Source organism: Thermobia domestica, chromosome 1 (assembly GCF_964235325.1).
Source record: "Thermobia domestica chromosome 1, izTheDome1.hap1.1, whole genome shotgun sequence".
Taxonomy (NCBI): domain Eukaryota; kingdom Metazoa; phylum Arthropoda; class Insecta; order Zygentoma; family Lepismatidae; genus Thermobia; species Thermobia domestica.
This window is the reverse complement of record NC_137454.1, coordinates 38,933,424-39,005,512: the sequence shown is the minus strand read 5'-3', so window position 1 is coordinate 39,005,512 and position 72,089 is coordinate 38,933,424. Positions and strand designations below refer to the sequence as shown.

Below are 72,089 nucleotides of genomic sequence, written 5' to 3'. Positions count from 1 at the left end.
TTTTGAAAGTTGACACGCGAAAGGCAAAAAAGAAGTGAAACGAAATGATTGAAATTCTCACAGATATTGTAGAAATAAAATAAGGAATACGGGTTTCGTATTTTTTCTTAAACGGTTAGGTGATGCACGGAACCCTCCAAACCTTTAATCAGGAAATATGAAAAGTGCTCATAACAGTATGTCAGATGTGTGTAAAAGACATCGAGAAATGCAGCATAACTTTGTGTATGGACAATATGCAACAAAATGCGAAAACTGGTTCTTTATGTTCTGCGGAAAAACAGTTTTTGGGGGCAAAAGCTCCCACCAATATTTTGAATGCTGACTCCCAAAAGGCAACAATGAAGTGAACTGAATTAAATTGTACCAGATACTGCAGACGTAAAATGAGGATACGGGTTTCTTACTTTCCTGGAGAAAACCGGTGGGTTGGGTGCGGACCAATCCAAAAGTTTCTTCAGGAAAAACAAAAAGTGCTAGTAACAGTATGTCAGGTGTGTGCAAATGACATGAACAGTTCCAAAGTAATTTTTTGGATGGAGAATACTCAAAAATAAATGAATACGGGTTATTATTTTCTCCGGAAAACGGTTTGAATAGGCAAAGGAACCCACCCAAATGTTTTGAAAGTTGACGCCCGAAAGTAAGAAGAAATGCACCGAAGTGAATAAATCTTTATACAGCAATTATAGAAATAAAGTGATGGAAAAAGGGTTTCGTACTTTTTTGGAGGAAACGGATGGGTGGGGTACGGACCTCTCCGAACATCTGATAACGAAATGTCGAAAGTGTTAGTTACGGTATGTCAGATGTGTGTAAAGGACATGAAGAAATGGAACGAAACTTTGTCTAGGAACAGTATGCAAAAAATTGAAATTTGAAGCCCGAAAGACCAGAAGAAGTAAACTGAAGTCAATAAAATTGTGCACAAAAATTGTAGACGTAAAACGAGAGAATATTGGTTCATATATGAGAGAATATGTATAAAGAAACCCGTTTAGATTGGACACAGCACTCTTCAAAACTTAGATCTTGAACTACCAGTGCTAATAACAGTATATCATAAGTGCTTGAAGGACGGGAGAAACGGGACGACACATTATTTAGGGACAATACGCAAAGAATTAAACAAACACGGTTGGTTTTTTATATCCTGTAGAAAAATGGTTTTAGAGAGCAAAAGACCCAAAAAAAAGCTTTGAAATTTGAGGCTCGAAAGGCATGATTAAGTGCACAGAATTGAATGACGCTATGCACAGATATTGTAGAAGTAAAATCAGATAATTGGGTTTCATATTTTCCTGGTAGAACAGTTTAGTTATATAGACCTTATGCGAAATAAGTCCTTTTGTGTTTCTCAGGTGTCATCTTCCTTTTTCCTCCAAATTTGGCAGATCAAGTCACCTCGGTCCACTTCTTTTCACCTTTCGGAGTTAAATTTTAAAATTTTGGATGGACTCTTCTGCCTCCAAAAACCGTTTCCCCCAAAAGAAAGCGTAGCCGGTTTTCTTTCTTTTTTGCGTATTGTGAATACGAAAATTTATGTTGTAATTCTCCTTGTCCTTTACAAATATTTGATATACTGTTACAAGCACTTTTGATATTCCGTGATCAAAGAACGGCACAGGTCCGTGCCCAACCCAACAATGTTTTCCAGGAAAATATGAAACACGTATTCCCTCATTTTATATCTACGACATCAGTGCCCAATTTCCTTCACTCCGTTTCAATTCTTCGTACCTTTTGGGAACGTCAACTTTCAAAATTTGAGTTGGTGTCTTTGCCACCTAAACCGTTTTTCCACAGAAAAACGCATTCCTTCATTTTCGGATATTCTACGTACAAAACATTTAATTGCAATTTTTCATCTCCTTTACACACATCTGACATAGTATTACTAACACTTTTGGTTTCTCGTGATCAACGTTTTCGAGGGTACAGGTGTCACAGGGATTTTTTACCCCTGGAAACTTTTACCCCCTGGAAATCTTTACCCCCTTGTCGGTTTCTGGTAATTTCAAACGAAAAGTCAGAAGTCACTTTAAAAATTCATATCATTGAATGTGATCTCTCAGTGTACGCACTCACTTTGGTCAAGATGGCTTTAAATCCGAAGATTTGGAAGGGGAGTAAAAATTTCCTAGGAAATTATTACCCCCTGTCGGTTATAAGTTACTTAAAAGACAAACTCAAATGTTACATTATAAATTGATACCACTCCGTAGTATCTCTTAACAGACACATTTACTTTGGGCAAGATGGCTTTAAATCCAAAGATTTGGTAGGGGGGTAGAAATTTCTTAGGAAATTATTACCTCCCTGTCGGTTTTTAGTTACTTCAAAGACAACCTAAATGTTACATTATAAGTCGATACCACTCCGTAGTATCTCTTAACAGACACAATCACTTTGGGCAAGACGGCTTTAGATCCAAAGATTTGGTAGGGGGTAAACATTTCCTAGGAAATTTTTACCTCTCTGTCGGTTTCTGATTACTTCAATGACAAACTCAAATGTTACATTCTAAATTGATACCACTCCGTAGTATATTTTAAGATACACGATGACTTTGGGCAAGATGGCTTTAAATCCAAAGATTTGGAAAGGGGGTAAAAATGTCCTAGGAAATTTTGACCCCCTGTCGGGTTTGGTTACATCAAAGCCAATTGCAATGTTACATTATAAATATATAATATTTCGTGTTATGTCTTAACAGACGCACTACCTTTGTCGAAGATTGCTTTGTATCCGAAAATTTGAGAGGGGGTAATATTTTCGTAAGGAATTTATATCATCTTGTGCGTTCTTGGTTATTTCAAATAAAAAATCTAATGTTACTTTATAAATTGATATTATAACATGTTATCTCTTAACAGACGCACTGACTGTCGGTAAGATGTCTTTATATCAGAAATGCTATAGGGGTGCTTATACTCTTGTATTGGTTGTGTGCTACTTCAAGGAAAGGTCAAATTTTTACATTATAAATTGATGTTATACCGATTTATGTCTTAGCAGACGCACTCACTTTAGGGACGATGAAGGATGGTTTCATTTTCGAAAGTTCATAGGGAAATAATATATGAAGAAAGCTAAAACTTATTTTTGTTTTAAATGAGATGTTGAAATACCAAATTTGATGAATGGGCTTTAATCAAGTCCGAAGATGTACACGTTTTTATAAAATAATTTTCACACGTATTCTTCGCTTCCGTTTTGAAATTCCAAAAATTGTTTCTCTGTGATATATCACGTCTCAGATCCCATGTACTGACCAAGCTTTAAGATTCCAACTTCAGTGGTTGTACATACGACTTAAGAATCTTCTTTTTACAAGCCTTGTACGTTGTTCTGGTGGCTAGCTTGCACTAGCTAGCTACGCCAGTTTCAACAGTGTTGGCAACTTTATCAATGTTTATTATATTTCCGGTACGGTTTGAGAAATCGAAGTGTTGTAAACGGTAAAATAATTTGAACGTTCATTGCAAACCACACATATAACTAGATATAGTATTTACCTATTTTTTTTAAACACAGACTTTCAAAAAATTCAAAATTTTCAACCCCTGTAACTTCGTTTCTATTCATTTGAGAAACGTCATACCATGACCATGATATTCAGCGCTAAAGTTCTTTCGAACTATATTATCCTGTGCATCTCTGTTGTGCTGTGTCTGTGTTAGAGGCTTCCAAACTTCGGATGTTTGTGATACCATATCTTTAGCTTGTAACACTGATTAATAAAAGTAGTATTTTAAGTTTACATTTGACATGGTTAGAAATATGTAATAAACTGACGTAGTGCCATTTGAAAAATATAAACTTATATTTGGTTGTCAACACTGTTGTGAATTTATGTCTAAACCCGTTATAGCGGGTGATCATGATAAATTGTCTACCATGTGTATATAGGGGGAGAGAGAGGAATAAATTGCAACAACGTTGCTTTTAATTGAAAGATGTGTTTTATGTTTACAATCATTTATGTTATAAGCTGTGTAATAGCACTTATCAATATTATAAGGCAACTAATATCTAATATTTTACACTGCAAACTAGGTAATATTTTGGAATCAAAGTCTGCTTTCTTAGTTGCATATAACAAAATTTAAAGTTAGACTTACTTACCTTTGTTTCGAAAGATTGTTTATTTTTTATATATTTTGCTTCCCACATGTTCCACACTGTCAAAAGAGTCAAATTGAATTTCAAAATCAATATTTTCCTTTCGACGCTACTAAATCCTTAAATCTCAACTGCTAGTAAAACAAGTCAAGAGCTGCTTTCGAAGGAAACTATGAAATATTTTTTAACAGTGCAGTGTTTCGGAGGGAAGTTTCTCCCTCCTTTTATACGTGGCCGCTAATGTGTAAGATTTGAATTGTTCCTGTTGAAGAGCAGCTTATACAAATTTCATTGATATAATTAGACAACAATTAATAGAAATTAGCACTTTGAAATTGCAACCATCTTAAGACACGTGGGGGGCGCGGTGGCTGAGGGATAGAGTGTTCACCTCCGGTGCTTGAGATCACTGGTTCGATCCCAGCTAGTGCCGTGTGGAGTTTGTGGTGGACAAACACCGTGCTTGTGGGTATTCTCGGGGCTCTACCGTTTTCTCCCACTTTCTTCATTCCACCATTTCATTCATTTCTCGTAATCACTGTCTCCTTTATTCTAACCGGCATAGCCGTAGGACGTAACACTAAAAGATTTCATTCCATTTTTTCTTAAGACACCCTCGTCAGACAGCAAATCAGGTGCAAAACTGAAAAAGCAATTATTTCCTAGAAAAACATTACAGACTATCAAGTTTTTGGTCATGAAGCTGTAGCCACCCCTTCATTCATTTCGTTGGGCCACTCCTCTGGACATCATGAAACCAAAACAAGACGGTTCCAAATAGATTAATATTTGTTTTTGTTTGGCCCGGATATCACTAAATACGCTGCCAAGTTCCCTGGTGGTGGTACGTTGTTCTGTAGAACTACTGCGTGCTTTGTAGTGTGTAATTGGAATCTCATCCATGAGATGATCCACACCAAAATGGAGGAGATAATTCAATATAAGGATGAGTATATAAGAGATACTGTATTATATGCTACCTAGTGTCGATTAGGGTTCTTAACCATGGGCCACAGACATTAATACTATGAAGAGAACAATACGCTGTAACTAATCATACGCGGGCTCTTCAGCACCAGCATTAACATATTGCAGCATTGAATCTATTTTACACATTCACCATGACATTTTTATATACACCTGACCATTATACGTAGTTAATAGCTATGAATATATACAGTACTCATTCACCATGCCATCCTAAGGAAATAGAAGTAACTGAAATGAAGAAATCTGGATATCTCGACGACCATCTGTATATATTTATGCTGACTATAACCAACGACATAACTGGTAACTAAATTTTATCTATAGCACGAAAGAAGACTGGGACATCATTAGGTGTTAGGAGATTTGGTCAGGGATCTCAATTACTTACTCGAACATGTTTCTCATATTTATAGGACTTCACGAACAAACATACCTATTCAATCGAAAAACAAAGATACGTGGTTTAAATTATATATTTATATATAATATTAAATTTGGGATACTAACATCTAGTATAATCCCTGTATTTAAAAAAATATACACGTTTAGTGGTAAATAAAACTTAATTAACCTTCAACACTGATTATCATGACGTTTATAAACCTCCATGTCAATAAATTCTGTAACTACATTTTTTCTTTTTCTTCTTTTCATATTTTTTTCATTAAGAGTTCGGTTTTTCATTAAAGTAACAAAATTATAGATTGGATTTCCAAAGGGTTACAATGGTAAAATTTATAATTATTTTGTTACATATTTTTAAATATATTTAATTACAAAATTAGATTTTTATTATATAGTTCATTATTCCGAATCTGCATATTTACTTATAAATTGAACATCTAGATATAAATAATCTTTGAAACAACGACGAAATCGACCAAATAAACAAACTATTTCAACCTTTCAATATGCAGATAACGTAGGAGTTGACGTATTGGATTTCTATTACAGCTTAGATTTACTGTAAGGACCATATGTCAAAATGGTCAGTTACAAAGCCAAATTATCGGATATAAAGCAGTCTTGACCAGAATGATTGCGTCTGTTAAGAAATAACACGGAGTAGCATCAATTTATAATATAATATTTGATACTGCCTTTGAAGTAAACAAATAACCGACAGGCGGTATAAATATCTCAGGAAAATATTACCCACTATCAAATTTTTTCGGACATAAAGTCATATTGACCAAAGTGAATGCCTCCGTTAACGAACAACACAGAATGGTAATAATTTATAACGTAACATTTGATGTCTTTAGAGTAGTGCTCTCAACGGGTAGGGTCGGGTCGGGTTGAAGAGTGACCCGTCCCGACCCGTAACACGAATTGACTGACCCGAACCGTGATCCGACCTGATTGACCTGACCCGACAACCCAACCCGAGCTGATCCGACCCGACAACCCGACAGGACCAGACCCGTAACCCGACCCGAGCTGACCCAATCCGAGTCGGGTCGGGTCGGGTCACGGGTCGGGTCGGGTCAACCCGATCCGTTTGAGAGCACTATGGTCACGACACTGGGTGAACGCCAAAATGCACTCCCATTGAGAATTAAACACGGACCACGTGTACAGAAGTCTTACACTTTAACCATTAGCTAGATCAAGCGGGGGATTTGTATATTCATGTTAATGTATATTTGGCACTTTTGAGGTTTGGTTATTTCTTTTTATACCTGATACCAATGTCCAACGTGGGATTTTTTTTCTTGCTTTAGTTCTATGCGACGAAATTTTTTCTTCAAGGTCAGTGTTATCACCTGCTCGGACGGCAGGGGATCTTCTCGGAATGCAGTAGCAAGAGTCTCATGGCGGAGACAAAAGGAAATTGACTGACCCGAACCGTGATCCGACCTGATTGACCTGACCCGACAACCCAACCCGAGCTGATCCGACCCGACAACCCGACCCGAGCTGATCCGACTGACCACATCCGACAACCCGACCTGAGTGACCCGACCCGATAACCAGACCCGAGCTGACCCGAGTAGTCTGATCCGACAACTAGACCCGGGTTGACCCGACTGACCCGACACGACAACCCGCCCAGCTTTGACCTGACCCGACCCGACCCGTAACCTGATCCGACTCCTTTGAGAGCACTACTATAGAGTAACCAAAAACCAACATGGGGTTAATAATTTCCTAAGAAATTTTACCCCCTATCAAATCTTCGGATTTCAAGCCATCTTTTCAAAGTGACTGAGTCTGTTAAGAGGTACAACGGAGTGGTATCAATTTATAATGTAACATTTGAGTTTGTCTTTGAAGTAACCAGAAACCGACAGGGAGGTAACAATTTCCTAGGAAATTTTTACCCTCTACCAAATCTTTCGATTTAAAGCCATCTTGCCCAAAGTAAACATGTCTGTTAAGAGATACTTCGGAGTGGTATCAATTTAGAATGTAACATTTGAGTTTGTCTTTGAAGTAACCAGAAACCGACAGGGAGGTAATAATTTCCTAGGAAATTTTTACCTCCCTACCAAATATTCGGATTTAAAGCCATCTTGCCCAAGATGATTGTTTGTGTTAAGAAATACTACGGAGCGGTATCAATATAGAATGTAACATTTGAGTTTGTGTTTGAAGTAACTAATATCTGACAGGGGGTAATAATTTCCTAGTCTTTGGATTTAAAGCCATCTTGATCAAAGTGAGTGCATACACTGAGAGATCACATTCAATGATATGAATTTTTAAAGCGACTTCTGACTTTTCCTTTGAAATTACCAGAAACCGTCAATGGGGTAATAATTTCCAGGGGGTAAAATTTCCGGGGGTAAAAAATCTCTTTGACACCGGCATCACTCAAACATTTTCTTCAGAAAAAATACGATACCCGTATTCTCAACTTACGCCTGAATATCCCTGCACAATTTCATTCACTTTCCTTCAATTTGTTTTGCCTTTTAGGTCTCAAATTGCAAAATTTTGGGTGGGAATTTTGCCCCCTAAGACCATTTCTCCGCAGAAAATGAAAACCGGAATTTTTTTATTTTTTCGTAATGTACGTACACAAAGTTTCGTAGGAATTCTTCATGTGCTTTACGCGCACCTCACATACTGTTACTAACACTTTTAATATTTCGTGATCAAAGGTTTGGAAGGGTCAGTGCCATACCTAACTACATTTTCCAGATGAATACGAAACCCGTATTCCCTCATTTTATTTCTAGAATATCTGTGCAAAACTTCATTAACTTCGGTTCACTTCTTCACACGTTTCGGGCATCAAGTTTCAAAATTTTTGGGGTGGGTTCTACCTTCTAAAACCGTCCTTTCGCAGAAACTAAATTAAGACGCAATTCCTTAACTTTTACGTATTGTATAAAAATATAGTTTCGTTCAATTCTTTGTGTCCTTTACACACATCTAACATTCTGTTACTAGCAGTTTTGATTTTTCGTGATTACATAGTTGCAGTGGATGTGCCCCACCCAATCGTTTTGTCCAAGAAAATATGAAACCCGTTTTCACATTTTAAGTTTGCGATATCTCTGCCAAATTTGATTCACTTCTTCTTCTCTTTCCGGCGTCAAATTTCAAAATTTTTGGTGGGGATTTTGCACCTTAAATCTCTTTTTCGAAGAAAAAAAAGGACGTCTTCCTTTACTTTTTGTGTATTGCCCAAACGCAAAGTTCTGTTGCAATTCTTCATGTACTTTACAGACATCAGATATGGCGTTTTTAGCAAATATTTTATTTCAAGATCCAAGTTTTCGATGGATCCGTGCCCACCCAATCCTTTTTTCCAGGAAAATATGAAACGCGTATTGCCTCATTTTTTGACTACATAGTATGTGTCCAATTTCATTCACTTTGGTTAACTTCTGTATTTTAGAAGTACCCTGTACTTACCAAACACAATGCCTGATGTGCACTGTCTCCCTCAAAAGATAATTGCCATTTGGGAGCGGTGGTTTTTCTGGCAGGGTCGTAAGCTCTGCACCCATAAAGTCAACAAAACCTGATGCGAAGGGTAACTTTTCCTCACTGCTAATGAGTAACGAGTGTGTGTTTGGATACTAAGTATTCCATCCCGCAGCCAAGAGTACGCACGACACGCTATATTGCTTAATCCTCCCAGTAGGGCGTTGGATCCCTCCATTAGACACACCAACTACCCACTCTTCCATACGTATTCGACTACCACGTAACCTTATCTCCCGCACAAAAGAGCACGGCTTAACGTTAGTTCATCATTTCGGAATATAGCGGAAGCCTCACCTCCTATGTTAAGGACAACAGTTTCTAAATTACCTACCTATCTGAGGTCGTCACAAGATTGCACGTACTCTCCCGAACCAATTGCACGAGTTAGTCGCCCATTGCAGATGATAGCCAAAGCCTCACCACTGGTAGGTTGTTGTACAGCTTTCAAGACAGTCTATGAGGAATTTGTGCCAAGGGTGCTGGACATTCGAGATAGTTACTTGTTTACAAACACCACTGAAACCTATCTTCCACTCAAAGCGTCTAGCCCGCCACAATGCACCCGGTAATCGAAGTATAATGGCGTGTCCCTCCACCTTTCTCAACACGGACTCGGGGCCGGCCATACAGTAAAAACAAAAAATAGGTTGACTAAGTGTGGTAAAAAAGATACAATCTAAGTTATAAGTAAACATCAACGCCTACAATATTTTTGCCAGGTTGTGATTTCGTGGCTAGCTCTCCAAGGTGCGACATAAATATTTAAATTCCAGTGTAAGAAGTTGTGTGTATTCAATCCAATCAAATCTCTGATTCTATCTTCACATCACAAACATTTCGGGAACTTATAACGATCCGTCACTTTCGAGCAAACTTTGACAATAGATGTCTTGCCCAATTTGTAACCTTTCTAATCAGTCTCTCGAGCACAACACTTAATGCTGTTATGTGACGATTTCTTTTTCTACAATTTGTGACAGAAGGTTATTGCGTAGTCCTATAAAGGTACATGTTCCTATTATCGTAACCGTAACGATCATTTTGACTAGTCCATGGACTGCGCATTCTTTCGGAAGCAGAATCAAATAAGAGAAGTGATTTTAGTGGAGAACAATTTTATTGTTGTTGTGAAGCCGTCGTTCAAAGAAATCATTTCTACCTGAACTAGAATTACCCCACACAGCAATGAAATATTTTCAAAACGTTTTTAAAACGTGCCATCATTTTCCTTCAGAAAATGTATCCTACTTCCCTTAAGGAAATATATTCCATATGTTGTTGAAAACATTTTCCAAATAATACTGAAAATATTCTCGCAATAAACTCAAAAACGTTGTAGAAATATTTTATACGCCGTTAGAAAAGTTTTCCAAAAAATGTTTTCTGTACGATTTCCAAACATTATTGAAAATGTATTTAAAACGTTTTATACAATGTTAACGGAATGTTTTTTAAAATATTTCGCATGGAATATTTGAAAATTATTTACCACTAACACAGAAAATAATTTGTCAAGAATGAAGAATTTTTTTAAAAATATTTTTACAATGTATTGGGTACATTAGTCGAAATATTTTATAAAGATTTTTAAATCATTTTAAACAAAGATTAGTATTCTGTAAAATAATTTTAAAATATTTTCATACATGACGAAAAATGTTTTCTGTACATAAAAAAAGTATTTAGACAATATTTTCCTGTTTATGACAAAATATTTTCTTTATATGACAGAAAATATGTAGAGAATATTTTCTCTACATGACAGAAAACATGTAGAGAATATTTTCTCTACATGACAGAAAATATGTAGAGAATATTTTCTCTACATGACAGAAAATATGTAGAGAATATTTTCTCTACATGACAGAAAATATGTAGAGAATATTTTCTCTACATGACAGAAAATATGTAGAGAATATTTTCTCTACATGACAGAAAACATGTAGAGAATATTTTCTCTACATGACAGAAAACATGTAGAGAATATTTTCTCTACATGACAGAAAACATGTAGAGAATATTTTCTCTACATGACAGAAAACATGTAGAGAATATTTTCTCTACATGACAGAAAACATGTAGAGAATATTTTCTCTACATGACAGAAAACATGTAGAGAATATTTTCTCTACATGACAGAAAACATGTAGAGAATATTTTCTCTACATGACAGAAAACATGTAGAGAATATTTTCTCTACATGACAGAAAACATGTAGAGAATATTTTCTCTACATGACAAAATATTCAAAGAAAATTTTCTCTACATGACAGAAAATATTCAAAGAATATTTTCTCTACATGACAAGATATTCAAAGAATATTTTCTCTACATGACAAGATATTCAAAGAATATAAGGTAGACATATCAAAAACGATTTCAAATTAGTTTTCTTGCTGTATTGTAACAGTAGAAAATGTTTAGAAAATATGAAACTAGTTTCAGGTATGAATTTATGGTAAGAAAGAAAATATTTACGATTCATTTTTCAATTAGCAATTGATATGCTTTTGATTTGATATTATATGTAGTTTCAGAACGTACTTAAAATATTTTCTAACATTTTCTGGTTTTCGCAGAGAAATATATAAAATTCTTTCAGAAAATTTTTTTGTCATTATCACGATAACACCTACAGTTTGAAATACATTTCTTCAAAACTGAAGGAAATGCATACTGAGCAGTTTTCCAACTCTTGTGAGTTAAAATATCTGGATTTCATTTTTATAAATTGATGGCGTGGCAGAAGTTTATGTATTTTGGAACCGGTTTAAAACACACGGAAACTTCTAGCATCACAAATTTGTAAAAATAAATGCTAGTATTTTAACTTATAGGTAGGAAAATTTCTTCAGTAGGCATCTACTTCCGTTTTGAGGAAAAACATATTTCAAACATGTAGGTTTGTTATTATGATGACGATCAAATAATACCAAGGGAATTAAAATATACAGTATTTAAAATATTTCTCAGTTAAAAAAATCTTAGCGGATATTTAATGTGTTCTGAGGCTACTTACAATAACCAATCAAAAACATATCAAATACTGTTTGAAAAATGAATCAAAGATTTTCGTTGCATAAATTCACATCTGAAATTAATTTAACATAATCCTATCTTTTTACATTATAAAACACTTCAAAATTAAGTAAACTGGTACCTAACGCTAACTAATTTACATCTGATAAAAACTTGTAAGGCATGCTCAAATGAAAAGGACATTTTTACTGTACCAGCATTGTACTGAATCACAGAGGGTACATATGATCGCAGGTAGATGGTGTGGTGTGCCAGTTTGCAGTTGTACCGAGCAGCTTAGACCTTGTTTATTCAGTAGAAGAAAGTTGTTTTGCCGCATGGAGGAGTGCAGCAAATTCCTCCTGATCAGAGCAAGGAGCTGTAATCCAATTTCTTCGTGCAGAAAAAGTGCATCTTCCCATGTGATTTCCACCTCTTCGGCTCCTTAAAACAGTCACCTGTGAGAAACTGGCTTCGTAACCCCAGTGTTTGTACACTGAAACAATTCATTCACTTCTTATGCAGTGGGATCAATATTAATGGAAATTATGTATAGGTATCTGCACACACACACAGACACTGTAAATAAGGCTCTAGTTGGAGCCTTTTCTTTTGGGCAATTCTTATACATTAGTGAAAAAAAGTACCTTCTAGAAACTCAAAATTATTAAAAAATAAATATCAACTTTTATACTTTAGTTTTTTAAATATATAGTTTTTTTTATTTTAGTGAATTTTGGTTCCTATTTCCGTTGCAAATATACAAAACAGGACTATTTTCATATTACCAAATAAGTAAAATTATAATTTACAGTATTGTTTTTCGATATTGACATTAAAAATACTTTTTTTATTGTTAGTAATGTTGAAGATTTTATTAAAGTAGTAAAATGCTTGAAATTATAAACTGACGCGAACAAATGAACGAAATAAAGAACTGAGGAAATAATTCAGAAATGAATTCAAAATATATGGACTGTCCACTTTTTTTTTATCGAGTACCAATAAAATAATTATTGACGAAGTAGAATGTATTGTTTTGCTTTCTTGTGAACTGGATAAATGGGTGTTCATTAGAAAAAAATATATTATGTTGCCTTTTTAGGGAATTTATAATAATTAGAAAGACGTCGGTAATTATAGTAACAAGATCTTGGATGGAAGCCACCATTTTATAATACACTCCTGTGATAATTTTGATCAGTTTGTAATCACGTTACCTATTCCACCCAATCAGAAAATCCGGACGGGTTAAAAATATTACGAACTCAGGCCATAATAACAAAAACAAAAAGTTTAATTAAGTTCCGAAACAACAATTACAATTAAGCTAAAAAAAAACTTGAATTTAATGCGAAAATTTACCTTGTTTCCCTACAACCAATTCATCATATGAACTGCAATGATTATCCTCGTTTCCTACGAATTCCTAATTTTAGGATATTCGAAAATAATAAAAAAAAAGTAAATTATAATAAATAGCAGTACCATTTCGGTTAGTATTCGCAACGAAATTTAAATCTAAATTTGTATATTTCTACTGACAATTGCAATTTTTGATCAGAAGCCCTCAGTTCCTGCAAGGACAATCCTGTTATAAAGCCATCTCACTAAATTATGAGAGAAAATATTTAATTAATCATTAGTGTGTGTTAATGTGTTATGGTCTAATATGTTAATGTGTTATGGTTTAATTAGTGTGTTATGGTCTAATATTCATTCAATAAGCAGACAACGAATATTTCAATTTGAAAATAACCTTTATTCAGATGACTAGAACAATAAAAAACGAAAAAAAGGTATAACACCATCACCTCATATTTATTTTGTGAACAACAAAACTATCAGTTTGACAAACAAAAATATATTTTGATACGTAGTTAAGATTATGATATAGTTATTGATATGACTATGAAATATTCTTTCATATTCGTACATAATAGTTGTAACAGTGAGAAAAAAAACTATCAAAAACACTTGTGTACCTTTACAATTATTTTCCTTATAAATCTTTCGACAATAATGTTGTATGATTAGAACATGACAGCATTAGCCAGGATAATTCTTAATAGCCCTGGTATTTAAAATTTTGTTTCAAACAATATACATGCAACAGCGCTACATTTTGCAGTACGCTTAACGTGTTTCTAAGGCTTGTTTCCTTGTAATCATTTCAAGTAGAGAAAACACATTTACTTCCACTATTTTTTTCAGCATCATAACTCTTCACAAATATATATTTTTTGTTAATGAACTGTACCGACAAACTGTAAGAGCTGATTCCTCACATCAAAATAGGAAAAGTTCATATGGACCTATGGAGAAAAGAGTGTAGTTTCAGAGCTAGGGTTGTCCAAAATCGCGAAAAAGGTAAATTTCAAGAGACCCTATTTCGAATTCCAGAAACTGTGGATGGTGGTCCTTATTGGCGTAAAGGAAACCACACATACACAATCCAAAAGTGCATATTTTGTCAATTTTCAATAGGTATACAGGGTATTTCCTACAGGGTGTAATTCTCAGATATGCTCTCAATAGTTTCCAGATATACCCTGATTTCAAGGAGGGTACAAAGTAGGCAAGAGGTAAGCCTTAACAACAATGGACATCCAATGCTCCGGAGGGAAGTCGGAAGTGTTAGGAACCGGCAGCCCAATGTTTTCTTGTGTTCGGATTAACGTGTGATGCGATGTATTTCGCCACGGTATATTTCACGTTTTCTTCATTTTTAAGCGTGAAAGAAAACCTTGCAGCATTCGTTTGACCGAGTACGAGAGACCGTGTTGCTGAAGATCATTAACAGTTCCGATATCGCGCCAAAGGATTTCATGTTTACTGCTATCAACACTTATCGTTTGCCTACTTTGGACGAATCAAAGAGCATATCTCAAATTTAGACTGATGACATGTCAGGGAATTTCACCCTGTATGGAATACTCTGTACACCCATTGAACATTAATGAAAGATGCATTTTTGGATTCCGTATGCGTGACTTCCTTTACGCTAATAAGGATCACCGTCCACAGTTTCTCGAATTCGAAATAACGCCTCTTGAAATTTAGCTTTTTCGCAATTCTGGACAGCCCTAGCTTTGAAAATAAGCACTTTTACCCACAGATCCATATGAACTTTTTCTCTTATTTTGATGTAAGGAATCACCTCCTACAGTTTGTCGGTATAGTTAACATCCCGTATATTATTAAAAATCTCAATTTCCGTACCACTCACCTTAAATATTATTTCTCTGAGACTTATTTCCCAATTTCTATTTTTTATTGTATCTACACTTCCCTGCTTTTGCATCAATCTGCAGTCTATTAGATTTCGAAGAGCATGCTTGTATCCCTGGTTCTGCATATGAGGCTCCCTGAGCAATCTATGTGTGATCCTTTTACTTCCACGCACGACTTGATGGTAACTGTTTTCATCGCATTTCGAACGTCTTACAAAACAAATTCTGACGAAAGATTCTTCGTGAGAATTGAAATGCACCGGAATTGAGATAAGAAATATCATGCTATCAATTAAGATGTTATATTAACAGATTTGACTTCATTTTTAGCAGGTTTAGAATTTTATTCACAAGTGGAAGTTTATCTCGGTAATATTTCAGGTGTCAAAAAATTCAAGGGACAAACTTGGGGAAGTCATACCTCACATTAAAAAAAAAAAAAGGCAAAAGTCCATAGTTTCAGAGCTATAGGCTGCCGAAAACGTGAAAAAACGAACTTTTAAGGGCAAATAGCTCCACTATTATGAGACCGAACGTAGTCGGATCATCACTTATAAAACCGTATGCGCCCTATTCAAATATCCAAATATTTGCGGTACTTGCGCAACGAATTGTATAGAGGAAGTTGGAGTACGAGGAGATACTTTTAAGTACTAATTAAGCATTAATGGCAATAGTCATATGGATGGCATTTAAAAATCATTTCATTTTACTATTAGTAATCGAAAATCACTAATTTCATTTTTCCCTTTCATGCAGCAACAAATATTTTTCGGAAGTTATGCAACCACACACAACATACGCTAAAAATATTTTTCAGAAGTTATGCAACCACACAACATATTTTAACTTAAAAGAGAAGTCATGAAATACCTCAAGTTCCTCTGTACAATTCGTTGCGCCTTTACCGCATGATTCTGAAACATGGATATTTGAATAGAGTGCATACTAGTTTCTAAGTGATGTCTTGACCCGACTAAGATTGGTCCTATAGTAGTGCGGCTATGAACCCTTAAACTTTTCATGTTTCCGCATCCTATAGCACCGAAACTATGGACTTTTGACCACGAATTCATATAAATATTTTCCCTTATTTTGATGTGAGGAATCACTTCTCGAAGTTCGTCGGTTGAATTTTTGATACCCGATATACAGGGTAGCCCTAAAGTAGGTATACAACCCCGCATTGATCAAGTTTAACATTCTAGCTTGTGGGTTTATTTGCTTCGACTGTTCCGAGATTAAGGTATAAGCAAAAGGCTTTAAGAACAAATAATAAACTAAGCAATAACATTAAGAAATGATATAAAATTCAATGAGCTGATCAGTACGGTACTGTATACCTACTTTTGAGCCACCCTGTATGTACGTTTACTTTCACAATTTACTTTCCATCTCTTGTAACTAATACAATAGTTACATTATTAACAGTTTGGTAACATTTAAGACATCACGACATATCAACCTAACACAACATACAACCAACACCGAAATAATCTACAACTACAATAATGAAAATAGAAAACAAAGCTGAGACTTTGGAATAAAGACGCATTCAGTCTTGAGTACAAGGTACACTCATGTCCAAAATTATTGTCGCATGTCTATAAATATGTTGTAGGAATATAATTTGATGACGAATTCTCCCGGTATTTCTTATAATGTTAGTATGTATTTAATCGGTAAAGACCTGTATGCAGCAAATTTCATGTCAAAAGAGCAGTAAACAACAATAAAACGAAAATAAAACTTCCTTGTCCATTTAGTAACATTTTGTTTTATTCTCTCTAATTTCCGTATTTATAATTCTTTTCCTATGAAATTTACCACAAATATACATTTCCCGATTATACGCATAGTATCAGTATTAAAACTACACTGCAAAATCATTATCAAATTATATTCTTACAAGAAGATAGTTACAGACATGCGACAACCATTTTCGACATGAGTGTACAAGAAATGTTACAATGTTACAAGGTACAAGCAATGTTGGGGAAAACGGCCCACAACAAACTAGAACATGATTTACTATTTCGCCGACCCCAATGTTGCGCTTTCTTCAGACACGCCTGTTTGAGAGACATCATGTTGCGGGACAATGCCCTCATCGCCGGATGGACTACTTGTTTTTGTCCTAAGAAAAAAAGAGATTACGAAATTAGGCTTAATACTGACAAAAACATTTCTTCAAACACAGAAGGGTAATAAGGAATTAGGCTAGCGTACATTTACATCCCAAATCCTTATTTGAAGTTATTTTTAATACGGTAAACTCCCGATTATCCACAGAATTGGCCGGCATAGTAACCACAGATAATCAACAAAACAGACCAAAAAGGACGGACATAAATAATCTTTACAGTGATATTCACTTACAGCAGTGGTCCTTCACATGCAATTATGACTTAATGAATTTTCTTTCCATATGCGTGCTTCCACTTCCCTACATTTCCTTTATTTATGGTGTTACATGTTTCGGTGTAACGTTCTGTTATAGGCGTTATTGCATATCTTATTCTACCGTTGTAATTTTCATTTAATACCGTAGATAATCCGCCCTCGAATAATTGGGTGTTCACTGTATTTTGTACCAGGTGTGTACATAAAGTTGTAAGGTGATTCGAAAGTCACAAATTGGTAACACTGCGCGTATGACTTACCACAGTACGTACGCGTCATGTGTCAGTGTTAACATTTTGGTGTAGAGGTGAAATGAAGGTTCAACGTTGTGACCTAAGTTGTACACCGTCATGAAAATGTGAGAAAGAAGTTACGAGCAACAGTATTTTATCAAGTTTTGTGTCGAACTTTGATACAACGTAACCGAAACTGTACAAAAGGCAAAACAAACCTACGGCGATGCCGCTTGGTCGCGATCGCAGATGTTGAGAGGTTCCAGGCACTTTTTTGATGGTGGGGAACAGTGGGAACCAAGGTCCTGTCTAAAATGCATGCAACGTACACGCATGATGTAAATGTGAAACACTCTAAAATCTTTTTGCGTAATAGCAGACGAGCTTAACTTCAACCACAAAATGACGGTATCATACTTTTACCAACGAACTGGAGATGAGAAAAATCTGAGCTGTTGTACCGAAAAAAATCTCACGCCATTAAAAAAAGCGTAATGAAAATCCAGATTTTTAAAAGAATATCATTACAAGTGACGGAACTTACCAAGTTTCCTGTACCGGCACGATCAAAAAACCAAATGAGTAGAGTGGCAGTCTCCTAGATCAATATGGCAGAAAAAAGCTAGAATGAGCAAGTCACGAATGAAACTCTTGCTCATTTTCTTTTTATTCCAGTAGAGGCTTTCCTGCCCTTAAAGATTTCGTGTCTCCAAGGCAAACGTTCACAAGCTGGCGACAAGAATTACGGGAAGAGTTCCTTGACTTTTCCCAGTTTTCCAGAATATGTAATCTAATTACCTACTCAGTCTTTCCCATATTGGTGGAAAAACGACAAAAAAGAAAGAAAACGATGATACATATATTTTTCCGTGATCAACTAGAATAATGAATAATAAAAAAACGTATTTTATTATGAAGTTACAAGACTTGCGCAATAAAAATTCCTACACAACGCAATAAATCATTTACTCTGAAATTTATTCAGTAACCTGATTTACATTATGAAGTCTCGTCACCTATGAAATATGAAATTAAAAACCTTGAATCTTCTTTCGACTCAAGATGTGTAAGTAAATCTAAAATACATCCGTATATAAAAATGGATGCTTAACTTTGCTTTAAATATCATCGGAAATATAGCTAATCAGCTTAGCGACCCAGAACTAATGGATTCGACACTAATCTCGATTAATTTAGACATTTTTCACCCCGTCTCAACTGTTATACCAATAAAGACTGAAAATGAACTTAAAATTTATCCAGAAAGTCCCTATATTTTAACGACCCAGAAACCTATTTATTCGACACTTATATTGACCTTGAATTTGGACTTAAGCGTCACTATTAATTTCAGCAACACCGAAAACTAAGGATACGACACTGATACGGTTTAATTTCGATTAGTTTTATGTTACCACCTTCCACCCGCCTTTGCACTAAGGACTTCTGTACTAAACTTTTTTAGGAGTTAAAATATATTAAAAAGAAACTACAAGTACACAAATAAAAACAGAAAGCTAAAATAAGACGATCTTTTAAAAACTCAAAGATACTGGAAACTTCCTGTGATTCAATTACCAGTTTACTAAGAAACGATTTTACAGTGTTCTGAGTATTAATATATATTAAACAGCGAAATTAGCCTAAAAATGTCACAAACAAACGAACAAAAAAAGATAGAACAAGGGAGCTTTGCTAAAAAAAATATGTGTATTTTAATTTCTTTCTGGCAGAATATGCAAGGAGAGAAAGTGTTCTTCAAAAAGATTGAGATATATCTGTTGCCCAATAAGTAATTAATCATTATATCGCTTGTTGTACAATATGGCTTTGTTTTTGTTTCTCTTTAATAAGTTATATAGTACATTTCTAATTTCATTCTTGGGAAAACAAACAAACAAAAACAAAAAAAATGAATGCACCTCTTAAACTGTTATGGTTATATCCGAAAACGAAACAAATCATTTTCATAGGCGAGTACCGTGTAAGCTTCTTCATATAACCCGCTTAAAGCTGGTTTCTTTGTAACCAGCTAGCTGAACAGGAAGCGGAAATGACGTTTACTTCACCAGCGTATAGTGCTTGGCGTTCATCTCGGAATGGTAATCCTGAGTTTTCTTTTTTCCAACAAAACACACTTCAGCTCCATCAAGAAATCCCTCCTCGTTGCCAATATGCAGCATAATTATTCTCTTCCCAGCACCGGAAGGAGTACGAATGCCCCTCTCCAACTCGAAACATGTTGAACAGCACTCCGGTAGTAGTCATACACTGGTGTGTCTTCTTCTGGCAGAATTTGCTCTTGCCATCCAAACTTGTCAGAATGGTTCGCACCGCACCAAGGCTCATCGGTGTAAAAGACTAAAATTATTACGTCTGTAAAATTTCAACAGCCGTAGAAACTGATGCCTTTGCCCAGCAATCTTATCACTTTCCATTAGAACTGGTTTCTTGTTAAACTTTTTATACCGAAATCCCAGTTTTCGCAACACACGCCATAACGAAGTTTCACTCATTTCTGGAGCATCAGTAAAGTCCTTTGTTATCTGTTCCAAAAGTTTTTTTTACCGTTGGATACTCTTTTCGCACATAAAATTCGTGGAGCTTCCGGCGAATACACCCTTGAAGGAATTCATCTATAACCAACTTGTTTGACGGGGAACCTGTTTTTTTCCAGAGATTCTAGGACACTATTATTGCGAAACTCACTTGAAACACGCTTCACAGTTTTTTCAGACACCTTTAAGCATTCGGCAGTTCTTTTGACGGATTGGGAGAACGAAAATTGTGGAGCATTGTTTTGTTTCTCCAAATCAAAAAATGATCTTGCATTTATTATAAACTGTTTCTCGAAACTTCGAAAATGATGCTTTTTCATTGTTTATATTACAACCTAACCAAAAAACACACAAAGATAAAAAAGAAACCACACGAGAACAAACACAGCCACAATTTCTGCTTCCCGCGCTTCGCGCAACGCTGACTCATGAAGTTCCATGCGGCAACGTCGCAACAGCTAAGTGGTAACTGATCGTAAAAAATATGACTATTGTCATATTGTAATTTCGGATCTTTTGTCTGTATCTGAACTAAAACTGTATACGTTGTTAATATTGCCATTCAATGGAGCGTACTTCAGTGCTTTCCGTTCTTCACTAATAGAGTTACGGGCAGAGATCTGTACATGTAACAAAATAACTTATTGTACATTAACTATAAAATTAATTTTAAAAATACTACTGCACTTTTGTTTAGTATACTTTCGTTCATATTCAGTAAAAATTTCATTCCTGTATTGCAAAAAATAACCGAGATATTTTTCTTTAAACTTCAAGGAAACCAATTTATTGCAAAAAAAAATTACGTTTTTAAATACATTTTTTATTTTATAACCTAAAGTATTAAGCAGAGAATTGCAAGCAAATAACCTGTTAAAGTAAACACTTCTGTGAGTAAATTGGTGCATATTTCATGTCTCTACTTTAACTGGGCTCGAAGATATAGTTGTTTGAACCCAGGGGTCTATAACGCTGAAATGGAGAGTAGACTACCTCCGTATCCGATAATGAACAGCTCACTACTAAAGAAATGGTTCAATGTCTAAATTGAGATAACTGATTTTTCCATAAACAAAACTTATACATATATTTTTTTAGAATGAAAATTCCACATCAGTGTACAGAAAATCGGAAGTTGCTCAATTTCAACATTGAACTAAAATGTATGTTTAGCTACGTTTTTAAATAAGAAAAACTAATATGAATAACAATGTTCCTTCAAAAACTTAACTGTACAATAAGTGTTTCTCAGTTACTTCTGAAAATTTCTGTATTTACCTTTTCTCTATCCTAAATTTTGCTCTGGCCAACCAATGCCCGATCATCTCTGCAATTTTATTATCCGTTAGATCTTCCTGGTTATGAACGCGTCTCATAGTATCTGAAATACAGAGACTAAGTTCGTTTATAGGAATGACTTAAGCATTACGTACAAATTACGTTTAACTTACTAGTACAGTTATAATGTTTCCAGACAAAAATTAAGATTCCTTCACTGCCGTAAACAGCGATTCAAAAAATTCGAACGAAGATAAGTCAATGGCCCGTTCTAAGCCGTACCTGGAACATGATTCAGAGTTAAGATCTTTGCCACTGGTCCGAACCCAGCAGTACAGAAAACCAATGTTGTTCAATTTGGTAATTTTAGTGAGCGAGTCAACAACATTATAAGAGATAACTGAACATAAAGAAATTGGCGTAGAAGTAACGTTGTTCTCACAGCTCAACATATTACCAACAGTGGCAAGCTATATAAATGCTGCCAGTAAGATAATTTTGAAGGCTCTATAGATTAGACCTAACCTTATCTGCATGAATGCACACCAGTCCGGGAAAAAGAAGTAGACACAAAAGTTTCCCCCCCACTCGTTTTAGAGTTATTCCAAGATTCAACTAGAAGGGTAAGTCAACCCTAGGAATACCAAGTTATCTTACGTACTATGTCATATTAGTGATGGGCAAAACCATTCACCTCTCAGATTCGTCGCTCAGTAGTTCGCTCACTAAAATGAATCGGTTCATTTCAACGGTTCAGTGACTCACTTATATTTTTACAACTGGGAATGGGTGAGGTTAAAACATAAAATCGTATTATCACACTAAATACAATTAACAGATGTCATGTACGAAAAAGTGTAATTCTAATGCAAAATCATGAACAATATGGATTAAATAAAAGTTTCCCGTAATCAGCTAACTCTGAATTTTACAGAGTAATAATAATAATAATAATAATAATAATAATAATAATAATAATAATAATAATAATAATAATAATAGAGTTTAGCGTCTATTTCAGCAGCGAACCTATGTAAGACTTGGATTTACAACTTAACGTGGAATCCAAGCCATACGAGTCGCACTGGGAATTGAATCCCGTAACATTTATTAATAAATCTTAAGTGCCTACTGTCTTAAAATTTGAATAAATAGTTCAAGTTCAGTATGATTGCAGGCTTATCCAAACGTAGGAGGAAAAAAAAAAAAAAAAAACGGTGAGGGCAAAAATGGGAAAATGTTGTTACGGCTATCGCATGCTTTTCTCTTCTGGAATTGAAATTAGGCATGAATCCAGGTTTACGAGATGCGAGGCCGCAGGCCGAACAAACATGTGAGTCTAGGGGATTAGGAATTGAAATTTGGTATGAGGTTTCAGAAGTGGTTATTGTCTTGAAATTGGAAAATATAGTTGAAACCCAGTATTATTAGAGCTATGAAATACGAGATCATATTGCCAAAAAAGTATGGATGATTAGGTAAACCTCCAAACGATGGGACAAATGTTATTGTTACGGCTTTCGCGTGCTTTTCTCTTCCGAATTTTACCGGTTTGTTTTTCAGAAATTGAAGACAGTTAAAATTTGGCGTGATTGCAGGGTTATGAAGTGCAAAAACTTACGCTGAGCAAACGAGGGAGACTAGAGGTGAAGTTCCAAGGAATTTGAACCGAAATTCGGTTTACTCGCGTGTTTTTGAGCTGCGAGGCCGTAGGGCGAACAATTTTCTATAAACTTATTCCTCCTCTGCAATGCCAGGCACTTCAGCTAGCATCTTTATACAAAAGTAAAGGAGTTATTTTAATGTTCTTAACCCATTAGCTTGTATGTTCTTTCGGACATAAAATATGTAAGATTTATTTCAATTGCTTTAGAGGAAGGTGGTGTATTTTGTTAACTACGGTACCATGATATGAACGAGTGTAACAATACACATAACTGACGCATTTTGTATAAAATATATCCTAAGTTGCCAGATCCAACTGATCTCAAAAATGATCATCTAAGCTATTTATGAAGTAATTTTTCACACTACTGTAGTAAACTGTCTGGATAACCATAACAAATAACTCAAAATGTACAACAACTGACTGATAATATTTTGTTAGAATTTTTAACAAAAGTTACGCCGAGGGTTCGATTTACTTTTGATTTTAGTTTGTCGTCTCGTTCAGCATCGAGGCCATGAGACGCGAACCTACAGTCGGGAATTGAACCCGGGGCTCCAGCGCGAAAGGCGTGTATGTTATCTACATATCTACGAGGGAGCTCCTTGTGTATTCGAGAAGCTCCCTCGGTATTCCTAGTGATAACCCTCCGCCACGTACATAAAAATGCGAAAATCAATTCAGCCTATTATCAGACTACTGTTTCGCACAGAAGTTCAGCCTCTCTAGGATAGATTCCCAGAAGGAATGATTGCTTCAGGAAAAGCTGATAGAAGACGCTGAACAGGAATATGGCTACAAGTTATTCGTCCTTCCAATGGAACTTGTCGAAAATGAACGCATAGTTTCAACAAGGTGCCACCTGCCTAATCTCCACACGAGGCCTACCTAATCTCCACATGAGGCAACTACATTACGACAGGACTCTTATCTTCAACTGAACCCAACTCAAAGAACTGCTACGTTAATCAAAATCTGCATTCTTCAGTCATTTATCCAATAAAGTGATGCTAAATTTTGCTTTAATAATCCAGAATTTATAATTGCTACATCCTATATAAAGAAACTGATAAGGGGAAATGTAGTAAAAAGTCTCCGGTCAAACATATATGACATTCAACTAAAGCACAGTAGTAAATTGACATAATCTACAGTACGAAGTTTGGCTATAGTGCAGTATTTACCTATAACAGTTTTGCACGTTAGTAACTCTCGAAACACCCTCTTTCCTTTTTGACCTTTGTAACTATAGTAGGCAGCAACCTCATCACAGATAATCTTTGACATCATGTTGCAGGCAGTTCTGGAAGAAGTTCCTCCTTTTGCTAAAGCAAGGTAAGCCATCTGAAAAAATAAAAACAAACATGTATACATTAACGAAGTTTAGTTTAAGTAATAATCTAGAAATTATCAGTAAGGACCTAAAGCAGCGGACACGTCATCTTTCCTTTACATATCTTAAGAAGGCATATATGCAAATCACATGCAGGAGAGTCAGAACCCGTCACTCTGTCTCCCCCCCCCCTTTTCATTCTTAGGTTCACTTTTTCTAATATTTTCATATAAATTAACAATTGCTTAACTGCCACCAAAAACACGTAGGACGCAAACGTCTTTATGTGACAACAATTAACCACAACTTATTGATAATGCTAGGCGCTGAACAGACAGGTTTATAATGAATCACAACATTTTATTTATTTATTGCATGCAACAGTTACTAGGTGGCATATTGTAAATGAATATTTTATAGGCCCTCCTCAATTTTTCGGACATCTCTTTTTATTTTAACGTTTTCTTAAGAGCTCTTTCCACTTTTAGGTCATTTACTTTTCGGATCCTAACTACGAATTTATACTTCTAAATGTACATATCTAAAATGGAAGAACAGGGAACTATATGCGTACTAAACACGATTGGCAAAAGCTACACCTTTTTAAAATTAGTTTTGGTTTAAATAAATTCTTTATTTATTCAGATTACATATGGTTAAAAGAAATGAGTTTGTTTGGCCCTAACGTCCATATGCAACACTGGGGCTATGAAAGTATGCCTTGTTCCGGGATTAGACAAGATTAAACGGAAAATGTTCAACTGATGCATAGGAATAAGTAATGCACTTGAAAAACAACTTTTTGTGAAAAGTCCTTAGTTCAGTTTGGTGTGTTCATTACACTAGATTGTGTGTTCATTAATCACAATCCGATTTCCTACCGCGAAGTACCAGAATGTAAGCTTCACCCACATTACTCGCTACCCCAATACGGATAGTATATTCAAGAATCAGGATTAGTATAAAGTTGGATGGTATATAATTTTTGTATCGAGAAACTCCTGCCTTAGTGTGATTATTTATCAGCAAATGCTTTACAAGAAAGTAATTTGATTATCACCAGAGATGCAAGGACTCGAAAAGAACGGCTTTTTTTTAATGAAAAAAAATTGCACGGCTTGGGAAATTTAGGGCTTTTATGAATATTTCAACTTTTACGAAGAAATAACAGTGTGCCCCACCTTTTGTTTCCTATCATAAAGAAAGAAAAAAAAACTGCATTGTGAAGACTGTTATATGTTCAATAATCAAAGATAACCGGTCAATGGATAGGAAAGAAAAAGGGCAAATTAGTAGACGCAGTAAGTTTCCTAGTTCGAACGAAATGTTTGTAAAGCTATTAGAATAATATTTAACGACCGTCATGTATTAGTAAAAAATTAATATTAGCAATAATTGTTCTGAAAATAGTAGTTACACTCAGTGGAACAAACTTATTTATTATTTTATGCATAAACTGAAACTACATTTAGTGGTTTTTTTTTCTTTCTTTTTTTTTGTAAACATTTTACGTAGGAAGTCATGCGGAATACTTGTGTGTAAATACATATTATTTATTGAGGTCGTTACAATTCCAGCGGAAGGTTTAAAACGCTAATACACGATATAGAGAAAGACGGAATAAATTCTTTAAATGATGACCTGTTACTAGTATTAAACTAACATCAAACAGCATGATTGTTCATGACTAATTTTCTCAATTGAACTTATATTGCGTTCTAATAAAGTATCTGAAGCTCACAATAAAGGGTTTCTGGAACTAAGATGATGTTTTTTTCTTGTCTGTCGGTGTAAATTTAGGCAACCTGCACAACACACGTCAAGATGTGTAACTTTCAGAAACATGATATTGTTATTACGTAACCAACTTGTCCCTAGTAAGATGTTGGGTTGCGTAACTTACGCTTGCAGCTTAGCAGTGAAATCAGTACGATAACCAATAAAGACAGACAGCCACACACTGAACGTAACTTACAACAGTAATAACTGTTGTAAGGACACTTCTTTCATTGTAGAATTCAGTACAAAAGGGGGTACATAAGTAGGAAAACATAAAAGTCAAAAAGATTTCCATCTAAAAATTAAGAAAAGCTTTATATATATATATATGAAAAAACAATCCCAAAAAAGACTGCTTTTTGCATTTCTAATTCACAGTATTATAACCAGTGCACTAAATAAGACATTCATACAAATAATTTATTTTGGAATTTTAAAATAGAAAAAATAGTATGTTAATGCTGTTCAAGAAAACTTAAAGATTCTAGTTAAGCTACAGATTAAGATACAAATTTTTCCGAACTTTTATCAATACATTTAAAAGCAAACTAGCTTCTCTGTGACAGAACAGGACAGGTCTTACTGCTTAGAGTGACATCCGAGGCGCAATTCGGTTTACACACACAGGAGAAATGTTGCAACCCCCACAATCAAGCCCTGGACCCTAGATTACAATTAACGCAGCCAATTGATATTTAAACACCGGTTTAAACCACCTTGATTTAAACCAACCAACATTGGTATTAAATTAAGGACACCAATATCTTAAAATATCCTGACTTTTCATGATTTTTGCTGAACAGTTTCTTAAATGTCACTGTCTATCGTGGAAATTTTTGTACCAATTAGATTGCGTAGTACCAAAATTTTTCGCACAATCTTGAACATTTACATAGCTGCCAATCTGTTTTTATTTCATTCAAATAATACCTTATACTATTTCATAAGAAATATGAAAAGTAGGTTTAATAATAAAACATACACAAAAAGAAAGTAATGCCATTCTAGAGACAGGCCGACAACGAAGGTTCTGGACAACATTCAGAAATTCTATGAGTATATATCGAGTTACTAAGTCCGACTTTTTTAAAACATTTTTGAGAGGGGGTAAAACTTTCGAGAGGAGGTGAGGGAGGAGACGTGCCGCAGATTGTGCAGCACCTTCATGCGTTCGCCAGTGACAACAGCACGTTATATGCATTTCATACGTGATAAATTCTCAATGCAAAATTAGAAATAAATAAAAATAACATCTGAAACTTAGAACTAATCGATAGAACCGTCAGGTGGACCAGCTGAAAGAAAAAATAATACACTATGAAATCTCTATTATATTGCACACTGAAGGAGAATGTCTTAATTCTTGAAAAACAATTAACTAATCTTAATAGACGAAAATATGAGAGATGAAATAAGTACATGAAAAGAAATAATAAACTAACTTCAAAGAAAAGTTCATACAGCAAGGAATAGATAGACTGTGGAGGGGAAATAAAAGTCATGTACGCAGTTTTCACTAACTAAACTTTGAACAGACACTCCCCAAAATTCCTCGACTTTATCTAGTAAAGAAACGAAAGCTTCTTTAATTCTTTCCGATCAATTTCATTTTACCCGACTTTTCAGTGCTGTTGAAATCTTGCAAATACAAGTGTGTGATTCTCGACTGCACGTAAGCTGTACTCGAAACACACACAACATAAAAAGCCGAAGAGAAACTTACCAGCTGCTTCTTCACTTCTTCGTCAGATAAACTCTCCTCTAGCTTCTGCAATTGTTCTTCATTTTGAGCTGGTAGGCTTAAAGAACATAATATATCGTTTCCTTTATCATCCATCTTAGACGTCACCTGTAAATTCATGACTTCGGAAATAGCCTCGACTTGGGTTTTAAGATATCGCTGGTAACTTATCATCTTAGACATCGACTGCCTCATATCTGTAAGTGAAATAATTACACAATTAATACCGACTACGGATGTCTGCACGTTGCGGACGGCAACATATGATTCGTTTGCAAATTTGTAATGAGTCACTGCGGCCAGTCGTGCTGGTATCTTTGAAAATTTAGCTTTTTAAATACAAAGAAAAGATTGAGATGGGGTTAAAAGTCGTAGTTCGACTACAACACCTCTATGTATGAAACAGTTATAGGTGACTGTGGCCCTGTTGTAACCATATGGTCCAGCTTATCGAATATTAATGAAGAAAATTTTAATTTTTAAATGAACCTCGTATAAAAGCACTCGCAGCAAACAGACGAGTATGCATATGTGTGTGTGCGTCGCGTCTGCGACGGAAATCTAGCGCATCCTTTACCAAAATAATTATCAGGGTATAAATTTACATTTGCTAGTTGTAAGAAATAACCTAATATACTTTTCTTTCAGCATAAACAACTAATGCCTATGCAACGTAATAATTTTCACATTATTAAATTGCATCGGCATTGAGAATACAATTAGAATCAGCTTTTGTGTCGATTTCCCAGAACGTTCTGATCCGAACTCTGAACCGTGTTGTCCAGTGGCTATTTGGTCGGCTTTGGTGAACGATCCAAACTGTTGTTAAAGTCTAAACGAGACGACCAAAAGATAACGGATCGAAACCCGGACCGTTGTAAATGCCCAAGCCCCCTAGGGATCTGTAGGACACCAACCACATACACTTATACTGTTTTGCTTTATGATGCCTTTAAGATTGTACAAAAGTTTTGAGTCAAACAATTTGACAATAAAATGATCGTTGTGTTTAACGAGGATGAAACTAGAAATTACTTCCATCAAGATTCCAGCCCTGGTTCTGAAACTGATTTTGATGACTGGAACGGACTTTTTCTTTTCTAAGAATGGAAGTAGTGAAAACCTTTTCACACAATTAAAACATTACGATTTGAATATGGAAAGTCTTTTAGATTGTAGTTCACACTACATATTAGTCTATAATAAATTCACTACATCTAATATTATCGTTACATATTCTTTTAAGAATTGATGAAAAACTTTAAAAACACGCCGTATTCTGAGGAAAGCCACAGCAAAATCTAGCCGTATTCAAAATGTGAATAGCAATAATAATTAACTGAAAACATTAAACCGGGTACATTTATTTTTTAAAGGAATCCTTCTCATTAGTGTAAATCGGTGATGACCAACTTCTAAGGACTATAGTTGCATCGCAAGAATTACGAAGCACTTTCTCCGCAGGAACTAAATCGGAACACTATATAATGAGTAAAACAGAGTGAAAATTAAATTCTTTCAAAATTATTGACGAAACAAAATGCAGGTTACAAAAAAGCCTCCGGGAAGCATAGACACGCCAGTTTAGCAGTTGGCTAGCACTGGTGTTAAATATCTGATATTAGTCATGTATAAGGAAATTAGGCTAACATATATGAATACCGTGAAAGATTTTTTCGCTGCATTATCATATAAAGTAATGGAAGCAAGAACAACACTTATGAATGTTATATTTACTGTCATCTAATCTCGAATTTTTGCAACTTGTCAACAGCAACATCATATACAAAATTTCCACTTGTTTCGGTTTAAATGAACATTTCATGAATTTAAACAAATTTAAATGAACATTTCACTCTAAATTAGACTAAAAGTAACAGCGTAGTTACATTCCACTAAAATTCTAGAACTGATTTTTTTCTGTATGATCAGCTTTAATTTTTTTTATTATCAAAAGACTTTCAAATCTTAAAAAAAACGACGCTTCTGAAACTCGAGAGCTTACAATACCAATTCTAAGAAAAAGTTTTACAGAACAGTATCATGGAATTTGTTAGTCCACCTAATTTCTTTAACCATTTACTTTTTCCACGAAATAAAGTGAACTACCTGATTCACCTACACACATTACATAAGTGGTCCAGTGGTTACCGCCCACATATCTGGTGTAGGTTCTTGGATCGAGTTCCAATACAGAACAATGCGATGTTACAAGACGAAAGAACGGACCCATAGGTTCGAATTCTAATGAATGTTAATCATCGTAAATTGTAGACCTCCAGCTCAACTATTACGTATATACAAAATCAAATTAAGAAGACCCTCCAAGGTGAAATAACTCCAAATACAAACTGCGAAATGTTCTGCCTTGCTTGCTTGCTTCCTTCCTTCCTTCGCGTCTTTAAACAATTAAAGAAATACTATATATACTCATCACCCAGAACATTATGACCACCTACCTAAAAGTCGGTATATCCACCTTTGCCACGGAAAACAGCGGCGGTGCGTTTTGGCATGGAAGCAATGAGGCCTTGGTAGGTCGCTGGAGGGAGTTGGCACTACAACCGCGCACACAGGTCACCTAATTCCGGGGAAGGGGACGACGCGCTCTGACGTCAGCCACTGCACTAAGGTCCATGGCGATGATCGCGTGCCCATTGCAATCGTAGTTACAGATGTCGTGGTGTTAACACTGGCACACAGCGTCGGCTGCGGAGACCCATCGTTAGAAGTGTTCAGACACATTTGTACTCTGACCAGCATCAAAGTCTGATGTGACTTCCGCCACAGTTCGCCGCCTGTCCTGATTTACCAGTCTGCCCTAGCTACGAAGTCAAACATCTGTAATGAGGGGGAGGGCAACCCCTCAACGTTTAGACGTCGTTTCACCTTGGTTTGCCACTTAAAGACACTCACCACAGCAAGGGTTTGAAAAAACCTGGGCTTTTTTGAAAAAGCCCAACCCACCTGAGCCCATATGGGTTTTTTCGGGTTTAATCGTTTTTGTTTTTTTTTTCGAAATATTTCAACGTCTCTGGGGGTAAAAGTGTTAAAATGTGATTTATATTTCAAGATTGTCATTGTCACAACTTGCAACAATTTTCTACTCACTGCCGTTTTGAAAAAATGGCCGCCATTTTGAAATTTTACATTCGATCGCCAAGAAAATCTATACAGCAAATTTAGCATATCTTGTACTTCCACCGTCAAAATTTCAATTTAAAAGACTGAACATTGCGCTTCGTAGCGTAGATAGATATTCGCTGTTTTGAAACAATGGCCGCCATTTTGATATTTTAAGTTGGTATGCCGCCAAAATCTATACAGGAAATTTAGAGTGTCTCGTGCTTGTACTCTGAAAAATTTAACTTAAAAGGCCGAAAGTTGTACTCTGTAGTGTGCGTGGTAGAGGCAGACAAACGAGTTGATTTTGTGTTTAACGTCCCTTTCAGCAGCGAGGCTATGAGATGGGGCCTACTGATTAAAGTGAAATCCGAACCACATGAGCTCCCCCCAGGAAGCAAACCCGGGTCACCCACGCCGAAGACGAGTACACTAACCGCTTAGCCATGAAGGAGCTCGGCAGACAAACGAACAAATGTAGATCAAGTCATCCAGAAGCCTGACTGACGTTCGCCAAATATGAATACCAAAAGGGATCTATTAATTTAAAACAAAGATACAATTCATGTTGTATGAAATAAATGTTTCAAAATGTCTTATATGAAATTAACATCTTCCAGCATAAATAAACCTGCCATATTTTCTTCATGAGAATACGGGACACATCAGATTCCCCCTCCTTAACTTTCCAACACAATGAATTGAACTATAGTCTGGTTATGAACAAAAGTATAATAGGCCGCGGTGGCTCAGTGGTAGAGCGTTCACCTCTGGTGCATGGGGTCCCTAGTTCGATCCCAGCTCGCGCCAAGTGAGCTTTGTGGTGGACAAACACCTTGTGTGTGGGTTTTCTTGGGATGCTCACGTTTCCTCCCACTTTCTTCATTCCGTCATTTCATTCATTTCTCATCATCACCGTCACCTTGAACATAGCAGGCATAACCGTGAGACTAAAAGTAAAAGATTTCGTTTGATTTAATTTTAATGTTTTTTTTTTCAAGAATATAATAGGCGAAAGTTCACTAAGCAGCAGCTGCTTTTCTCTCTTCGTACCCTGCAATTAATTGTATAGACTAAAGATGCCTAAAAACTTAAGATGTGCTATAAAAATCCTTTACAGGAAAACAATATGCAAATTATTTAAATCAGTGGTACAATCTACCTTCAATATCCTTCGTGCGTTTAGCAATATTTATTTACATGGCTGTATTTGCCAAAACTAATTTCGTCAGTTTAATCTGATTCTTCTCCCTGTGTCGTGCGTAATTGTCAGGACCAGTTTTACATTTTTCTAAGACCTGGACCAAAGCACAATTCTGTGCCCTAGTCTCTGAAAAAGATTATAATTCTTGTTGACTTATCTAATGTGTTGCTGGAGAAAAGGTCAGCCATCTTCCCTGTGTTTGTAAATGTAGAAACACTCAAAGCCAACTTATATATATATATATATATATATATATATATATATATATATATATATATATATTCCGGAGAGCATCCGAGTTTCCATCAAGTTCAATGGAAAAAGTAGCATTGCAAATTTTGCTCGCTATCAAGTCGAACAGGGTGGTGTAATAACTTCCTCGAAACTATTACATGCAACAGCGTACTGTTCATTCACTAATTACAGGATTCCCAGCCAATGTCAGAATGTTTTGTTTTTCACTTTTCGAATAAGCTGATATTGATAGTAGAAATGGAACGGAGTTAAAATACAGGACATTTCTCTGTCCCGCCTAAATTTACGGGGACGCGGGACACTCGGGGCCCAAAAGCGTGACTGTCCCATTTCTTACGGGACGTATGGCAGGCTTAAACGTAAAATAAATAGTTTTATTGTTGAAGTATTCATTTCCGATCTTTCTGCGTTTAATTCGGGAATTTCCCGAGCACCACCTTCACGGCGTGTACATCAAAACTTCCACTAGTACGGAAATTTGAACTCAGCACTTGAAATAGCAAGCGTTACATTGTCTTCGGATCCCCGAGCATTAAGCTTCTTAAATTTGAAAGAATTTTTACGCTATTGCTGGTGTTGATTCTACAGAATGCTTATTTGAAGAGTAGCAACAAATGACTGAACTAAACTGTTATTGTTCAACCAAATTTTAGTTGAAAAAACTTGTGTTTTACATCAAAGGTAAGAAATAATACCAATAGTTTTACTAATGTATTTACATATGTACTATTAGTACCGGCACCTATGACCTTAAACCCGTCAAACGTATGAGTGATAACGTTCCTCCGTGTCGCCGAGCACACTATTCACGGAAAATATTTTCTAAAGTACAAAATTGCTTATTTTACTTCAAAAGTCTATAAGCATATTCCATACATTAATTTGTTCTACAACTATCTCAAGCTGTTTTTTTTTTTTTTTTAATTCATTTAGTGCATTCGGAGCTTTATAAAGGTCTTATGTTGAATCTTGTTGTATACCTTAACGTGAAAGCGTCTAATTCGTCCAAGGAAAGTCTAAAATCTGATAAAAATCACTTACAATGTGATCACCTTAGGTGTACCAATAATATACTAACAAATAGGTCAGAAACCCAGGTGGGTTTTAAAGTGTTTTTTTTTTCAGGTGGGTCCAGTTTTTTCTTAAATTTGACAAGAATTGTTACGCTGTTAAACAGGAATAAACTGTTGTTGTTGGAAAACAAAATTTTACAGAAGAATACTTGTGTTAGCATCAAAGGTAATAAAAAATACTAGTAGTTTTACTTTACTAATACACTAGATATTTACTGGTAGTACCGGCACCCATGGTCTTAAAGCCATCAAATGTATGAGGGATAACGTCCCTTAGCGTCGCCGAGCACACTATTCACGGAAAGTATTTTCTAAAATATAAAATTGCAAATTTTATTTTAAATAGGTTACAAGCATAATTCATACATTACTTTGTTCTATCTCAAGCTAAGGTAAGGATTTTCTTTATCCATTCAATGTATTCAGAACTTTATGAAGGTCTTATGTTGAATCTGTTGTATACCTTAACGTGAAAGCATCTAATTCGGCGAAGGAAAGCGCAAAACCTGATAATCACTTTCAATGTGATCACCTTATGTGCACCAATAAAATACTAACAAAAAGCTCAAAAACCCGGAAGGGTTTTAAAGTGGGTTTTCTCAGGTGGATCCAATGCGAAAAAATTGACGGGTTTTTTCGGGCACCCTGCCACATTTTAAGACACAAAGCATCAGAACTGAATACTTCAACAGTAAAACTATTTATTTTACGCTGGAAAATATTTAATTTCATATAAGACATTTTGAAACATTTACTTTATAAAATATGAATTATAGTATGTATTTGTTAATTGTTTTAAATTAATTTTCTGGAAAGAACCGTCTTGCAACAAGTGCTAGGGAAATTCCCGTAATTGAATGCACAAAGTATCGGAAGTGAACTTCAACAATAAAACTATTTATTTTACACTGGAAAATATTTCATTTAAGACATTTTGAAACATTTATTTTATGAAACATGATTAATATATTTGTTTTAAATTAATATATTTTGTGTTCATATTTGGCAAATGTCAGAGTTTCTTGGGATTATTCGATCTGCATTTGTTCGTTCGTCTGTACTACAGGGTACCACTTTCAGTCTTTTAAATTTAAGCTTAAATTTTGAGGGTACAAGCACGAAACACACAATTTTCTGTACGTATTTTGGGCGGCATACCAACGTAAAATTTCAAAATAGCGACTTTTTTTTTTTTTTTTTTTTCAAAATAGCGGGTATCCACATTACGAGGGTTGGCAAAAACCATGGTTTTTATTGAAAAAAAACAAAAAACAGTTTTTTTGGTTTAAATTTTTTTAAACCAGGTTTCTTTGGTTTAAATAATATGCTCTATGTATTTATATCACATATGCACAGAAATAAGTTTGTTTTGCCCTGATGTTATTATACAATAACCAGGTTATGAGGGAAGGGGACATATGAGCTTAAAGCGGAACCCAAACCGCTTCTCTGCTTACATTCGAGAGGGATTGTCCTCGATTTGAACTCGAAACCGGGACTGATTGGCCACAAATGCGATACGCCTGCCGACTCACAAAGGACTCCTGATAAAAAATACGTTGTACTGATCTTTACATACTTGTTAATATAATTGCCAAGAGTCATTTCAGAAGGACAAAAAGATAAACAGTTGCACAAGTGAAACCATTATACAAAATTACATATGGACAATTTTGAAATATTGCAGAGTACAGAAGAACTAATTTAGTCCAAGTTAGTTCACTACGACTTATTAGTCCAAGTTAAACAAATACAACGACTTAATTTGCATATCAATAAGAAAAGTGAATAAAAATACGAATTATTTGAGTCCACTTTGGCTCTGACCTATTTGACATAGATACTTCTGATTTCAATAAATGCCTCTCGTGGGGTTTTATGACCAGCCCAAATAAGGCATTTCGATGTATTTTGTCAATAGTAAACATTATTTAGAATTTATCTTTGATTGCAATTGCATAAACTATATAATAAAAAATTACAAACGAAACATTCATAAACTTATATATATAAAAAAAAGTTGCTTTTGTAGTATAATCTCCGAGTTACGAATGGGTAATTTAGGTCTGAATATAATACTAAATATACGGGAGTGGAACGTGATAACCCACAAATGTGTGTTTATCAAAATTTTACGAACATTAATACTTTAACGAACATTTTTCGTTTTTTGGTTTAAACCAGCCAACCCTGCACGTTACAAAAAGCAATTTTAGGACTTTTAAATTGAAATTTTCAGAGTAGAAGCACGAGACACACTAAATTAGCTGTATATATTTTGGCGGCAATCGAACGTAAAGTTTCAAAACTGCGGCCATTTTTTCAAAACAGTAGTGATTAGAATATTGTTGGAATTTGTAACAATGGCAATCTTGAAATATAAATCACATTTCAACACTCTTACCCCAAAAGGCATTGAATGTCACGAAAAAAAAAAACAAACGAAAAAACCCATATCGGCCCTGGTGGGTTGGGCTTTTTTTAAAAACGGTTTTTTTCAAACTCTGGTTAAGAGGAAATTAAAATAATATATTTGCGTCAAGGAATCGTTAACTTCCATAAAAATAAAACACGTGACCTACCATTGGTCTACTTTAAAGCATTCACCATCGTTCCGAATATCATCTAACAACAGAAAACCTCAGATTAATAGTGTTCATTTGTAGCCGCAATTGACATCAAAGAAAGCTGCGATTGATTTCGATAAATATTCAGCAGCTAGTACTAGTAGTAGTTTTTCTGCAACTACTGGCCAAAAAAAAAAAAAAAAAGGTGTATAAATAAATATTTTTCTTTGTTGTTTCGTTTTCGTTGAGATAAAAAGAAATATTTGAAGGAAATTTGTTAACTAGAGGGGTAGTAAAAGAAAGTGAGGAGCGCGTCTTGCAGCGCATGAGCGCGTCACAGCAATCTTTGATCATTTCAGTGCGTCTCTCCGAAAATATTTGGTTGACGAACTAAGAGTCGCTCTCCAATTTCCACGATGTCCAAGATATTGTCAGAATTGGTTAAAGGAAAAGAAACAATAGCTATGTAAATTCCGTTGATGAAAATGTAAAAGCAAAGATATCGAGAAATAGCGAAGAAATTCCAAAGAACATGGTAAATTGCCAGTATTATTTCAGAGAAAGACGTAAGCGTATTTATTTCACATCATGATAGTTTGTTATGGCATCTGCGGCTTGATGACGTCAGAGGGATAACGTTCTTCGTTCAAGGCATTGGAAAGGAGACAACTTGTGGGCTATAAATTCCAGTCTGACATTTGCCTGGTGCGAGGGGAGAAAAGCCTCTCTTAGGTAGCTGATCTGCAAGGTTTTTTCACAATATCTTGACCGAGTTTTTATTAATACTGGAATTTACATCTATATGTACGACCCCAGGTTCAAATTTTGCTGGAAACAACTGTTGAAGTAATTCTATTTTTAAAAATTCGATAGCCAGCCATCCTCACTAGTCTCCCCAAGCTTTTCTTTTACAGATTAAGTGAATGCTGGAATAGTATCAGCAATAAATTCAGGCAAGGACCTTTTCAAATCCTTTTTTTCTGACAGTGTGCTCAAGGCTTAATAATTTAATAAGCAGGGTTGGCAAAAACCATGGTTTTTATTTAAAAAAACCAAAAAAACCGGTTTTTTTGTTTAAACCAGGTTTTTTTGGTTTAAACCAGGTTTTTTTGGTTTAAACCAGGTTTATTTGGTTTAAATAATTTGCTCTATATATTCATATCATATATGGACAGAAATAAGTTTGTTTCGCCTTGATGTTATTATGCAACAGCCAGGTTATGCTGGAAGGGGTCACATAAGCTTAAAGCGGAATAAAAACTGCTTCTCAAGTTACATCCGAGAGAAATTGTCCTCCATTTGAACTCGGAACCAGGACTAACTGGCCACAAATGCGATACGTCTGCCGACTCACTCACGAAGGAATCCTGATAAAAATACGTTGTACTGCTCTTTACATGCTTCTTAATATAGCTCTCAAGAGTCATTTCAGAAGGACAAAAAGATAAACAGTTGCACAAGTGAAACCATTACACTGAATTACATATGGACAATTTGAAAGTACTACGGAGTACAGAAGAACTAATTTAATTCAAGTTAGTTAACAACGACTTTTATTGGTCCAAATTAAAGAAATATGACGACTTAATTTGCATATCACAAAGATACGAATTATTTGAGTCCACTTTGGCTCAGACTCATTTATACATAAATAGATATCAAAGATATTTCTCATTTCACTAAATGCCTCTCGTGGGGTCTGTATGACCCTCCCCCACCCACCCACACACACACAAAGTACGGCATTTCGATGTATTTTATCAGTAGTAAACATTGAAACAAAACAATATTTAGAATGTTTCTTTGATTGCAATTACATAACAATAATAACAAAAAAAAAAAAAAAATCACAAAACAAACATTTATAAACTTACATAAAAAAAAGTTGCTTTTGTAGTATAATCTTTTTGAGTAATGAATGGGGAATTTAGGTCTGAATATAATACGAATAATATACGGGAGTGAAACGTGATAACCCACAAATGTGTGTTCATCAAGATTTTACAAACACACTTTTACGAACATTTTCGTTTTTTGGTTTAAACCAGTTGGTTTTTTTGAAAAAACCAGCCAACCCTGTTAATAAGTAGTGATGGAAACACCTTTCAATATCTGAGAAAATAGCTGATCACGGTTATTGTAATCTAACTACTGTAGAAGAGCTAGACTCGCAGGTTTTCTTACTTGCCTCCTCGCGTTTAAATTAAAAAAAAATAAATAAAAATTACATTTGAATTTCAAAAGTAGGAAGCTCCCATTTTTTAGTTTACAACTTTATTTCTTTTAAGAAAAGAATCTTTTATCTAATTTTCCTTTTTTCCATGATGTGTTTGTTGTATTTTATTTAGTGTATTTTAGTTTGTTCATTTAGCAATCACGCCAGATACAGCTCAGAAAACATTTTATACTTGATATTTTTTAAAACAATAACAATGTAAAGGATTTGAGAAGGTATCGGCGGGGGCCTGTTTAGTAGGTACAACACTTGTGTTGTTAGAAAATACCAAGTTCTAGGGTTTGGGTAAAGTAAATACAAAATTTCACAAATTAAGTCAAGGTCTCAGATAATTGTGGATTAAATGGGTCAAGGTTTAATCAAATCTTGCGTAATTTCCCGAACATCTTGAATGCGGTATGTTTCGAAAACACAAATATGGTTTCCACTGAAACTCACCATGTAATAAGGGCAGTCAACTTGTTAATGAAAGTCGTACCTGATATGCACGTATTCGCCCATAAGGTAAGTAGTGGTAGATTAATAAAGGACAATCCTATGTGCGACAAATCTAACGAGCAAATGACTAACAAAAAGATGTCTTTATATTGTGAAAGCAGGTTCTCGACAATCCTCGCTTACGCGACCCACCATCGCTGACGCATGTGCTCTCTACGTACTACCTTCCTGCCCTGACTTAGCATTCGTTCTTTCCAGTAGCTTCCAAGCAGAGGTTGGTTGGTAATTTTGTGCAAGACCTCTTAAAGTGAATCTGCAACGGGAATGCAAGTGGACACCTCAATGATTACTGAAGGTACAGAAAGTGAATGCAGAAAGAAGTAGGCTATATGGATGGTCATATGCCAAAGTAGTCTATCTACTGTTTTCACCAATTTTGAGTTCATGAATGCTTGTTACATAAAAAAAAATGCTCTTTTTCTTATGCCAGAATGAGCCAGTGGCCCTTTTCTTTTGAAATTAATGCTGATATTGCCTAGCTCATTCTGGCATAACAAAAAGCGTATTTTTTTTTTTTTTTTATGTAACAAGAATTCGTTAACTCAAAATTGTTGAAAAAGGTAGATAGACTACTCTGGCATATGACCATTCACATGATTTCTGTATAAAACCGTATAATTAATCTGCAAGTAGGTTAGAACTTTTCTTACCATTCAAACGCAACTAATTTTTCCGGTAAATTAAAAAAAGTTGGTATGACGCTTCGTCAGTTATACCCAAACTTTTAAAATTACACTATATGGTTCAAAAAGCGACTGGCACACAGACAGGTTGAAATTTGATATTAGCTACACGCTAATTGAAGAGCTTAGAGAATAAAGGTGTTACGTAACAAACTGAATATCACGGAAAAATAGACTTTCACAACTTTGTCCGTTAACATAGCACCATCATTTCCAAATATCTCCATTCAGACTAGGATTCACTAAATAATGTATTACGCATCAATCGCGAGAATGCAACGTTTCAAAAAATGTAACAGAACATGTTTATCATCTAAGCGCTTCAATTATGTTAAGTTTTAACGTACATATAACTTACGTTGAAGAAAAACAATATTTATATATTAAAATAAACTTCTCTATCAGGTAAGCGAATCTCAGCTTAGACTTCGGTTAAGCAAGCGATCCTTTGTCTGTGCTGAGTATTTGCGCGGCTAAAAACAAATGAACGTCGCAATTAGTATTGCCAACACTCAACGAAGAAAAGTGGCTAAAACCAATAGTTAAAAAATCCAGAAATGGCTAGAAAAAAATCAAGCCTTCAACCTGAGACAATTATAATAAATCCGTATTAAATATCGTCTTTCTCATTTTTGCGGCCGCAACACAAAGCAAATTTGGTGACGTGTATGTGGATGATTATCGCAAATAGGAGCTGCGATCACGCAAGTAAATTTTCATTCTGGTCCCGATTCTGGCAACTTTGTGATTGCAACGCATTTCAAGAAATGGAAAATCCAATTTAAATATAATTTCCATGCCGTTTATCGCAAACGTAAACATTTTCATTTCATTGACACAAACCAGATGGGCTGAACGGGGGGGGGGAGGTTACTCTATTAGATTTAGTGTCTTTTGCCCCGTAATTAGCAGCCCTGGTCCACCGCTAGGCTAATGAGATTCCATACTTGATCCAATAACGTGACTTGAAAGAGCGTAATACAGTTCTATTTGTCAAAATTAACGTGCCCGAATCAATAAACGAATGAAAATGTCACATGTGACCCTCGCTGGAGAGGAAGACTAACAGAGATACCAGAGAACAGAAAAGACTCACTATTAAGAAAAAAGTATTAAAAAAGGAAATTAAAATTTTCTTTTCGCGACACCGCTCCAATAAACGTTCCGCTTTTACACTCTTCAGCAGTGACTAACGTTTGGCTCGTTCCCAAATATGTATTGTGTAACTTAATACGCAATATCTCTTTGTTTAATCAGAAAGTGCCGAATATTTGTATTTGCTTAAGTTGGAGATCTTGGGGGTACATTTCCATGTGGTTTGTGTCGTCTCAACGCAAAAGTTGCGTACAGCGAATCAACGCGAGAAAAAAAATCGAAAAGCCATGATAATTGCTATGGCCAATACCACAAACCAATACACAAATAGTGCGGTGCGTCGATGCAAACCATTATGGAAGAAGATGTGAATAAAGCGGCTGGTCCTTTATTCCCTGTCTATTTGCGTGAACGCAACGTTAAATTTTCGCCCCTTTTTCTTAAACAGAATGTTTCAAATATCAGTGTTCGCTTAAGTTGGAGATATGAAATTCGCTTGCACTTTTAAATAATGAAACACTATTTTATGGATTTCAGAATATTCCGATTCTAAGGGGTAAAAGAACATTGATTGTTAAAATTCACAAATTTTCATTAGAATTTAGTGAATGTGAGTTTTCGCTTAAGCTGGAAATCTGAAATTCGCTATGTAGACTTTTGATTATAAATGGAAATCGGGTCTTAGTGCTTCCGAATATTTCGCTCCCAAGAGGAAAAAGATAAACATTTCTTTAATATTGAAGTTTCTCTTTATTTATTAAGAAAGTGCCGAATGTGGGAATTCGTTTATGTTGGACGAATGAGAATATCTAGTTCGCCACACGAGGGAGAAATCCACCGGTTTTTAGAAGGGAAGAACAATGGACACCACATAGCCAAGCTACGAACTGAGAACATTCGTAACATCAAAAGCCTGTGTACGATTGTTTAAGTGTGCGTAGCCCTAACCGCTGGTCTAGTGGCTAGCATGCAAGCCTTTGGCACATGGAGTCCCGACCGGGTTCGATTCGCGGTGGGAGAGCATTTCAACTACCAAAGTGGTTCGGATTCCAGTATAATCAGTAAGTCCACGTCTCCTTTAGCCTACCCGGCCTAACGTGGGACGTTAAACTAAATTACACCATACCAAACTTAAGTGAGCGTAGTGCGATGTACGTTAGTTAAGAAACCACGGCGCTGTCTGAACAACAAGGGTATAGACAAGAGGACTCTCAATGTAGGCAGTCAATATTTGTTCATTTTATTGAACCTTGCTTGCACACTGTATTCTTGCATATAACAGTGATAACCTAGTAAGTGTGAGAGGAGCTTAATATCATACTAGGAACTTAATGTCACTCTTTCTCCTTATTGTAGCACTTTCTAGTAGCTTTAGCTCGATTCCCATCCTCCTCCTCCTCTATTAACGAACTATGATCTCCTTGCGATAGACTTACTAATTCTTTCACCAATTGGGAAATATGTCATTCAAAACTCAATCGCCTCTTCAATGATTTCAGAATTATACTATTACTACCTTTCCTGTAAATTAAGAGTGTATTCAGGAGGATTGCGAAGTTGAGTTCTTTTCTCCTGCACACGAGCAATTCTTACGTGCAGTTTACGAAACTAGATTAAGTTCTGCTTTCTCACTTGGTGGTTATAAGGTAATTTGAAGTATATCTTTAGCAACTGCTAACTCTAACTTAACTTATATCCAGTGGCGGATCTAGGCCATAGCCGGGGGCCAAGCCCCTCAGTTTTTCCAGTGACAAAATAATTTAAGCTATTATTTATTATATTTTTGAAAGTTTATATATGCCTATCATAGTCTGGGTACTGACTGCCCCCCCCCCCGTTTTTATCTTCTAGATCCGCCACTGCTTATATAGCTTAATTTATATAATTTCAGTGACTCTTCCTTCCCAGATAGCACGAATACTTGCGGCAAATTTTTGCTTCGTTTAGTGGAGCAAACAATCTGAAAGTTTGCGAAGGCAAAATTTCTTAATATTTATTAAAAGCTTTCAATATGATCTGCAAATTTTCGCTGATTTGTAAAAATAAATTCATCACTGCAATTAACTTGCATCTTTTTTGAAAATATAGCGTTGAAAGTTTGCCGTCGCAAACAGTTTGCTACTCTGTAAAAAAACTTGTTTCGAAAAACTTGCTGAAAGCAAATATGTGATGATATTACCGAGTGTGCGCGAATCGTACCCAGAATTCACTGCGCTACATCAACTGTGACAAAGCAAGCGGGAAGTGAGAATCGAGAAAAACCAATGCACCAGAGGACTCCAGAATAAACTCACTGGTCTCTTATCAGATGGTTTTATTGACCCAGGCAGCCTGACGTTATTTTGTGAATGTGTGTGAGAGTAAGTACAGGGATATGATCGTTGAGTAAGTAGATAAATTGCGATATCCTTTGTCTGTGCGTTTATCGTTCGTAAGTTTATTATCTTTGGCAAGTAGCTAAAGATGTTTAATGCTTGCCACTAAGAAAAGACGGATCCACATTATAAAAATTTTGATGTTTCATAAAGTTAGGTTTCACTTTATAATTTTGCAGCAAACATTACCTGATACATTTACAGCAAACATGATCTTGCGATCGTGAAAACACTTTCTGCAATGTTGATGCAAACCTTTTAATATTTTCACCAAATTTATCAGCTCATTTTCGGAAATTTTGTCAAACAAAATTTGCACAAAATATTTGCAGCAAAGTCCTGGAAAACTTTCTTGCTGTGCAGTCGCAAACATTTCGTTTATATTGGCAGATGTTTTCATTTTCTGAGGCAACTTTGCTGCAAACTCAGCCAGCGTCAACTTCGTTATTTGCATTGAACTTTCGGCAAATTTTCTCATTTGAAAAGGCAAGTATTTTTTGCAAACTTTTTAGTTTGCCTTTGCAAATTTTTAAACATTTTTAAACATTTTTCTGTGCTATCTGGGTTATAATTTAAATCCACCTGCCCTTAGGTGGTTGGATTCCGTAGGATTGAATCCTAGTCTATACAAGAATATCACCATAACATTAAAAGAATGTTACCCTTTACCAAAGAGACTATAGTCTAGACAAGACCGTAGGTTCATTAGAATTTTATGGTGCATGTTCTAATGGAGGAGGAAGGGATTCAAAGAGAGAAAAGAGGTTTAAAAATTATACAAAAATAGAATATCTCATGAGGTGAGGTGATGTAGAGTTCACTGGCGTCAATAGGTCTTATTTAGGAGGGTTCAAGCCCCCGTAAATTTCACACCGATAATAATAAAAAGATAGTAAGAAAGAGTACCGAGATTACATTGTTGAAGAATACATATCCAAATGCAACTGAAGAGTGACTCACAAACCTTAAAATTTAGTATATTTCCTAAGTGATTGATCTTTGATTATTCTTCTGTTACTATACAGTATAAATATCTTCTTTAAAATGTAAAAGAATTATTAAGTAGCTCTCAAGGAAAATTTTAGATAAATGACTATTAAGCCTTCAATAATTTTATATGCTATTTAATAATTCTTTTTCTTATCGTATTCTATTGTCATTCCGGCAGAAGGCCAGAAGTAGAAAATAGAAAAAAAATGAAAAAGAAGTAGATTCTCTTTAAAAAAAGCAAAATGGCGTCAGGATATACATTTCCGTAACAATAAAAATAAAATAAACATGACTATGATGCCAAAAATGTACCCGAGTAAAACTAACCATATTCTTTTGCCCAACAGCAGGCAAATTTTACTGTGGTCTTGAGTGAACAAAAAATGGAATTTTGTAGTAATTGGGTAATCTGCAAAGGGACGCACCCAGAGCTTTGATTTCTGGGAGGCACATTTGCAAATGCCCTTCATTATATATATATATATATATATATATATATATATATATATATATATATATATATATATACACATATACATATAGATAGTTAGATAGATAGATAGATGTGTGTGTGTGATTTTAAATATTTGGTGGGCGAAGCGAAGTTTTGGGGGCGTGTTCCCACATGCACTCCCTAGCAACGTCTCTGAATCTGCACCCCCAGAAAAGGTCTTCAGCCCCCAAACAAAAATCCTTGTGTTTGCTACTGGTAGAGTTAGCGTCCGTTTCAGCAGCCAAACTCTATGAGACGTGGATCTACAACTTATGGAGTCCGAACCACACGAGTTCAACTGTGCATCGAACCCAGAATCACCCTTTGGGTGGCACAGGGACATATATAGAATCAAAAATACTGAAATTTGTGTCAAATCCATGGTTTTCGGAGTCGCTGAAATAAACGGTTTGAAATGTTTAAATTTAGCCCTATTAGTATGAGGCAAGAAGGAGCTAAAATAAAATGTCAAAGATGTCCATAGCCAAGGAAGGGGGCCTGGTCCTCCGAAAAGTTTGCATGGAACCCGCTATGATCTATTACCTTTTCTCGGATCTTTACTTGGTTGTCTGAGAACGATCCCCCCAAAGTTATACACATATCTGAATTCTGGTTACATGAACACTCATGTCCAAAATTGTCCCATGTCTATAGATATGTTGTTGTAGGAATATAATTTGATAACAAATTTGCCCGGTATTTCTTATAATGTTAGTATGTGTATAATCGGCAAAGACATGTATGTGGCAAATTTTATGTCAAAAGAGCAGTAAATAAGAACAATAAAACGAAAATAAAACTGTCTTGTCCATTTAGCAACATTTTGTTTTACTCATTCTAATTTTCATATTTATAATTCTTGGAATACATTTATAATATATATGGAATACTTTTTCGTATTGTGTTTCGTATATCATGTATGTAAAACATTTTTAGTATTATTTCGAAAATGTTTTCCCTCTCAACATTCAACACAATGTTTCTAGTACAATTTGTGAAAATTTTCCTTACATTATTTTCCTGCTAACGTTCTAAAATGTATTTCCTGTACTTCATAAAAAGTTTTCCAAACATTTTTAAAAAATATTTCTGGTAAATATTTAGGATACTTCTTAAATATGTTTTCTGCAGTAGCAACAGAATATGTTCTGAAAACAATGTAAAAATGTTTCTTTAATATATCAGAAAATGTTGTCCACTAAACACAACACCTACTTTCCAGAAAACGACGGAAAACATTTTCTATTCATTTTTAATATGTTTCTTTTCCCTGTTTTGACTAAAATGTTTTCCAAACATTTTTGGGAAATATTCGGAACACGTTGGGAGAACCAGCATGGAAATCTTCAGAGAAGAAAAAACTTTTGGAATCCAAGGAAAATATTTTCTTTTGGTTGAGTAAATATTCCTTCCTGTGTGGGAAAATATTTCTGTAGTGTATCAGAAAATTATTAACTAAAAGCACAAACTATATTTCATATACAGGATGGTAAACAGCTTCTATTCATTTTTAATATCTGTTTTAAAATTTTGTATTCAACATTCGATAAAATATTCTGGAAATATTCCTAAAATATTGTATGAAAGTATTTTATTTTAGTTACAATAGAAGGTAACAAAAACATTTCCATAGAAAATTAATATGTTTTAAAAATATTTCTGGAAAATATTTTTATACATTACAAACGAATTTATTTTGTAAATATTCAAAATATTTTAAAAAATATATTCCATATGTTTTTTCGTAACAATAGAAAAGATTGCAAATAACATGCTGGAACACATTTGTGAAATATATGGAATACATTTCCTATTTTGTTTTCTATATCATGTATGTAAAACATTTTTAGTATTACTTCCAAAATATTTTCTCTCTCAACATTAAAAGCACATTACATACAACACAATATTTCTAGTACAATTTGTGAAAATTTTTCTTACATTATTTTCCTGCTAATGTTCTAAAAATATACTTTCTGTACTTCATAAAATGTTTTCCAAACATTTTTTAAAAAAATATTTCCGGTAAATATTTGGGATACTTCTCAGATATAACAAGGAATATATTTTCTCCAGTAACGAAAGAGTATATTCTGAAAACAATGTAAAAATGTTTCTATAATATATCAGAAAATGTGGTCACAAAAAAAAAACAATATATTTTCCAAAACATAACGGAAAACATTTTATATTCATTTTTAATATGTTTTCCTTTCCCTGTTTTAAAGTTTTATATTCAAAATTCGATAAAATATTCTGGAAATAATACTAAAATATTGGTCGGAAATGCTTCATTTAAGTTATATGAGAAGATTACCAAAATACTTTTGTAAAAAATTAAGTAAACCTTTTTAAAACATTTCCGAAAAATATTTCTTATATTACGAAATAATTTATTTTTAAAATATTCTAAACGTTTCTAAAAATATATATTCAATATGTTTTCTCGTAAAAATAGAAAATATTGCTAATAACGTATTAGAAAATATTTTTTAAATATATGGAAGATATTTCATTTCATTTTTTTCCGTATCATATATGGAAAACATTTTTAGTATCATTTCGAAAATATTTCCCCTCTCAACAGTGAAAACATATTACAATACATCCAAAACAATATTTCTAATATATTTTGTGAATATTTTCCTGGAATAACTTTCTGGCAATTATTCTCAAAATGTACTCTCGATAATTTCTAAAATGTTTTACAAACATTTTTAGAAAAATATTTCCGGTAAATATTCGGGATATTTCTCAGATATAACAAGGAATATATTTTCTCCAGTAACGGAAGAGTATATTCTGAAAACAATGTAAAAATATTTCTATAATATATCAGAAAATGTTGTTCACTAAAACCACAAAATATTTTCTAAAACATAACGGAAAACATTTTCTATTCATTTTTAATATGTTTTCTTTTCCCTGTTTTAAAGTTTTATATTCAAAATTCGATAAAATATTCTGGAAATAAGACTAAAATATTGTACGAAAATATTCCGTTTAAGTTATAACAGAACGTTACCAAAATACTTTTGTTAAAATTAAGTAAACCTTTTTAAAACATTTCTGAAAAATATTTCTTATATTACGAAAGAATTTATTTTTAAAACATTCTAAACGTTTTAAAAATATATGTTCAATATGTTTTCTTGTAAAAATAGAAAATATTTCAAATAACCTATTAGAAAACATTTTTCAAATATATGGAATATATTTCCTTTCATTGTTTCCCATATTATATATTGAAAACATTTTTATTATCATTTCGAAAATATTTTCCTTCTCAACAGTGAAAACATATTAGATTATATCCAATAAAATATTTCTAATACATTTTGTGAATATTTTCTTGGATATACTTTCCGGCTAACATTCTCAAAATGTACTTTCGGTAATTTCTAAAATGTTTTCTAAACATTTTTGGGAAAATATTTTCCGGAAATATTCGGAATACATTAGGGAAACCAGCATGGAAATCTCCAGAGAAGGAAAACCTTTTGGAAACCAAGGAAAATATTTTCTTTTGGTTGAGAAAATATTCCTTGCTGTGTGGGACTATACCAACATTGCAGTTTATGGTTAAACTGTGTAGTAGAAAATCATATTGGACCTTAACATACTCGATTTCAGGCGAATGAGATATAATGTAAAACCGACTCATAGATAAGGAGTGGAATTTGATTTTTTCGTAAATTTGCCCTTAACCATTGGTATCACCTGTATGGAATTAATACAGCAGATTATAAATGACTACAGTAATCGTACCAACAAATTGCAACAAATATTATTACGTAGCAGAAAACTATGTTTAACCGAAACACACACACCCAGTCTTATTGTAATTACACAGTGTGTAGACATGATAAATACTTACGTGCTCATTCTCACTACTGGAGGCATTGCCATAGATATATCGTTTGCTCTCGATTGGAGACATATCAACCCATTTTCTCGTTTATAATAACTTAGAGTTTCAATGTTCCTTCTTTATTTAATTGCCACTTTTTATTTAACAATAATTTCAATCCCTTATGTTAATTTTAAATGCATGCGTACCACAGCTTGAAGAACTGAATCTCACTCAAATTCGTTTGCATATTCTCACTACTGGAGGCATTGCCATAGATATATCGTTTGCTCTCGATTGGAGACATATCAACCCATTTTCTCGTTTATAATAACTTAGAGTTTCAATGTTCCTTCTTTATTTAATTGCCACTTTTTATTTAACAATAATTTCAATCCCTTATGTTAATTTTAAATGCATGCGTACCACAGCTTGAAGAACTGAATCTCACTCAAATTCGTTTGCATATTATGTGAAAAGAGTAAGATAATCGTCCTAAACGATTGTAGTAATGTTCATGTCTATATTAGACCTTAATCACATTCGTGTATTTAATTGGTATCTTACTGTGGCCTACAGTGATATTCTAAAATAGAATGTACATTGAAATATCTGTGACATTGACCCTAACAGATAATCACTGTATGTTTACGTTACAGATTTGGACCTAAAGTATGCAAATTCCCAAACATGTCTGGAGCTGACTGAATTCCATTTCCAAATAATTTACCTTCAGTTGCGTCAGGGTATTATTACTATCAATGTAATGCATAGCGTCTGTAAGTTTCTTGTACAATGAGAACAATAATGCTCAAAATAAGTTTGCCATGGCAATCTCAAAACAATCAAAGCACTTTCCTTAGTGTCCACTTAACTTTTTACCGTTCTTATGTCGCACGAAAATTTGTGATGGTAAATAGCATTGGCTATAGGATTTTTCAAGGTTTCATGCTCCCTTTTGCATTTATTTCCAAAAAGATACAATGAAAGATATTCAAATGCCAGTGTTACAGTAGCACAATTGAACGAAATAAGTATATTACAAACTCGCACTATAGCAGTCCAAATAATTAAATTCTAAGTTCACATTAATCTTATTTCTTGATAAATATTTAAAGAATTCAATGTCCGGACCATTTATAATTTCTCACAACGAATTTTGCTAGCTCCATTTTAACGATATGTCACTTAGGTTAAAGAATTAAAACGATATATGAAGGTAGCAATTATAAAATAAAATTTGAACACAACGAAACTGTAGGATCATTTAAGCTATGTGTGTTTTGCTCATTCCTCACAGCTTTTTTGTAGAAAGTAATGAGGTTTTGGAGGAATTTATGATGCCGATAACAATGACTGAATATAATAGAATGAATAGAAGAAAATAAAAATGAAGAATGGTTATAGTTATACCTCATTTGTAGAAAGGTATGACATTTCTTTCGATGGCTACCACAATGCTGGGGTATACCTCGATTTAAAAGTCTATTCTTGAAAACCAAGACCTGCTTTTAAATGTACGTGCATGTATATATTAATTTGTAAACATGCTATTTAATTATTGAAATTACAGGAATCTAGAAGTTATCCTTTTACCTTATCGCTAACCATAAGACTGTGGAAGATGTCAAATAAAACACTTAATTTTAATAAATTAGTGACTGAGCTTTCACCTAATTTGAAAGTGATTTCATGCGCATTTGTGGTAGAACATATGATCATCGGTTGGAATCTTGCTCACCCTTTTACTTTTTCTCGCAAAGCCTCTTTCCGGAAGTTATGGAATAAGTTTCTTTAACTAATCATGCGTCATACTTTACTTTCTATCCACGAGAATAATCAATGTTCTGTTTAGTCAATGTTAAAAAAAACATGAGTTCCTGCATATTTAAAGAATTCCATCCTTCACTTATCTACAGCAACGGTTGTTTCCTTTCATAATGAAAACAAAAAATTAAGGCATGTTCTTCTCGTTATTCAGCCCTGCAGCCCATCCAGACTTTGAAACAGAGAGTACTTAAATATACCAGTCGAAGTTTGTCGTCGACCAGTATCTTTATTTAAATATATCATCCCGATATGGAGCAAATTTATCAGAACTTAACAATTTGATGTAATTAAAGTACTGCAACAACATTATGATTTTTACTACAATGATAACTATTTGAGTCCAGAAAATGTTAGCCCTACCATGGTCGGTCGGAAAAAAATCCTAAACGGTCGGACTGGGTCTGAGAGGGCCCCAAAAATAAAACTGCATAATTCATTTGTTATCGAAATTTTAATAGAAAAATACTTTTATCTACTTACAAGTATTTCTAAAGCAGGGAAAAGCATTTTAGCTCAGAACTGGAGTTTTCGTTTTTTTTAAAAAAATCGTATTTATAATTGTTAAAATATTTTTATTAGTAAATTATATGAGCTTTTCTAGAAAAAAGAATACTTGCTCTCATGTTGTTATAAACAAATTATACTGTAAAGGAAACGTATAACTTTATTTAATATAATCTAAGGCACTACCTATGCTCAAATGTACTGAATGTCAGGGGTATCTTTTTTTTTCAGTTTTCGTTCTTGGCAAAATTGTAATCTAATGGCGGAGCGGGTCGTGTTTTCTTAGCAACGCCAGCAGATAACGATTTTTCACTCTTATCATCTTCTTTACCATACTCACTGTTACTATCACGGCCACTAATAATTCAAAATCACGATCTGCATTGGAATCATCCAGTTTGCTATCATTATCATATAAAATTCTATTAATTTCACTCACAGTAACAGTTTCACGTTCGATTATGTTCTAAAGTTGCTCAAAATACCAACTGAAATTTTGCTAGTATATACACATACTCATAAAATGTCGAATAGATAGTCAATAAAAATGTAAACACCCTACAAGATTCTTAACACTGGAAAAAAAGTAACGTGAACAGTCAGGTGGGGTCTGGCAGACCCACGTAAGGTTCGGAGCTCATTAAAAGCAAACTAACAATAAATCAAACTGGTTTGCAAAACTATCTTCTCTTGTCGGTCATTTTAGGAAGGTAAAGGAAGTTACAATTTCAAGTGCTAACGTTAAGTTGAAATTTTATTTAAAATATAAGTAGATATGTCCACAGACCCAGGCCGACCATTCTAGGGTTAAACAACATTTTTTGTATTGTCCGATAAATAATAATCGTTTGCAAACGTAATACCTTACCCATAATTGCCCTCCAGATATTATTGTATTGTAGCATCGTCTTTGACCAGTTAATGGCGACTGCTTTGAAAGAAATTCAGAGCATGAGAATTAAATCTGACATATCTGTAGTTTCTTGTGGTGAAGAATCAAACTTGTGAACCAAAGGTTTAAGAACAACATAAGGTATAAATATAAATTTTGCCGAAGATTATTCACTTATATCATCATAAAAGAAATACGAAGGACCTTTTGAAAAGAAGAAATAAACCATACAAAATTGGAAGCGGAGGCAAAGAAACCAAAAGTAAACAGACTAAACACGAATCATTTAAGGCGCAGTGATCGTGGATGTGTGGTCAAAGCGCTCGACCAGTAGTCAGGAGGTTCTTGATTCCAATCAACGCCGTGTATTTTTTCGTTATGATTTTGATGGCGATTGATCGAAGATGACACACGTTTTATTATTTTTGAAAAGTCTAATGATTCAATACTTAAACTATCAAATCTTCAGAAATAATAATAGTAATAATAATAAATTAATGACGATTATTATTATCTTGTAGAAGTTTTAAAGACATTAGCAAATTATTGCTCAGATCATACCATTACAAGCAAAACTTTACATTTGGCAAGAATATTTCGTTTTGGTTTAATGTTCTCCACGAGAAGAGGAATCTCACATCTCGTTTCTAAAACAAACAAAATAACATTAGAATTGATATTTTACATTCGAGATGGTGGAAGGTTAACTCAAACTACCCTAACTAACGCCCCAAAGATTGTTTATCCATTCATCCAGTTCTTCTACACAGTCGCGAAATGTGTTCGTAATCAACAAAATTACAAAGCTGAAGTGGTAAATTCCTCACTTAAAACATTTACGAAATTTCAATCACAAAAATGAAACTAGCACAAAAGAGGTAGTTATTTCACGAAACAAATTACTCAGAAATTGGATCTAAAACAGAAGGGCATGAAATGAAAAACACAAAGCATCGAACTGGCCAATTACGTTAAACAACTAATACTAATCAATAATTAGCTCGTTCTGTCACCACGGCGTGGCGCGTCCTCAGCTTGCGGATCGAGGAGAAGGCCTCTAGATATAGAGGTTAGCTGCGAATATACTGAATAAGCAGTCGCGGGCAGCCGATTGGGAGTGGTCCTCTAGCTTGGGGGTTTGGGTAAGGCTAACACCCTCATCCTGTAAAAAAAAGCACTTGTTCAGAAATATTCACAAAAGCCTCGGACAAGGACGGATAATTTGGCACGACCTCAGCAAAAGAAAATGGACATGAGATTTGGAACATGGAATATTAGGAGTCTTTATAGAGCAGGCGCGTTAAAATCCAGACGAGTGAGTTAGAAAAATACAAGATGGACGTAGTAGGAGTTCAGGAAGTTAGGTGGGAAGGAAGTGGATATGAGAATTCCGGAAATTTTACGTTCTTTTACGGGGAAGGAAACAAAAATCACCAGTTAGGGACAGGGTTTTTCGTCCATAAGCGTATATTGCCAGCAATTAAACGGGTTGAATTTGTTACTGACAGACTTTCTTTTATTACTCTTAAGGGATGGTGGTGTGATATTATTGTTTTAAATGTACACGCCTCAACTGAAGATAAGGATGTCGATATAAAAGACAGTTTTTACGAAGAAGAAGAACGGATAATTGACCAACTCCCGCGATACCATATGAAATTCTATTAGGGGATTTCAATGCGAAGGTAGGACGAGAGGATATTTTCAAACCGATTATACGGAACGAAAGTCTGTATAAGGAGAGTAATGACAACGGTGTTAGACTCGTAAATTTTGCAACATCCAAAAACCTAATCGTGAAGAGTACAAAATTTCCACATCGCGACATTCATAAATACACTTGGACATCACCAGACGGGAAAACACATAATCAAATTGATCGCGTTTTAGTAGATAGAAGAAGGCAATCTAGCATAATTGATGTCCGGTCATTTAGAGAGGCTGATTGCGACACCGACCACTAACTGGTAGCAGCGATAATACGAGAGAGGTTATCGTTGAATAAAGGTAATATTCATTGTCCGAAAACGGAGAGATTCAATTTAAAGAAAAGAGCCAGGTAAGAGCGAAATACCAGATTAAAGTTTCGAATAGATTCTCGGCTCTACAAGATCTGGAGTGCACTAGGGTTGAGGATTCCTAGATTGAAATTAGAGATAACATTAAAATTTCAGCAAAAGAAAAATTGGGACACGCGGAAATACGTAGGAACAAACCATGGTCCGACCCGGAATGCATAAAACTAGAAGAGAAGAGAAAACAGTCAAAATTACGATGGCTACAAAATCCGAATGAAAGAACTACACAAAATTTCGCAGATATCAGGCGGGAAACTTCCAAAACTTTTAGAACAAAGAAACGCGATTTTCTGAAAGCTAAAGTTAAGGAACTTGAAGATAATAGTAAAAATAAAATCATCCGGGACATGTATAAGGGAATCAACGAATTTAAGAAAGGCTATCAACCTCGTGCTTATATATTACAGACATCTGACGGTACAGTTCTCACTGACAGGGATAGCATCTTAAATAGATGGAAAGATTTCTTTGACGATTTGCTTAACACGCAACCGAAAACTAGTGTGCGTGGAGAAAAAGAGATACACACCGCAGAACCGTATATTCCAGAACCCAACCGAATAGAAGTAGAAACTGCTATAAAGACATTAAAGAAACACACATCTCCGGGTGTAGATGAAATTCCGGCTGAGTTAATTTTAGCTGGAGGCGAAAAATTGTGGAACAAGATACACAAACTCATTCTCCTTATCTGGAACAAGGAAGAATTGCCACAAGAGTGGAAAGAATCAATCATTGTTCCAATTCACAAGAAAGGCGACAAAACTGTCTGTAATAATTATCGAGGCATCTCTCTTCTGTCAACATCCTATAAAATTCTTTCAAATATTCTCTTAGCAAGACTGGCCTTATACGCAGATAAAATTATTGGAGATTATCAATGCGGATTTAGACGAAATCGATCAACTATAGACCAAATATTTACCATTCGCCAAATACTCGAAAAAAGTGGGAATACAATACCCCGGTATATCAACTATTTATTGATTTTAGAAAGGCGCACGACTCGGTTAGGAGAGAAACATTATACGTCTTTACAGAACTTGGAATACGGAGAAAGCTAATTAGATTAATTAAGATATGTTTAAATGAATCCCAAAGTAAAGTCCGGGTAGGATTTTTTTGTCGACGAGCTTTCACGTCGAAAATGGCCTGAAACAAGGAGATGCGTTGTTACCATTATTATTTAACTTCGTTCCGGAATACGCTATAAGGAAAATCAATGATAGCAACCAGGGCCTAGAGCTGAATGGTATTCACCAGGTTATGGCATATGCTGATGACGTAAATTTAATAGGTGATGATAGGAGAACAATAGAAAGAAATGCAGAGATCTTATTAAACGCTTGCAGAGACATGGGTTTAGAAGTAAATGCAGATAAAACTAAATACATGGAAGTGCGACGGGACCGGAATACAGCAAACTATGGATGCCTTGAAATATTAAATAATACTTTTGAAAAAGTGGATAGTTTCAAATACCTAGGATCAATATTAACAGAGGAAAATCATATTCACGAAGAAATTAAATGTCGACTAAAAGCACGGAATTCGTGTTACTATTCGGTTCAAAATCACTTGTCGTCGCGAATTCATTCGATAAATTTTAAAGTTTAAAATATACAAAACGGTAATCATGCCTGTTGTTTTGTATGGCTGCGAAACATGGTAACTTACTCTGAGGGATGAACATAGACTGAAAGTATTTGAGAACAAGATCCTGAGACGAATATTCGGACCCAAGAGGAACGGGAAAGGGGAATGGCGGAAACTTCATAACGAGGAAGTACATAATTTATATGGTTTACCCAACATTGTTAGGGTCGTGAAGTCTAGGAGGCTTAGGTGGGCGGGTCATGTAGCTAGAATGGAAGAAAGTAGAAACGCTTTCAAAGTTTTGACTGGAAGACCAATCGGAAAACGGCCGTTAGGAAGACCTAGGCGCAGATGGGAGGTCAATATTAAGATGGATCTCGCAGACATTGGAATACAAAGTAGAAACTGGATGCAGTTTGCTAAGGATAGAAGTCAGTGGAGAGCTTTTGTGAACGCGGCATTGAACCTCCGGGTTCCATAGGCCATAGAGTTAGTTAGTTAGTTAGTTATATCAAATATATTCACACTTCACTTCTGTGTTCATTCCGAACTTCCATTACAGAACGGGGCTCTTCAACACTGAACTAGATATCCAAGGATGGAACGAAGTAAGAAACAAATAAATTCTATATGTGGCAACGTTTTTCTCCAGAATTGGTACCTCTGGTACCTTTTTACCAAGTAACAAAGTAACTCGGAATACTGGAGCTTTAATTAGTTACTCAAATAAATATCGTTCGACAACTCTATTTTTTAGAAATAATTTGTATGAGTCTATTGCTTCACAGGTATCAGTGTACGGAAACTTACATAACATAATAAAACTATCCTGGAAATTTGTTGAAAAATTTGGAGTCAGTTTGGGTCTCAAAATGTATTTTCTCTTTTTATAGAACGTTTATATAATATACAATCAGAAAAGTAGACTCAAACATGTAAGCAATTAACAATTATATACGTTACGAAATATTTCTATTTATATAAAATTAGTATAAAATGTAGCATATTATGCATTTTAAATTTACAATTAAGTATATTTTTGTTGGATGTGATCCAGTAATAAATTAGATTTATTTTTAGGAATAACAAGGCAATAATACGTGTCTCCATGAAAAGTAAACTTCTAAATGCTTATAAGACCACGCTGCTTGAATATGTTAGTAATTCGACTGTACATGGTTTCACCTTTGTAGCTAAAGGAATGAATAAAGTGGAAATGTAAGTAGCTGAGACTCAAACGTAAAGTTCCTGGTTGTTAATACTGAAATTCTATTGAACTTAACCTTAATATAAATCGTCATTACAACACAGTTAATATATTATCATACGCTATTCTTATATGCGTTTTAGGCAAGTGAACAGTAGCAAGAAATCACTATTAATATAAAAATAGAATAACTTTCTTAAAGAGTAACGTTCCTTATTAAACTCGCCCTTTCCTTCTCACTTTATTCTGTTCTTTCCAGAAGAACTATACTGTATTTCCCTGCAAATAGCCAGTATGCGGTTCATTATTCTACTGTGGTAGAGGAGTTGAAATTTCTTAAATATGACATAACGAAAGTAAGTTTGAATAAACTAAACGTTGAAAACACACATATTATTGAATGTAATAACTACTCGAATTTTTAACAGTAATGTTCAAAACTTATCAGTGTTCTACCTTGATGCTGGGTACCTCGTAACAAACTAACCTTTAGTTTTCTTCCATTTGAAAATATTAAATTATCACATGGATATCATGAGTACCTTAAATTGGTAACATATCAGCATATATTTGGTCTAAACCTTAGTAACAGTCAATTCATTTTATGCGTTGGTAATGACCTTCTTTTAAAGTCCTAATTCCCAGTATTGTTTTGATAAACAGCATTTGTAGTTCTGGCTTAATGGCGTGTTAATACCAGAGTTGTGTATTTTCTGACTAAATCGATGGGTATCTGGGCAAAGGTGATATGTGCATTTTCTTCGAAAATCAGGTTTTGATTGATATGGATAATGTCCGAAGTGTTTTTGCTTTTGCGGCACATTACATATAAACAAAATAACCTCCAGCAAATATTTCATTAACAAAAACAAAGTTTTGCATGAACCTCTGATTTATGAGATGCCTTGAATTATGTGTCCTGCAAAAATTAAACCATGGATGTATCATCTTTATCCAAATACCCATCGAAATATTATATACTGAACTTTATCAGTCATTTTATTTGTTCTCAGAACCCAGCTTTGTTTCGTGTGTTCCTTGTTTTCCTTGTAATTGTATTAGCAATGAACTGTGTACGAAGTACTGAGCCCCGTGAATGAGAATTGCAATTGTTAACATTAAAATGAATAAAATATGAAATATTGTCTTTGAAGTCTTGCATTGTACACGAAAACTCTTTTTGACTTTATGAACTATGAAACCTAATAACTCAGTCATGCATTTTCAAGAGGTAGAACTTTGCTTATGCCTATACATACTAGGATCTAGTTTCTACTTTGTAATCCCATTTCTGCCTGAGTTATTTTTACTACAGCATTCCTATGTATATCTAGATGATTCTAGATTTTTCGACTAGAATTACAGCAAAAACTTGAAAATATATTATTACATTCCGTTCTAGTTATGTTTTCATCGTACATGAGCATTCGTAATTAAATGACTAAAACAATGTTAAAGAAAAGATGTTCCTGATACTACGCATTTTGTCCGTTATGAAACGGAAGGTGAAGAACAATATGATACTTTAGAATGCTTGTGCCTTGCAATTATTCTTCAAAATAATCGGCATGTTTCGGTAACATGTAGTTCTACAGGCACTGTGGTAGTTTACACGTTCTGGTTTGGAAAGACCAGAGAAGAAAGTCAGTTGGCACGTTATTTCTTTTCATGTGACATAGATCCTTGAAGTTAGAACACACGTCAAATATATACGATAGTATGATGCATTAAAGAGGAAGAAGCATGTTCTTGGAAGATCAAAAATGGCAATTTTGTGCATGGCTTACCCGGGAGTACTTTGATTCATGAATATTCCTCTGACGATGCTGAGGGAGGGAAGTATCTATCGAAGTGCCTGTTATCATCACAAAAACAATGCATACATATTCTGCAATATTCAATATTTTGCTTGCAAATTGCTTTCTTCCTTCTCCAGCACATTTCAGAATTTCTTTTTAATTTTGGTGCGTCTCAACATGCTGCTAGTCTTCCTATAACATTACACTTATCCCGATGGTATATACGTCTGTGTAATTGGAGGGCATTGCCCGGCGTTTGCGATGTTAGAAGCGGTCATGCTTTTTTCCGATAAAGTTAATATCGGACCCGACGGCACCTCTAAAAAGACTCATAAGTTTTAGGAGTACAATATGAAAATTCATCGACTGCTTCCCAACAAAAGAAACTTCATTGCCAAGTGGTTATGTTTCACAACCTTCCTGGTTTAATTAAGCAACCCGTCTATCGCCAAATAAGTGTAGGTCCAAATCACCGCCCAGAATTAAATAACTCAAATGAGAAGATGTAGCAACTAAACTTATTGATAGAGTTTTGATGTTCTTGGCACAACAGCAAACGGTATATCCAATGTGCGGCTGGTAAAGTAACATATTGTAATTACCATCGGGTAAAGATACAACACATACAATGTGGAAGCCCACTATTAAAGCCTGCGATTCGAGCCACGGTAGTTTTGTTAAGTACGTTTGCAATTGTATTTTGTGTTTGACGCTGGTCTCTCCTTACATGTAGAACAATATAATAGTTGTCGAATGGTATAGTTGATAGTGGTCTATCGCCCCCTCTCCATCAACGATCAAGGAGGTATTTAGAAATATCACCATACAAACTCCTGCGCGATACTCATCACATTTCGTTGTTCTTTCAGCTTCCCAAGATACTTCCCCGTGCGCAATAACCTAACATTGAATCTCGAAGATGTTGTTATATGGTGACACTTCTAAAGTTCCTCTTAACAGCAGAGATTAATAGAAGCTACAGCGTTCCTTTCATCTATCAACATTTGTTGGCGTGCATAATGATCGATAGTGGAAATTGGACATTTCATTTACATAGTATCAATTTACATTCGAGGGAGGGCAATTTTCAATGGAAGTACACATGTAAGATATTTACCAATGCACTTACCTTGACAATGAAAAAGCCTTCGATACTAGTCCATCCATAATTATTACGATTGCGTTTGCTGTTCTTTCTGCAAATTAAAGCAATCACTCATCCCTTTCGCACCTGTTACATGCTTCAGTTTTGAAAGGGAAAATGCACAGGAATTGTGTTATTGTGTCCCAATTCATTATACTCTCCACCTAAAATGGACACTAGCTTTCTTCTTTCTTGATTTGTTTTAGAAATTCCTATTCTGCGTAATCATAATTTAACGTCTTGAGACTTTCATTAGGCATAGCATATCCTTTCCTTGGGGCTTTTTAGTAGAGTTCGTTACTTCTTGTGGCAATACATTTATGAGCTGCATATGACTAAAATCGCTTTACAGGAGGAACTAGCAAAGCGTTCTGTATATACAATAGGTTCGAAGAGTAGTTTTGTGTTATTTATTTTATTCTTACGACTAAAAGATGTGCAATTAATGTCAGTAGCTCATTTTTAACTATTTTGCCAGACGTTGAAATTATCTGAAATAATACCATGTTATCCAATCATTAAGAAAAGTGTATCTCACGATGTTCTCTAATGTATTTCACTTTCATGAAATATGAATTTATTTCCTATTAACTTCCACTATTAAAACATATAAAACGGGTACTAGGAAACTTTTGTAATACAGATTTCTTCTTTAAACAATTTCCACTGTATTCATTACACGTGTCTATCCTACAAAATCAATTGTTAAATCATACGTATCAAGTTTTAATAGTTTGTAAGGCACTCGTTGTTCGAAGCCTTTCAGTGGAAACCCACACCGCTTTCACCAACATTTTCCCATAAGGGAACTGTGCACAGTTGCAAGGGAGCAACGTCTGGACTGGCAGGGAATACCCAAGAAGTTTCAGTCCTGTAGTGTGTCGAATATTTGGTGCTAGTTTCCTGTATGGTGATATTGTCAGGATTGAGGGACAGGTGTCAATTCCAGAATTCGACTCTAGGTTCATAGTTCGATGGCTTTAAACAGTCAGTATTCAATGTACCACTTAGCGATGAATGCATTTTTGTATCAAACAATACCATTAGATTTGAGAAAGACATATATCGTTTTATCGTTTACCGATTGGGGTATTCTGACAGCTGGAGGTGTATGTTGATTATCAAAGACCCAAACTTTGTTGTGAATCTTGCAAGGCAAATCATAAAGACATAACCAAGCCTCGTTACTTTACACAATGTTGAACACATATCCATATCACCTTAATCAAATATCTGGCACCACGTCTCACGTCATATTAACCGTTCTTTGGTCAGGCAACGCGGTATTAGGAGAAAACAATGTTCTTGCAAATAATAACGCAAAATATAATTAATTCCTGATGCATTTATGTCTAATGTCTCTTTGTTCGGTCTTAGGTAACCGGGTTGTCTTCGCCCAAAAAATTTCCCAACAGAGAAATGTTTTCCTTCGTAGCTCATGTTCGTAACCACTACCATTTTATAGTTCTCCTTCAAATTCTAGGTACAATCTGAATATTGTCGTTAGGATGTAGACATACATCACCCAGTTGAAGAATAATTTCTTCTAACGATTGCCTAAGTTTAAACCACATTCGAAACTACACTGCAAAATTGCTCGTATTTCGTTTCGTTACCAATATGACTTAGGAAGTACTTTACATAATCATTGCTATTGAATAACGCAGCCCATCGACTTGGTGTAACTTCCCATCGACTGTGGAAGTATGAAAATGTCTCAGCATACACTAAGAAGTAGACTACAGAAAACACATGATTCTGTCGTATTGAAAAAGTTTTCTAGTATACGTTTCCTATGCCGTGAAACATTAGGATTAATTCCTCTCAATAATTTAAATGTTTATTTCCAAGATATGAAATACGTATTATATTTTATGACTTCTCCGTTATGACAAATTGTGCCAATTTATTGTTAATCAGGTAGGGCGCTCCTAATATCTAGTTATACAATTAAAATGTGTGTTGCAGTGTATTGTTTATACACAAGTGTTATACTATTCCATTAGCAAATTAATGTGAATTATATCTTTTCGTTACATCATTTAAAACTTAATACTACCTCCAGCATTAAATTCAACATTAGCTAACTAAAATGTGTAGCATTCTGCGCATTCTACTCTGGTCGATGTAAATGACATTCCCAGCTACACAATGGAATATTAATATATACATTTAAGATAAAGCTCATGTTATAATAATTTATCTTTTTATTTCAGATTGTTGTGGGTACTGATCTTCTTAATAGTTCTCGTTTTATCTTCACTTGTTTCCAAGGAATTATACGATGAATACATAGCAAATCCACTCACCATTGAAACTTTTACTACTTCGCGCGCATTAACTGATGATATCCCTGCTATATTCTTTTGCCCGCCTCTACAAACTGATTTAATCCAAAATCATATTTCACTTAACGGTACAAGGTAAGCAATATGAAAATTTAAATTAAAAGAAAAGTAAATTTTCTATGGCCATTGAAGACGGATTATTTAAAACATCTAAGCGACATTAACTTCCAAAATGCAAATATGTTATACTCACGGTAAACATACTGCTGTGATTAGTTTCGTATAGGAGTATAACAAAGTTTGCGGCTTAATAGAGTTTGATAAGTATATCATTCTCTGCAATGTTCAGAATGCCGTCTTAAGTTGCATATCCAATGTTTTGTTTAAAAAATAATACTTAGCGAAAAATATAATTGTAATTTATTTATCAAATGAAAGGTATTTTGTACTAGGTATTGGGTGAAAATATCACTGAGCATGCGCAATGAAAGAAAAAATAATAAATCTATAATAATATATTTCCGATTTTGGATTCATCTCTCAAAGAATCTCATGTCTAATTGAAATATACATACTAGTGTTTGTATTTCACATATAAATATTTGTCTCAAAAAGTTATGTGCACACTGTGGATTTACATATAAATTCGAGAACATAAAATTCGTTGCTTTTGTTAGCTCTATTTAGGTTATATACTCTTCTCGATTTATTAGGTTCAATTGGTTAGAAAAGGGCTATTCTGATATTAATACTTAATTTCATACCGATTATATGCTTAATGTACGTTCCAATGTTGTTTTCGAACATGTATTGGATTTAGTGTCTAAGGTATATATTTTTAACTTTCTCTCAGTTTCTTTGACACATATTGTCCTTTGCAGTATATTTCTTTTAAACGACGCTTCCTACCTTGCAGTTGTGCAAGAAAAACAGGAAGGTAGTATCGTAGGCAAATATGGTTTAGTCGAAAGAAATGAAAGGGGAGAGAGACTAGTGAATTTATGTAAAGAAAATTCACTAGTAATTGGTAACACTTGGTTCAATCGGCACCAGAGAAGAAGACATACATGGAAATCACCAATAAATGGCGGAATATATCAGATACACTACGTGATAATTCAGGACAAGTACCGGGATAGCTTAAAGAACTCTAAGACCCTTTCCATGGCTGATATTTTCTCTGATCATAATCTTGTGCTGGCCGAAATAGACATTCAACTGAAAAATATAGACGGAAGAAAAGTAGGCAAGAAAGTTATGAATACTGAAAAGTTGAAAAACCGGAAATAACAATCTTTTCGTTGGAAAGATCGAAGAAAAACATTCAAACGATGAAAGAATAGGCGCAGGTAGTAAAGCACAGTGGACACATTTTAAAATTTGCTTACAGCAGGCTGCAGAAGAAGCAGTAGGTTACCGCGAACACAAAACGGCTAAGAAACTTTGAGTTACAGAGTAGATGTTGCAGAAAATGAGGGAAAGGAAAACGTGGAAACAGGTTGATACCGAAGAGGGCAGAAAGATGTACAGAAAGTTAAATAATGAATTACGGAGAGAAACAGACAGAGGGAGGAAAGAGTTTTAAAAAAGAAAATGCGAGTACATAGAAGAGTTACAAAGAGTTGGAAATTTGAGGAAATGTACAAGGAGGTGAAATCTATGGAATTTCTGAGGAAACAAGGGGGTGCTTCGATTTTAGTAGAAAATAATAATGGGAATGTAGTGAGGGAGAGAAATGAAGTCACATGAAGATGTAAAGAATACGCTGAAGACTTATATGAGAGTTAGGGTAGACCGTGTAGCCTAAATCTTGAAGTAGAAAATGAAGTAGGCGAGGATGATAAAGGATTTAGTATTATTCAGACTATGAGTGGCCAAAAGACTTTCTGAAGACGGTCATGATACCAATGGTTAAGAGATCGAAACCAAATATGTGAATATTGTAGAACTATTAGTCTCATATCTCATGCAGCTAAAAATACGGGTTTACCCGTAAAAGAGGTAAGGGCACAAGAGATACTATTGGATTATTAAGGGCGATTGGTGAAAGATTTATAGAAAAACGGAAAGAGGTGTATGATGTATTTTTAGATCTAGAAAAGGCTATTGACCGAGTGAATTGCGAATTGTTGTTGGGAGTTCTAAATAAGATAAGGCTGGAATGAAAAGATCGAAGACTCAAAGAAACTTATACATGAACCAACAACTAAGTGTTAGAATAAGGATAGAATTAACGGAAGAGAGTGCAATTGAAATGGGAGTTCGATAAGTATGCTGCCTCTCGCCAAAACTATTTAATGTCTATCTAGAAGATATAGTGAAAGAGTTTACATGATGATGATCGCATTTCCGTAGGGGTATAACGATTAGATGCATAATATTTGCAGACGATATGGCGCTTGTTGCAAAATCTGAAAACAAAATCAATAAAATATTAGAAAACATGAAGATGGGCTTTGAAGAATATGGGATCAAAATAAATGTTAGAAACAAAAAACCCGTGGTGAATGGAACGAGAAGATCTATGTCAAATAGAAAAGTGGGAGAGTAGAAAATAGAACAAGTAAATAGTTTTCGATGTCTGTGTAGTATTGCTAGTAATGACATGAAGTGCGAACATGAAACAAAGACAAGGATAGGAATGGCGATAAAAGCATTTAGGAGGAAGAAAAGTGTGTTTTGTTGGACCTTCAATGAAGAGTTGAGAAAAAAGACTCATAAAATGCTTCGTGTGTAGTGTTGTATTCTATGGAGCGGAAAGGTGGATATTACGTAAAAGTGATGATATATGGGTATTGTGAAGAATGGAAATAATTAGTTGGGTTGCACGGAAAACGAATGAGAGGGTGTTAGAAATGGTGGATGAGAAAATAACACTTTTTAGATATTGTTAAGATAAGAAGAGAAACTGCCTGGTACATTGCGCAAGAAAACTGTATCTAGAGGGACGTCCTAGACGGTATGATATAGGGTAGGTGAGGAAACGGGCGAAGGAGACTACAATTAATGGGTGATGTAGAAACAGAAAGATCATAGTCAAGACGAAGAGGATAGGGGAGGACCGTGGAGCAACCTATGATGATGAGACCCTACGCTGCGCGGCATCCTCATACAGTATTAGCTGGAAAGTACTTAGGTGAACAAAAATACATAGTATAGTGTGGATATGCTGCCTAAGGTTTCTAAGATTCATGGTAATTAGGTTCAGAATGGTAATATGTTTTTTTTTTCCTGAATTGGTTTTACGAAAGCTGTACGAGTTAAAGTTTGTACACATAAATAATACACCTTATATGACAACTTCATGACTATTATCAATGTTTGGTTCTTTATTAATCATTGCTTCTATCAAAACTTACTTTATGAAGATGGTGTTGTTTTAGTAAATGTTTAATTTAGAATAACATTATCTAATTGGAACAAGAAAATAAAATGTTAGAAAGTGTAGAAGAAATAAATAAATAAGACAATTGCTAGAAAATTTATATAAAGATGTTGTATGAAATTTCTTTTAGATTCATTAATGTGATACCTCTAAACTTCAATAATTATTAATGTTAGGTGAACAGAAAGCACTCTAACCAATCAAGCAATATAACAGTTAGAACGTAAATACATGAAAATTATAATGTGTTGTAAATAAGTTGTTAAAAATTTAACTTTTAAATAGGATAAACAGAACACCAAACGGTACGGTGTTATTGTAAACATATTTGATAATTGATGTAAGGCGAGTGTTATGATTATTGTTAGTATTATGTATTTCTGTAGTGCTATCCTATATAATAACTCCTTATACAAATCAGTACTATATCCAAGAAAAGAACTTACTTTATTTACAACCAGACAGCATAATACAGTGTATGCTAATATAACATTTTAATACATCAATTGGCGAACAGTAATGCTAATTAAATAGTACTGTCTTAAATTAGTTCAATATGTAGGGTGGCAATTAGTACCATTTTTACTAACTTGCGTGTTATAATTATTTCTTGTTATTTCATTTGAGCGAATCTTTTTCGTTAAACAAATAATGAATGCAATAATGCTTTGAACAAAACACAGACATATTATGCTACATCTTATGATACTTTCTATATTAAGCTATCAATCTATTTATCAATTATAACCCTAATGTAAATATGATATGTATACTATTGCATTTCATTAACACCGATTAACATTCTTATTACCAACTTTAATGTTTCATGTTATTTACCGAATGCACCGCACAAGTAAATCGCTGTTTTTCAGTAAAAATATTTAATTATTATAATATAACCTTTATTGCATAGTTAGTGTTCCAATATATTAAATAATCTAGTAAATTCATATATTTTCTAACAAATAGAGTATAATTTGAATTTCGTGTTAATTCTTTTAGGATTTATGGCATATTTTGTATACCATGACAATATCCTCTTTGGCCGCTTATTTATTACCTATAACGTGTGTTTTAGCCTGTTCTTTTATAGGTCAAGTCAAGGATGGACCAATGAACGTTCCAGTTGTGTTTTCTAACCGGATGGTCAACTTGGTGGCGCGAAGTGTGGGCGGAGGGGCGTGATATATTTCTTTGCTAAGTACAACTTAAAAAAATCTCTCCTTTAGTTTTCAAAAAAAAACACATTGATATTATGCATAAGGGTTCTGTTTTCATCTTTTTATTCCTCATATTTTTTCGAGATATCTACATGAAACCAGATGCTGCGCCCGAGGGACGCAAGTAAATCAAAATTTACAGCCCAATACTAGCGTTGAAATCTGACACTAAACGGCGGGGACAGCGGAAATCATAGAAAAAAATAGGTTTCGAAAAGATAAGGGTGTAGGTGAGATTTAAGATTTAAATTTTGAACTTTTTTTGTGGAAAGAAACTCGTTTTTTATAACTGGTTTCCTAACTTAGCTTATTTTGTAAATCAGCAACATTCTAAATATATTCCCTTTCTTAATTTGAGGACATAATTAAGAAGTTTGAACTTACAAATCTGAATACAATGCAACAGCGAGGCAATACATACTTCGAACACAAAGATTTATTCACTTCAAAATTGGTCACCAGTTTTTAATTTCTGGACAAATTGCAACATAGAGTCTGATAAAGCTAAAACAGTAGAACTGACACTGGACTAATAATTTAAGTTATATATAATATTTACTGATTTTCTGGTCGGCCGTAAGATCTTTTGCATTTCCATAAGCAACACTCGTTATACACTGCAAGAAATCGTTATGAAAATGTTGACCCCTGTAAATCCTCAGGCATTTTCAGAATCTATTCATCGCTGTCTACAGTTATCAAGAGAATGCCAAAACCTGCTCTGCAAATAATCACTTACGTATGCTGTAATCGTAGAGTTCGACTCAAATTGACTCAAACTAAATCTTGCTTTGATTGCCTATGTTTGGGCATACTGTATAAATATCCTCATTTTTAATATGTATAGTTTAAAATGAATTCATACCCAGCTAATATGTTCTGATACTAAATTTTAGACACCAACAATATAACATACCGAAAAAATATCATAGGGTGACAACTGTTTTCAGATATATGTATAACTCACCTCAAATTGAGGGATTGGCACATTAACAAGTTATTGAAAAAAATAATGTTGCATTTTTTATGCAATCATGTGAAGAAAGAAGTCTTTATCACTATTCGAATCGAAGCATAAAGCGTATGATGTACAATCTCCAAGCATATATTTATGTTTGCTTTTCATAAGTGACACAAAATCGAGAAGAAGCGTCTAGCCGGTTCTATCAGACTTCTTATGACGTTTGACTTTTGGGAAATATGAACAATTGATTACACGCTATAGAGATATTCTTTACCTTTACCTGTACAGTGCAAGGCAGAAAAAGAGAGAGAGATAGAGACAGACAGAAAGAGAGAGAGAGAGAGAGAGAGAGAGAGAGAGAGAGAGAGAGAGAGAGAGAGAGAGAGAGAGAGTATGTTGCTTATCCAAAGTGAACAAATTTTGCCTACCCTTTGGCTCTTAATGTTTTAGAAATTGTCGGAAGAATCTAAGTCATAAAGGATAAATCAGAGAGCCATACTTTCCAAGAGCCATAAAATAGTAAAGGAGGTAGTTTAATAGATATGGCACAATAGTAACAAAATAACTTGGTAAATTTACTAAATTCCACATTTTTAGAAGGTAAATTCTCAATGTCTGAAAACTTTTGAATATTAGTCTTTTTAGACAATGAATAACAAGACCATGAATACATGCAGATGTGTATATTATTCTACAGAAAACTTGCCATCCCTCCAGGGGAATCAACCGTCTCAGAGGAATCTAACTGCCCCTTCGAAGTTGATAAATATAAGTTAAATTTCAATTATATTTCAGACTAATGAAAGGAACCATCTTTAGAGAATGGCTCATTGCTTCCTAATCTCATTTTGGTTTTAATCCTGTGTCTAAAACGTTCTGGAGAAAGTTCTAGTTTTGTTTCCAAAATTACTTTTGACACCAGTCGTTGAACATTGATAAACCTAGTTATGAGTAGATCACATTTACACAAGACATGTCCAAGTGCGTTGAGTTGACTCATATAGTATGATACCAGTTCGCGACACCTAGGATTTGTAATTAACAAATTCCGTGCAGTCTTATTCTCTGGGCTTCGAACTTAATTCCCACTCCTTCATTCTGTTATTTAATCCATCACAAACACTTTTGTCTCATTCGTTCTCAGTTCAAAATACAAAAACACTAAACTAAAATAATAAATACCGAAAAAGGTATCTACTGCTATGTGTACAGCCCTTTAAGTGGCAAAATTTCCTAAAATTCCAACACGAATAGCTCGCCGTATTTTGTTTCCTAGTGTCATAACATGGTGTTATAATATTTTACATTGTCTGGATATTAAGTATTATGTACCCTGTGAAAAAATCGAGTTATTATTTAAGTAAACAATGTACATTTAGGCATGCATTTTATATTATTATTCAGCTTAACTAACCATATTTCCCATTTTTTATTTGTTAAATTTTATTAAAGATATTTCGTCTGTGCCTGCTTATCTTTGTTTTTATCAAGTAAAAGGGATATATCAAAATACAAAAATTTATATTTCGTTTTTTTAAAAATCTTATAGCTCGGAAAGGAATTACCTTACAACCTACATAAACATTACTTTAGTTAGCTATAAGTAAAAGCATTCTCTTCAGGGTGCAACTTATGAAGTAACTATGTAAGAAATTAGAGTATGAACCAAAACAAGAGTAAAAATTAATACAAGAAGAGAAAAGAGAAGATGTTTTACAGACGCGAAAGTCACATCCGCCATACTCCCCAGACATTTCACCGTCCGATTATTACCTCTTCCTTTCCTTGGATAATCATCTTAGAGGAAGCAGCTCAAATCCCTAGTAGAGGGTGAAAATTCTCTCGATATTTTCTATGCTTCATGGCACACCATATTTTAGCGCGATGGAATCCTTGTCTCTTCAAAGCTTTGGCAGAAGGTTGTCGATGTTGATATGGAGTAGTTTTTTATGTGTCAGTTACGTCTTAGGTGAAATATTGATGTTATCGTAAGCTGCTACAGCTAATCCCCTTTCATCACAAACTAACATATGGAATAGAAATAGAAATCGTTAATCCCCTTCAGCCTATTTATAATGAAATTTACATAATGAGTTGGTATAATGAAATTTACATAACAATCTTACTAATAACTCTTAAATATGAATATTAAATATATGAATAATGTAAATATAATATAGATAAATAATACTACGTAAATAGTACGAAGTAACGCACACTAAATAAAAATATATTTATTAAAATAAACCTCTACGATCAACTTTAACTTTACGGCCTGCTCATCAATTTTAAATCCTGAATTTCAGTTCATGACTGTATCGTCTTCTTTTTCAATAAATCTTTCTTCTTTCCAGTTTGTGACCAACCTTCTCTCTTCTTGACTCAACACTTTCTCTTCAATTCTATTAATGGTATGTATTGTGTTTCCTATGTGCTTGAAGACTACGTTTCTGTCTCCCTTCAGCATAATGTCGACCTTATTTTCTTTTATTTGCTCTTTTAATTTCTTTCCCGTTTCCGAATATAGCACATATCACATTTAGTTCTTTCTTCTTTCCAGTTTGTGACCAACCTTCTCTCTTCTTGACTCAACACTTTCTCTTCAATTCTATTAATGGTATGTATTGTGTTTCCTATGTGCTTGAAGACTACGTTTCTGTCTCCCTTCAGCATAATGTCGACCTTATTTTCTTTTATTTGCTCTTTTAATTTCTTTCCCGTTTCCGAATATAGCACATATCACATTTAGTTCGCTGGATAATGTATGTTACACCTTCTCCCTCGTCCTTTCTTCATCATTGTGTTTTCCTCTTTTCTTCCCTTTTTCTTCGCTTCTCCATTATTACCTGCAGTAACTTCTTGCCTTTTTTTTTATCGATCTGTCAATACCTCCAAAATTCATCATCATTCTTTTCATGACCTCTGTCTCATCCACCGTACCCTCTATCTCTCACCATATTTCCTCGTTTATTTTTCGCTACAATCTTCCTAGTCTTTTTCTTCTTCTCTTAGAACATTCCTTTTGTACCTTAGTTACCTTTGATCATATCCGTTACCCTCTAACTGCTTGTGGAGAGCTTCAACCACATCCTCTGTGTATTCTCTTTCAATCACTTATATATATTTAAAGAAAACTACAGAAAAGACCACCATTTTAGTAACTTGTAAGATGAACCCATATCCCAAAATCCAGGGATGGAGATTCATAAACTAGATAAATAAATTGCAAATGCTTTTAATATAAAAGAGTTGTGTCAACATTGCTTCCAATATTACGTACGCGAAATGAACGGAACTAATAGTTAAAAAACGTTGAATGATTTTTTGTTGCATAAATTCACATGCTTCCTTGCTTTCTTCATTACATGTTCATCGAATATTACTGTATCTCATGTTTTAAAATTTTGATGTGGAGATCGTAACGAATGGTAGATGTTACACAATAGAATGGATATCTTGAACTTCTATGCAGAAAATCTCTTCAAATTTCCAAAATCTAGATATATTACAGAAATTAATTTCGTACATCATACAGAGTTATTTTTTTCCCACCTAGTACAAAGCAATTTCAAACTCTTGATGTAATACATGTGGGATTTGCTTAATATGACAATTGAAAAAGTGGGGTAAACTAAAACTACCTCTATAGGCTACAAAATATAGGGTTATCTTAATATTGTCGTCCCATCTGCACCTAGGTGTTCCTAATGGACATTTTCCGATTGGTCTTCCAATCAAGATTTTGAAAGCGTGTCTATTTTTTTTTCATTTTAGTTAGATGACCTACCCACCTAAACTTCCTAGACATGATGACCCTAACAATGTTTTATATATAGTCTAAATTATGTAGTTCCCCATTGCAAAGTTTCCACCATTTCCCATTAGACTGCCTCTTTGGTCAATTATTCTCCTCAGGATCTTGTTCTCAAATACTTTCGGTCTATGCGATTCCTTCAGAGTAAGCGACAATCTTTCGCAACCATACAGAACAACAGGCGTGATTATCCTTTTATATAATATAAGTTTCAAATTCATTGACATACTTCGCAAGGATAAGATATTTTGAACTGAATAATAACACGAATTAACTGCTTTTAGTTGACATTTAATTTCTTCGTGAACATGATTACATATCGTCTGTTAATATTGATTCTAGATATTTGAAAGTTTTCAATTTATAAAAAAGTATTATTTAATATTTCAACGCGTCCATAACTTTGCTACTTACAGTTCCGTCGCACTACCATATATTTAGTTCTCTTAACATTTACTTTTAAATCCATGCACACGAAGCGTTTAATAAGGCCTCTACATTTCTTTGTATTCCTCTCCTATTTTCGCTTATTAAAGTTCCATCATCGGCACACGCCATAACCTGGTGAACACCATTCAACTCTAGGCTCCGGTTACTATCTTTGATTTTCCTTATAGCGTATTCCAG

General features: G+C 34.5%; 1 protein-coding gene across 2 annotated transcripts; it reads right to left on the bottom strand.

Annotated features, from left to right (window-relative positions):
• Positions 1-16,770: 16,770 nt before the first annotated feature.
• Positions 16,771-40,406, bottom strand: LOC145684453 (uncharacterized). Of its 2 annotated transcripts, XM_081756861.1 has the most exons (5): positions 40,297-40,406; positions 28,282-28,496; positions 24,631-24,790; positions 21,781-21,883; positions 16,771-17,445 (listed from the first exon to the last, which is right to left on the bottom strand). In XM_081756861.1, exons 2-5 carry the CDS (start codon positions 28,492-28,494, stop codon positions 17,340-17,342), a joined length of 582 nt encoding a protein of 193 aa, XP_081612987.1. In that variant the 5' UTR covers positions 28,495-28,496; positions 40,297-40,406; the 3' UTR covers positions 16,771-17,339. The 2 variants fall into 2 exon arrangements, with proteins under 2 accessions (XP_081612987.1, XP_081612996.1); XM_081756870.1 differs by lacking the exon at positions 21,781-21,883.
• Positions 40,407-72,089: the final 31,683 nt, after the last annotated feature.

Bases quoted from the DNA above. Each gene is read 5' to 3' on its own strand.
- LOC145684453 (XM_081756861.1), bottom strand. From the start codon at position 28,494: ATGAGGCAGTCGATGTCTAAGATGATAAGTTACCAGCGATATCTTAAA. The intron at 24,791-28,281 runs GTAAGTTTCTCT...TTATTTTTTCAG, and splicing joins AAGAAGTGAAGAAGCAGCTG to ATGGCTTACCTTGCTTTAGC. The intron at 17,446-21,780 runs GTAAATACAGAA...TTTTTTTCTTAG, and splicing joins AAATTTAGGATAGAGAAAAG to GACAAAAACAAGTAGTCCAT.